The sequence below is a fragment of the Cololabis saira genome, chromosome 13, assembly GCF_033807715.1.
Source record: "Cololabis saira isolate AMF1-May2022 chromosome 13, fColSai1.1, whole genome shotgun sequence".
NCBI lineage: Eukaryota > Metazoa > Chordata > Actinopteri > Beloniformes > Belonidae > Cololabis > Cololabis saira.
This window is the reverse complement of record NC_084599.1, coordinates 7662611-7734699: the sequence shown is the minus strand read 5'-3', so window position 1 is coordinate 7734699 and position 72089 is coordinate 7662611. Positions and strand designations below refer to the sequence as shown.

Below are 72089 nucleotides of genomic sequence, written 5' to 3'. Positions count from 1 at the left end.
ACTGGGAAACTCCTAAGAATGTCTTGGGAACGCCCTGGGAATGCCTCGGGAAAGACCTGGGAACGCCCTGGGAACGTCTTGGGAATGTCTTGGGAACGCCCTGGGAACACCCTGGAAATGCCATGGGAACGTCCTGGGAACGTCCTTGGAGCGCTTTTGGAACGCCCTGGGAATGCTTTGGGAACATCCTGGGAATGCTTAGGGAACGTCTTGGGAACATCCTGGGAATGCTTAGGGAACGTCTTGGGAACATCCTGGGAATGTCTTCGGATTGCCCTGGGAACGTCCTGGGAACGCCCTGGGAATGCTTTGGGAACATCCTGGGAATGCTTAGGGAACGTCTTGGGAACATCCTGGGAACGTCCTGGGAATGCCTCTGGAACGACCTGGGAACGTTCTGGGAACGCCCTGGGAACGTCCCAGGAACGCCCTGGGAACGTCCTGGGAATGTCTTGGGAACGTCATGGGAATGTCTTGGGAACGCCCTGGGAACGTCCTGTGAACGCCCTGGGAACGTCCTGGGAACGTCCTTGGAACGCCTTGGGAACGCCCTGGGAACGTCCTGTGAACGCCCTGGGAACATCCTGGGAATGTCTTGGGAACGTCATGGGAATGTCTTGAGAACTCCCTGGGAATGCCTCAGGAACACCCTGGGAACGCCTTGGGAACGCCCTGGAAACGCCTCGGGAACGACCTGGAAACACTCTGGGAACGTCCCAGGAACGCCCTGGGAATGCCATGGGAACGTCCTGGGAACGTCCTTGGAACGCCTTGGGAACATTCTGGGAACGTCCCAGGAACGCCCTGGGAATGCCATGGGAACGTCCTGGGAACATCCTTGGAATGCCTTGGGAACGCCCTGGGAAACCCTGGGAATGCCATGGGAACGTCCCGGGAAGGTCCTTGGGAACGCCCTTGGAACACCCTGGGAACGTCCTTGGAACGCCTTGGGAACGCCCTGGTAATGCTTTGGCAACGTCACAGGAACGACCCTGGGAATGCCATTGAAACTCCCTGGGAATGCCTCGGGAACACCCTGGGAATGCCATGCGAACGTCCTGGGAACATCCTTGGAATGCCTTGGGAACGCCCTGGGAAACCCTCGGAATGCCATGGGAACGTCCCGGGAACGTCCTTGGAACGCCTTGGGAAAGCCCTGGGAATGCTTTGGGAACACCCTGGGAATGCTCAGGAAACGTCTTGGGAACATCCTGGGAACGTCCTGGGAATGTCTTGGGAACACCCTTGGAACACCCTGGGAACGTCCTTGGAACGCCTTGGGAATGCCCTGGGAATGCTTTGGCAACGTCCCAGGAACGACCCTGGGAATGCCATGGAAACTCCCTGGGAATGCCCTGGGAACGTCCAAGGAACGTCTTGGGAAAGCCCTGGGAATGCTTTGGGAACGTCCTGGGAATGCTTAGGAAACGTCTTAGGAACATCCTGGGAATGTCTTGGGAACGCCCTTGGAACACCCAGGGAACGTCCCAGGAACGTCCCAGGAACGCCCTGGAAATGCCATGGGAACATCCTGGGAACGTCCTTGGAGCGCCCTGGGAATGCTTTGGGAACATCCTGGGAATGCTTAGGGAACGTCTTGGGAACATCCTGGGAACGCCCTGGGAATGCCTCGGGAACGTTCTGGGAACACCCTGGGAACGCCCTGTGAATGTCCCAGGAACGTCCCAGAAACGCCCTGGGAATGCCATGGGAACGTCCTGGGAACGTCCTTGAAACGCCTTGGGAACACCCTGGGAACGTCCTGGGAATGTCTTGGGAACGCCCTAAGAATGCCTCGAGAACGACCTGGGAATGCTATGGGAACGTCCTGGGAATGTCCTTGGAACGCCTTGGGAATGTCTTGGGAACGCCCTGGGAATGCCTTGGGAACAACCTGGGAAAACCCTTGAAACGTCCCAGGAACGCCCTGGGAACGTCCAAGGAACGCCATGGGAACGTCCTGGAAACATCTTTTGAACACCTTGGGAACGTCCTGGGATCCCCCTGATGAGCTGGACCACGTAGCTGGAGACGGGGACGTCTGGACTTCCCTGCTCAGGCTCCTGCCTCCATGACCCGACCATGCGTGGATCTGTCAGTGGTGGCGGGCTGAAATCCACTGTTGTCCAAGAAGTTGGAATAATTATTTTGTTCAGAAACATTCCTCATTTTTCATCCTGATTTTATTTACAGTCATTTAATGGGAAGATGACAAAAACTTCCAGTTCCAACTTCATGAGCAACAGCTTAAAACCGAACCAGCAAAAGACCAAATGTTCTTGTTTATTTTGGGCAAAGTAATAAAAGTGTATGTAATATTGTATCTTCCCATCAAACATCCTGTAGAATAATGATGTGATGAGAGGTTTTATACTTCTTAAGCAGGTTTCTCTTGAGGGTTTCGCTCCTTCATTAGGCTGTGGTTATGAGGGCATCGATGAAGAGAAATCATAACAATTGCAAATGCAGATAATTAGTGTGCGATTGCTAGAAATTAGGCCGTTTTGAAAACTGGTGACCGCGCTGACGACTTCCCTCCATGACCGCGAAACAGCCCGGCACCATGTCAATCGGTCGGAGCCGGCCTGGATACCTGCAAACTTCCCAGGTATCCACTCTTAACATCACCTTCTTCAGATAGCAAACCTAAACCGGTGTAGCGGAGGTTTTCATCGTCACTGACTACAATACTGACACCAGTTGGCTTAATAAACCTGAAAAGCTTAAAATGTAGTTGTGAAAAAGAAAAAAAAATCAGCAACTGAGAGAAGAGTTATATTTTAAGAATTACGTCCTTAGGATTTAAGGTCATCTAACAGCACAGTTTTCAAGATTTTCTCAAAATAAAAAAAAACTCCTGACCCTTCAGTCTCAACACCACATGTTAATATGTCTAAACTCTGCTATAAAAAAGACACAGCTGATAAGGCAGAAGACAAACTGTTAGACATGTATGGCCTCTTCTTAGGTGATAATCCTTTACAAGATTCCTGAATAATGAAAACATAGAAACACTGCAGATACCATTGAAGGGTGCTGAACACCACTTTGTCAGGTAGCCGCTGCTTTTGATTTTCTGATTAAGCTTTGGTCGGTGAGGACCCGGAGACCCTGCCGAGACCCTTGGCAGAGACGGTTAACCTGCGTGAACCGGTCCACTGGACAATCACACTCACGCTACAAACAGACCACTATCAATTATCAAGGTGTGGAGAGCTTGTAGAAGAACATCTGGTGTTTATGAAGAAAACTGACACAAATGCAAATTAACAAAAGGTGAATTAATTAGTAACTCACAAATGGACTTTTGGGAAGTTACATACTGCACTGATAATGTTGCATACTGTGTGTACTGCATACCGGTCCAGGTGTTGTTAGTACATAATATCCCACCCTAAAAATAAGTATGCACATAACTGCTCAGATCACCTTTTACTGTAATGGCACATTGCATTATGGGATATACCTATCGGATATAGTATTCACTTGGACACTGGAAATCTTCCTTCTGGCATACTACAGAGTGTGCAATGACTCGCATACTGCATACTATGTACTATAGTTTGACAAAATCTATATGCACTTGTATAAGTGTGCATCACAAAAACAGCCAGATGTTTCTGTTTATTTGTTTATTTATTAGGATCTCCATTAGCCATCACCCCGTTGTGGGAGTAATGGCTATTCTTCCTGGGGTCCCCACACAGGACACAATTATATACATAATAAAAACATACAAAATAACAATAAAGTATAGTTCTGTGAGCAACACAAACTCAGGCAATTAGGAAGAAACTGCTTCAGTGTAAAATAGATCGTAAAGGTAAGTTTGATACGACTGTCACATTTCGTTAAAAGGAGGGACATCGGTCATCTGGCTGCATGGATGGAAAACAACATGTCAACAAAGTGCTGCAGTTCCCCGCTGCCATGCCTCCTACGGACTTGTTTCCCATCGCAACAGCACTGGAGGGGCTGGTACTACGGCACTTAGATCCAACCGTTGTTCCCACTAGACGCGGTTCATCTTTCACGTCTCGCTGCTTCACGGATTTGCATTGTGCCTTGTGTTCTGCATTCTGATTGGCTAAACAGTCTCCCCGCTTCTTCACTTCCTGTGTCAATAACGTTGGTTGCTTAGCAACAAGCTGAGAATGGCCAATGAGCTTCAGCAGCAGCTCAAGAATGGGAACTTTGATGAATCGTTCATTACAGTCTCAGATATAATCCATGGTGGCATGTCGGTTTAGAAGAATCTTTTTTTCCCAGAAGAAAAAAGAGCAACAACAACGACCCATAACTATGTTCTTCTTTCGAAAAAACACACCGGGCTTTAGAACAAAAAGACGGTACAGAGCGAGTCACGATGAAGTGGCGCAGTCAGAAGAGGAGCAAGTCACAATTTGTCCTACTGCACTTATTGTATTTTTTTTTCATAATCATTTTTCATTTTCTCCCGGTCGAATCCAATTAATTGGGTCGCAGTGGGGCGGTTCTGATCTCCGCAATTTGAAGCCTTGTATAAAAAAAAAGGTTGCTACTTTTCGGATTTCACATATCCCGGGTTCTTTTTGGAACGTAACCCCCGCGAAAAACGAGGGATTACTGTATCCCCTCATGGGTGGGTTAAACCACCGGGGGTCTGTCTGTGCTTTCTGGTAAAATGGTGAAGTTATGGAAAAGCTATTAGCTGCTGAATAAAATCTGTGTAAGCAGTTTAGGGTGTAGTGAAGGATGCTAACAAACCAGCTATAGTTTATGGGCAACACCATTTCTGCAGGGTCTTTTCCCCAGAAAGGGTGGACGATAATCTGCTCACGTGTGCTGTGGCTGAGTGGGTTGGTATCGTGCGTTGCGGGGGGATCTGCTGCCCTGCGTGGCACCAGTGTAACGCGATACCTTCCCGAGACTCTCGAAGGCTGACAGTGCTTGACGTGAGCCGTGCTAATTACAGTAATGGCATGCGTTCTCATGAGGTCACTGTTTACGTGTCCCGGGGCACTGTCGGGCCTCAGTGGCGCTCCGGCGCCGCCACCTCGCCGGTCTGGCCGGCCACGGCCTCGTTAGCACAGACAGCTGTTCCTCCCAGCCACATGACGAGTGGCACCGGACATGCTGCCCGGCTCAGCCGCTGCAGGAGCCACTGTCGGAAGTGGAAGGATCCCACGAGGCAGGAAAACGCCAATGAGCAATCAGCAACAAAGCATCCTCGTGCTCTGCTCTGCAGGCCCGGCCCCCCGGCTCCTAACGAGCCAGCCGGTCCCCTTCACGAGACCGTTCATGAGATCGTCTCATGACCACAGCCTAGTGCTGTAACATGGTGCGGTCAGATGTGCTGTTTGTGCATGACTCCACTAACCTGCGAGGAGGAAAAACCACGTGCAGGAACCTTTAGAGGATTTCTCAGACGAAGCATACGCAAGGGTTTCAAAAGAGTGAACAAAAATAAAAGCACTTTGTCACATTTCCAGCTATACTTATACAGGCCACACTTTAACCCCCACCCACCCCCACCCCCACTTCATAAATCAAGGGCTGGTTAGGAAGGGTTTAAAATAGATCTCATGAGATGTGTTATAGAGTGACTACAGTGCTGTGCATCACTGTAAACCCTCAAGACGGGTCAATATTATTATTAATATTTCATTGGATGTGATAATTCTGCTTTCCACATGTTTACTACAAAGACAAATACACCCTGGAAGGAAGTACAGCCTCTTTCTACTCAAGGTGTTACTGAATACAATAGAATAGAATAGAATAGAATAGAATAGAATAGAATAGAATAAATCATTCGGCTCTTACTTGGTCTTATCCAATATGAGATGACCAACAATATTATTAAGCATATTAACCAAAAACCAAAAACCACAGCAGCAGTGAATGAATAATAAGTGCACCCTTTGTTGATTGTTTTTTTGTTTATATTAAGAGAGTAAGTATCAACCAAATGTCAATTAAATGTATTGGTTTAACTGATCCAGCGCCTCTATGAAAGAAATTTAGGCCGTCTGGTCTCGAGTGTCCATGTGTGAGCTAACACAACGTCAAAGGCAAAAGACATCAGCGGTGATCTCCCCACTGCAAATATTAGTTGCTGGCCGTCAATCTGGGAAGGGTTAAAAGGAGATTCCCAAACAACCTGGATCCATGATTCCACAACGAGGAGGTTCATTCACAAGTAACTGCATCCCAGCCAAGTCTTGGCTGGAGACTTCACGCCAGTTTCTGAGGTCAGACTGCACCATGTGGCTCAGACTCTTCGTCCTCATTGAACTTATCGAATGTTAACGTTCTTGAAACATTTGTTCATCTGAGGGTGTATTAGTCTAATATGAAGATGAGGTGAGGACCAGATGATTTTTATTCTCTTCTGAAAAGTAAAAGCCCAATAAGATACCGCCGATCAAAGCTGATATGTCCTAATCTCCCTCTACTGAAACCTGATGGTTCCACCTGAACCGACTCCTCCCTACAGGAACGGTCACCTAGGTTACGCTGCCAGTTCGTGCCCCGTGTGCAGCTCTTTACACAACAACAATCAGACAACATCCTGAAGGGACTGGCTTGCCAAGAGATGTTTGGACCCAGAAACATCCGTTTCTCTGTGCCAGGTCTGCCGCTCAGAGCAGTTTAACAAACGCAGCTTATGAGGCCTTGGTTGTTTGTTTTTTTTTAAGTAGATCTAAGTATGGGGTGAAGAACGAAGTTTTGCAGAAATCCTGACTTGGATGTGCAGAGGAACGTCCAGACCTGACAGGTGTTTTTTCTGTCACACCTTGTTCCCTGCAGCGTAGAGATGGCAGGAGGGGGTGGGGGGTGACATGCAGCAAATGCCACCACCACAGCGAGCATTACAGCCGCCTTCAAACCCTCCTGCGATATGGAAAGTGCTAAATGGGGTTCTGAGAGCTAGTCGGCTCAGGCTCCTCGTGCGACGGCCGTCTCTGGTCTTCAGATTTAAGCTCCATGGGATTTTCAATGTGGCTGGAACTGATACGGTTTAACTGCAGCCGTGTTTGAACTATCAGCTCACTTTAACTGATCGTTCAAATGTAACTGTCAGTACATCTTCTGATTATTGGAGCATTCATTTAGCACATCCATCCATCCATTATCTATACCCGCTTTATCCTTTGCAGGGTCACGGGGGTCTGCTGGAGCCTATCCCAGCTCATTTTCAGTTGAGAGGCAGGAGTTCACCCTGGACAGGTCACCAGTCCATCACAGGGCCACATGTACAGACAAACAACCAGACACACTCACACTCACACATACGGGCAATTTAGAATCACCAATTAACCTAGTATGCATGTTTTTGGACTGTGGGAGGAAACCCGAGTACCCGGAGGAAACCCACGCAAGCACGGGGAGAACATGCAAACTCCACACAGGGAGACCCCGCCGGGCCAGGGAGTTGAACCGGGGACCTTCTTCCTGTGAGGCAACAGTGCTAACCACCAAGCCACCGTGCTGCCCAATTTAGCACATAAGAATACAAAAAAAGACAAGGAAAAGTAACGGTATAAGCATCATGGGTCATTCAGTTACCATGGTGATGGATATCTGCACATGAATCAATGAACCCCCATCCAAATGTAGAAGGTCCTGGTCTCAGGGGTTCCTCATGCATATTCCTACTTCCAGTCCCACCCAGTAACTTTGGTGGTAAATGTTCAGTCATATCAGTTAGTCTAACTGACCCGTTATCAGTCCATCTGCAGCTCTGGTTGTCAACAGTCGAACCCGTTCCCACAACGGCTCGGGAAAATGGCTCAATGCTCTCTAGAAAATTAAGGCGGTTACAATTTATCGCGTGAGAGGAAAGACGGTAATTTGTAACAAGAGCACCCAGACGTTAATCTGAGGGTGGGAACTACAAAGCTTAATTTCTCCGTTGTATTCTTCATTTAGGCCGCTCGTGTTGCTGCCAGAAACCCTTCGAAAGGACAGTTACTGGAAATTAAAGAAAAGAGATTAAAATATCATTAGGTGCTACATAATTGAATGTCAATTTGGAATGAACTTTTCTTCCGTTTCTGGTCATTACACTGGACGTGCCCGGCCTTTTTCCAATATTGCTGTTGAGCCCACAGGTGAGAGCCGAGTCCTCCTCCCTTCCAAATCATTAAACGGAGGGGAGTTTGTTTGCCTTTGCTGGATCAGAGCAGGGGGGGGGGGGGCTTGCAGGAGAGATCAAATTGAAACGAAGCTTCACAGGATTGAAGGAAACATGAGCGTAATATTTAATAATTAAATTCTCACAAACAATGGTAACCACACAAAGTAATCTACAAAAAGTGTGCACTGTCATTTGCATAATTGACACACACACACACACACCCCCCCCTCACTCAACCCTCCTCCCCTCTTCCCGTAAATGAATGATGGAGACAATAAGAGATGTTGCTAAAACTGGGGACAATAACAGCAAAATTGCATCAAGGCCCCCGTGCGCTGATTAATCCGCGCCTGCAAATCAGTGCAAGGGAATGAGCTGGAGAAGGTGGTGCTGGAGGGAATGGATGGGGGGGGGGGCGGCCGTGCACGACGTGCCCTGGTTTGCTCGGCTCGCGGGGTGACATGTGGCCACCCTCGCGAGGGGGGGCATCTCCTCGAGTCTCACTGAGATAGAGATACGTTGAGTAGGAAGGAGGAAAAAAAAAAAAAAACAAGTAGAAGAAAGAAAGTTCCCTGAGATGAAAGAGCTGCTGATAACGTGGGCATGATATCATTTCATGCGATGTTACTAAATGTTTCCAATCTCTCTCAGCTAATTATTTGCTATCAAACGTGTGTCCCTTTTTCTGTGCAGGGTGGAAGAGTTGCACCAGACATAATACAACGGGAGACCTAGTTTATATTCAGGCTTTTCTAATTAACGGTTTCTTATGATACGCATTTTCTATCTCCCTGATCATTTAGATAACAACTTTCATCATCATCTTTTGATGTTTACAAAAAACAAAGAGCAGACGGTGAAAGGAGATTCACGCCGCACGTTTGCCTCCTAATAATATTTGCATTTACTCGTCAATTAACAAGATTAAATTCATATTCCAAGCCTGATTCAAGTTTACTTGTACATAGTTATTGCTTAGCGGATTAAAAGAAGCAGAGAAAATGTGCAACAGGGAAAGAAAAAAAAGGAGGGAAGGTGCTGCGCCAGCTTGCATTAGCCAGGACGACAGAAATGACACTTTATGACGGAATAGTGTGCTTGTGCTGTACAACAGTCAACATGTCGGTGTCTCTTCCTCGACGGAGAACATTTGCAGAAACTGTTTTGCACGTCACTTGTCTCCCAGCGTCACCTTTGACTCTGCGTTTTCACATGCGAGCACTATCTTGTAAATTCCGCGCAATTAGCTGCCATAACGCACCCAGAAACGCTCACATGATTTGAACCTCCTTTGTCCAATTAACAAAAATGTAGGTTGGGAAATAAATGGCAGACGCTGATGCAAATTAATTATGTGTTCACCAAGCTGTTAGCCTGTGTGTGGAGAGCAGGGGCTGGCAGTACGAGCGGGGCGCACACCGCCATATGGCCCGCGCGAGGGAGGACATCAGTTGGGGTGGGGGTGCGTCGGTGCACCTTTTAAATTCTCACAGATATTTATGTATCGCTCACAATGGACGTGCTGGGAAATGCTGCAGAATTAGTCCAATAGAAATGTTGTAATGATTACGGCTTAGATGATTAGTACTTTATTCTGATCCATCTGTAATCCCTTGAGCCATTTTGACCGGCTGTGGGAATTCTGCTGTGACACGGTTTATTGCAAGGAAATGTCTTTAACTCCGCTATAAACAATCACTTCGCTCTCCTGGACGCGGAGTGGTGGAATTATTGAAGGGGGCACGGCACCAAGTTTTCAGATTGATTTCAGCCCATAAAATCAGTCTTTTGTGATCATGTTACAGTGATGATTATCTTGGCTCGGGCCGCAGGCTTTGAATCAACTGGGCAACTACGAGGCATGGCGGCTCTAACGAGAGACAGCAGACTGCAGTTAAAAAGAACCACGGCACCAGGTTGCATCATGGGATATGTAGGATCAAGCATTTTCAGAGATGGACCCAAAGCTTTACAGGCAATGCCAAAGTCAGCATATATGCTTTAATAATTTGAGTATTAGTATTAAAATTGCCCCGTGTGAGGCCCCATCAGCCCCGTACAAATGTAAGATGTTAAAGAATAAACATCTGAAGAAATAAAATCAGAGTCTTACCAATTAAAGGTCTTATACAGAAGAGTATTAGGGCCAGGCAGGAGAAAAATAAAAATAATATTTTAGAGGAGGAAGATTTTTTTTTCATTATGCACTTCGAGAAAAAAGTCAAAATGTCGAGAAAAAAGGCGAAATTTCGACTTCGAAATTTCGAATTGTATTTCAACATTAATCTCGACATTTCAACTTTTTTCTCCACATTTCGACTTTTTTTCGAAGTGCACAATAAAAAAATCTTCCCTTCTCAAATATTTTTTCTCCTGCATGGCCCTAATACTCCTCCGTAGGTCTTAGGCCCTATCCCACAGACGAAAAAAAAGGAATGAAAACTGGTTCATTAATGAAGTTGTGACGATGGCCACCCGATGCGTGGGCTCCACCCAACACTTGTCAGAGCAGTAAGACACGCAGCCTGAACTCCAGTCCTCAAACTACAGCGTGACAATGAAGCCAGCAGACAGGAGCACAGACATCTAGTCTCACACTGAGGGCATCATTAACCTAAATCCTCATTCATAGAAAGACTGTAGCACAAGATTATTGGAATAAAATAATCATCATTAACATAAAGTATGATGGTGTTGTGTCACCAGGCGTCCAAACCATGAGAATCTGCTTAATGCACATTAAATAAGTCGCGTAACAGCAGCCGGAGTTATAATCCCGCTCGCTGCGGTCGTGTTCCCAGGTTCTCACGCCGCGCTCCGAGTGTGCGGCATCTTTTAACACAGCTGGATGGAAAGTTCATTAACATGTCACACGGTGCATCTAATAGACATGTTTGTGAGCTGAACACTGAGCTGAGGCAAATAAATAAGTATTTGTGTGTGTAAAACAGTTAAGTGACGGAGCAGTTAGCACATACGATACATAAGATAGCACTGATGTGTCAAATTCAAAATATTAGACTCGTGGCGTCTGCTACAAAGGAGACCGTTCAAATGTTTAGAAATTACCATTTTTAGGAGGCAAAAGTACAAAAGCCAGAGTGATCAGATTATTCATGAAGCTGGCGGTTGACATTTTCTAACCATCAGGCTGAGGGAAAGGTAAGAGGACTCAGTTGCAGAAATGTCTATGGAATAGGAATGGCTCTTTTGTCCATGAGGCAGGTGTATATTTGCGAGTTATTATGTATAAACCTGGCCTTTCGTTTCCATGACACCCTCCGTTCGGATGCATTGAAAGGCTTGCGCAGTCCTAGAGTGTTGATGTAAATCTAAGGGTCAGAAGAGGTGCCACATCTCACTTTCTCTCCTGTTTTTCTAGCACAAACAAAACATCTTCATTCCTACCAACAGCACAATTTCATGCCAAGTAGCTTGGAACGTTAACTATCAGCTCTGAGGCCACAATTAAAAGCATTTAATCAGATAATGCCTCCTCCACCAGATTAAGTGCAAGCATACCGCTGGTGACTATGGCAGCTGAAAATAGCTCTAAGTTGGGTATCTACTTAAAAAAAAAAAAAAATTGATCTAGCACACAGAAACGTGCATCAGGATGGGAATGCCAGCATTCACCTTGAAACTTTTAACAAAAGAATGCAATAGCTGTAATAAACATCCACCCTGTAGCACCTCTTCCATGTAAGACTCGTAGTGCCCTGCACCTCTGTGAATAGTGAGCACCATATGTATATCATTTACCAGCATCTGTGTTAATGTTGCACAGCATTTCCAGTAACTGCTGTAAAACATTACATCCTGTCACAACAGTGTATCACAGGGCTCACAGCAAGTCTGGCCTAAAGTTGCATCAGTACCTGCAATTTGAAATTGAACTGTCTTTGTCTTTCTACTTTTGAGGTGGTTAACCCTCATGGTTTCATTCCTGTATCTCACCAAGCCAGTAAATTTCGCTTCTAATTGTTTTATCGTGCTCTGTTTTTTAATACATCATTGTTGCAAAACGGGGAAGACTATTTCTCCTCAGAGCCTCAGTGTAGTGGACGCTGACGTTTAGTCTCAGTCCGCTGTACTATGTCTCCCTCTGGTGGCCTAGCGCGGTATTACTACTTCCTCTTTAGCTTTGTTGTCCCTCAGGTCTGGCAGAAAGTCTCCATCAAGACCACAATTCATATTCTTGAAACGTTCATTTGATCCTGATCATATTGTGAATCATTTGGTAATATAAATGCTGCATTATATTACTTACATTTTTCAGTATTATGAACATTACACTTGTATTAGTATAACCGCAGCTTGTTGTAAAAGCTATTTCACTCCTTTCTTCTTAATAATCATACATTTTATTTAAAGGTATCTTTCAAAACTCTCAAGGTCACCTTATATTACATAAGAACAAATGGTTACAATAAGAGAAGACATTTCAGGTAAAAAAAGACGGGTAAAGTAAGTGTGCTGGTGGTAGTGAGGGGAAACGATCATGTGGGGTAAGCTAGTCTGACCAGGTAGGTTTTGAGAAGCGAGTTGAAGCCAGGCAGAGATCAAATCAAATCAAATCAAACTTTATTTGTATAGCACTTTTCATGCATGTATAAAATGCAACACAAAGTGCTTCACATAAAACGTTAAAAAGCATAAAACGTATTAATGCCGTGCCTCCTGATCCCGTCCCCAAGCGGAAGCATATATAACTTAAACAGTATTGGGCCTAAAATCGAACCTTCGGGTACTCCACACTTTATTTTATAAGTTCTTGAGGAGCATGCATCCAGATTTACAAAAAAATTGTTGGTCTTTGAGGAGGAGTTGAACCAGTTTAGGACAGAGAGGCCCGCCAGGTTTCTGAGTCTATTTAACAAAGTGAGGTGATCTACTGTATGGAAAGCAGCACTTAGGTCCAGTAGCACCAGAACTGAGTTTCTGTGTGTCCATGTTACACCTGATATCATTAACAATCTTTAACAGGGCCTTCTCGGTGCTGTGGTTCGTCCTAAAAACAGATATTTCTCTAAAACATTATTACTGTTTAAAAATTCACTGAGTTGGATAAAAACTAAATTTTCAAAATTTTTACTTACAAATGGTTAGTTGGATACAGGTCGGTAGTTATTAGGAACATTGGGATCTAGATTACTCTTCTTCAGACAGGGCCTCACAACTGCTGTTTTTGAAGGCAGCAGGAAAGACACCTGTCTGAAGAGAGCAATTCATGACCGTTAACATAAGATGATCATGCACAGGTGTCTTATGGGAGTAACTCCCAAAGTTAGGGAGGAAAGGGACTAAAAGACCCCATGGTGGAAAAGTTGGGAGCAGTGGAAAGAAGAAAGAGTGAGGAGGATTGGACTTTATGGGCGGGCAGGTATTCTTTCAGCTCAGTGGTGTATGGAGGAGCTGCGTTATGGAGGGCTCTGAATACAAGGAGCAGGATACCACTTAGGAGACATCCTGCTGTTCTACATGTTGGTTCATTTAGGTTCACCTGAGCTCTCCATTATAATAGCCAAGTGAAAGACATCATTTGTTGAACATGAAAGGAAGGGTTACAAATATGTCATGGGGATACTGGGACTTTGCTAATATCATGGGGAGTTTGATAACTAATTTTATATCTTAATTAATATAATATATTCACTCTTTTACTATTTGCAACAAGCGCATTTTGGGTTGCCATGCAGGAATATATTAATAACATCTGCTGGCACATTGCATGAGCTAAGTCAGCAATTATTAAGACGTGCACAGCACGGATACACTAGGTGTGCACTACATACATACAAACACACACACACACACACACACACACACACACACACACACACACACAATCATACTGCATGCATTTATACATAGATACAACCATATATATATATATATATATATATATATATATATATATATATATATATATATATATACACACACACACACACACACACATACATACATACATATATATATGTATATGTGTGTGTATATACATATATATATATATATATATATATATATATATATACACACACACACACACACATTCATATACTGTACATATATATATGTATATATATACATATATATATATATATATACATATACATATATAACGCAGTGAGGCAAGATGGATTATACACAGGTGGCATGTATATATATATATACTGTATATATATATATATATATATATATATATATATATATACATACACACACATATACGTATATATACATACACACACACATATACATATGTATGTATATATATATATATATATACATACATACACACACACATTATATATATATATATATATATATATATATATATATATATATATATACATACACAATCATACATACATACATACATAGACACAATCATAATGCATGCATACGTGCATGCATTTACACATACATAAATCCCAAACCCATAAAGGGCATTGCATCCTTTTCTGACTGAGACAACGGCTCCAGATTTGGAGGCACTGATTCCCATCCCAGCCGCTCCTCACCCGGCTGTGACCCCCTCCAATACAAGCTGAAGATCACAAATGGATGAAACCAACGGGATCACAGATCTGGGAGCGGCTCCGGCGGCCTGGTGGTGGGTGGAACCCCGGCTGTGTGAGCGTCTCCTCATGCTCGCAGTGCTGCGTCAGAAAGAGGCATCTGGCAAGAAACCCCACCAGATCTGTGTTCGGGCTACGAAGCTCCAGTGTGGCCACTGGTCTGTCCAGGGAGGCCCATGGCTGAGACGCGATTGCTTCACATATGGGGTCAGGATCCCGTATCCTGTATCCTGGAGATGGACTTGACCTTGTTCACATGTGCTGCTCCATAAAACAGGTCTGGAACTGATGATGATTAGCAGACTGCCCACCCAGCTTAAGCAGGAACTTGGGAGGGGGAACTTGGTATGGCCTTCATGCTTTCTTTTTGAATAAATAGATAAATGAATATATCTATCTATCCATCATTCAGTGTGTGTGTGTGTGTCTATAGACAGATGGATAAAATCAACATTTCACAAAATCATTGTATGGTTTTATTAAATCACTGCCATGGCCACTATCTTGTTACAAAAGTGTATAAAGACAAACAGATGAAACACTTCAAGGAAACACAAGAAACTGTCTGACACAAATCCTCCCAGACATGAGTTTTTCCTTCTCCTCTAGAGACAGGAGGGGCACAGGCACATCAGGCACATGAGACACTTTTGCCGTGTGTCTAAAGTTAAATTCTTCCAATGAAGGACACAGGAAAGAACCAGGGTTTTCAATCTACCCTAGATGATGATTAAGAAAAACATGTCATCTAAGTGCTCACACCTGCTCACCACATACAAGCAGCTGAGATCAATCACAGGTACTGAGGAATCCTCCTTTCCATTTATACAGACCAAAGTAAAGAAATCTCTCTTCATTTTGTTTAACATTTACCTGATTTCTAGCTTAGTGATGGACTAGTGACCTTTTCAGAGTGTGGCCTTGCCTGATGACAGCGGGCCCAGCCTCCTACCACCCTGTAATGTAGATGGATGGATGGGTCCATCTAATCCTTCAGCTGACGTGAGACTTCCTCAGTGGTTGCATTCCTTTAAATTTTATTCCAGTTCTTTAGGATCTTCCCCGCTGCTTCCAGAGTACTGTCTTTCTGTAAAGCACACAAAAGAAAAAAAAAGATATTGCACATTGGGCCATGATGTCTTTTAGTACGGAAGAGTATTAGGGCCATGCAGGAGAAAAAATATTTGAGAGGGGAAGATTTTTTTTTATTGTGCACTTCGAGAAAAGAGTCGAAATGTCGAGGAGAAAAGAGTCGAAATGTCGACAATAATGTTGAAGTACAATTTCGAGAAAAAAGTCGAAATGTTGAGAAAAAAGGCGAAAGTTTGACTTTATTCTTGAAATTGTATTTCAACATTATTCTCGACATTTCGACTTTTTTCTCGACATTTTGACTTTTTTTCGAAGTACAGCCTGCCTGGCCCTAATACTCTTCCGTACTTTTAGATACATTCTCAAACTGATATAAATAAATTACGATTATTTGAGCGGAAATAATCTCTTTGAAAAGTTTTAGTCGCAATTTAGGTGATTCTGACAGATTTGAGTTTCTTCCTGTAAACAAAGACCCTTCCTCGGTGGGATAGGAGGACTTGGTGTTCCACAGGTTCTGTGTTTGGACCACTACTTTTTATTTAAATGTTCTACCATTAAGTTATATTATAAAGCAGCAAAGCATATGTTTCCATTGCTCTGCAGATGATCCTGAGTTATACTTCTCTATGAAGTCACATAAGAACAATCAGTTATCTAGACTACAAGTTTACAGGCTGAATCTATGAATTTGAACTTTTTAGTTCTAAATTGGCAAAAAAAGGAGAAAAAAAAACTTAAATCAACTGTTGTTAATGTGTAACTCTGGCATTGCTTTGGTCGGTTTTATAACCAGTATTTGTCTTTTAATTTACTCCCGTTGTTAGAGCTGCCTTCTTTCACTTTCAAAACGCTCCCTAAATGAAGAACAAGTGAATCAGCAGAGAACCCGTCCTCCTGCAACATAACCACGCATCATCAGACTATCATTTTACATCTCTAGCCCGGAGTTCATCAGGGCTCATTGATCACGTTGATCTGCTGATCGGCACCGTTCCTGAGATCAAAGACGAGCTGTCAGCCAGCACTTGTTAACACTTGGTATATGTTCCATTAAGAGCCACCGATCAGAGGAGTCTCACCAAACTCACCGCCTGTCTTTCCCACATCAATTCCTGGACATCTCAAAATTTTCTCAAATTAAACAATGATAAAACAGAAATTGTTTTATTTGCCACTCCCAAATCCTCCAGCCAGATAGCTGCCAGTCTCGGAATCCTATCACACTACATCAAACCAACTGCTAGGAATTTAGGTGTTTTATTTGACTCCAGCCTTTGTTTTAATGAACAAATTTTTACCAGCTGAAGTTGATTTCCAAAATCAAAACTTTTTTATCTCCTCATAATCTCTATAAAGTTGTCCCTGCTTTTATTCTGTCTCACCTGGATTATTGTAACGCCCTTTAAACCGGTGTTTCTCAATCATCACTCCACCCCGTTCAGTTGGTACAAAACCCCGCTGCTCGTCTGATCACTGCCTCAAGAACATTTTAACATACTGTATAACTCCAATTCTGTCATCCCTGTACTGGCTTCCTGTTGGCCCTAAATAACCAAGCCCTAGTTATTTTAAAGAACCTGCCAGGGCCTCCCTCAGATCAGCCTCTGATCGTTCCCAGGGCCCGACACCCTTCCTTTCCCTTCCTTTCTTCTTTTCTTCTTTTTTCCCTTCCTTTCTTCCTTTCTTCTTTTTTCCCTTCCTTTCTTCCTTTCTTCTTTTTTCCCTTCCTTTCTTCCTTTCTTCTTTTTTTCCTTCCTTTCTTCTTTTTTTCCTTCCTTTCTTCTTTTTTTCCTTCCTTCCTTCCTTCCTTCCTTCCTTCCTTCCTTCCTTCCTTCCTTCCTTCCTTCCTTCCTTCCTTCCTTCCTTCCTTCCTTCCTTCCTTCCTTCCTTCCTTCCTTCCTTCCTTCCTTCCTTCCTTCCTTCCTTCCTTCCTTCCTTCCTTCCTTCCTTCCTTCCTTGACCCGAAGACAGCACAAGGGTTAAGAAAGGTGCTATATAAATAAAGTTTATTATTAGGGCCCGAGCACTTGCAGTGCGAAGGCCCTATTGTATTTGCAGGAATTTTTATTATTAATATTATTATTATTTTTCTTCTGACAAAGTGATGGCCTTTTTGCCCCCCTTAACATGCCCAAAAAGTCACCAAATTTTGCACCCAAGTCAGGCCTGGCGAAAAATTTGATATTTAATGGTTTGCATTAATGGGCGTGGCAAAATGGCTCAACAGCGCCCCCCGGAAAACTTTGTGCCTCAAGCCCCAGAATGCGGTATCCCTTTTTCTGCTATAACTTTTGAATGGTTTGACATAGGAAGTCGTGGGTGGTGTCATGGGACTCTGTAATGAGTCCTTAAGCTTTGTTGGCCTTAATTAGCCCCGCCCCTTCTTCTGATTGGTTGTCCCTTTTTTCTGCTATAACTTTTGAATGGTTTGACATAGGAAGTCGTGGTTGGTGTCGTTTCTGATATGTTTATGGGGGGCGGTGGCCGTGAGTGCGAGGGCCCGTTCATCGCTGCTTGCAGCTTTAATTATTATTATTATTATTTTCCTGACAAAGTGATGGCCTTTTTGCCCCCCTTAACATGCCCAAAAAGTCACCAAATTTTGCACCCAAGTCAGGCCTGGCGAAAAATTTGATATTTAATGGTTTGCATTATTGGGTGTGGCAAAATGGCTCAACAGCGCCCCCTTGAAAACTTTGTGCCTCAAGCCCCACAATACGGTTTGACGTACATGCACGAAAATCGGTACACACCTGTATCATGGGACAACTTAAAGAAAAGTCTCTTGCCGTCATGCCCGAAACCAAACAGGAAGTCGGCCATTTTGAATTAATCGTGTCATTTTGGCGAAATTTATGCCATTCCTTCGAAAGTTAATTCAGCCCGAACCGTAACGTGCACCCAGGTGTGTTATACATCAAAATGTGCGTCTCCATCCTGCGACAACACGCATTACTTTTCTCTTTCAAAAGCGTTACCGTGGCGACGCTAGACGCCAAAAAGCGCGCCCACCCTTCATCTGATTGGTTCGACAGAAAAAACTTTGTGCCTCAAGCCCCATAATACGGTGTGACGTACATGAAGGAAAATCGGTACACACCTGTATCATGTCACAACTTAAAGAAAAGTCTCTTGGCGCCATGGCCTAAACCGAACAGGAAGTCGGCCATTTTGAACATTCTGAATTAATCGAGTAATTTTGGAGCAATATATGCCATTCCTTCGAGAGTTAATTCAGCCCGAACCGTATCGTGAACCCAGATGTGTTATACATCAAAATGTGCGTCTCCATCCTGCGACTACACGCATTACTTTTCTCTTTCAAAAGTGTTACCGTGGCGACGCTAGACGCCAACAAGCGCACCCCCCTTCATCTGATTGGTCCATATTTGATAGTTCCCCAAAAGGCACCAAATTTGGCATGCAAGCCAGGCCTGGCGATAAATGTGATATTTCATGGTTTGCATTAATGGGCGTGGCCTAACGGCTCAACAGCGCCCCCTAGAAAACTTTTCTCTACCATAACTTTTGAATGGTTTGACATAGAGAGTTGTGGGTGGTGTCATGGGACTCTGTAATGAGTCCTTAAGCTTCGTTGGCCTTAATTAGCCCCGCCCCTTCTTCTGATTGGTTGTCCCGATTTTCTGCTATAACTTTGGAATGGTTTAACATAGAGAGTCGTGGGTGGTGTCATGGGACTCTGTAAAGAGTCCTTGAGCTTCGTTGGCCTTAATTAGCCCCGCCCCTTCTTCTGATTGGTTGTCCATATTTTCTGACTATAACTTTTGAATGGTTTGACATATTTGAAATATGCTGGTAATGTGTCAGCCAACCGCAAAAATCTCTGGAATTTTGGTGGAATCATTTATTTTTTGTCCTTGCCCGGTGCAAATGACATAAATAGGGTGCGTGGTTTGGTTGTGAAAAAATAAAAGTAATGTTACGTGAACAATAAATCAAACGCTCCCTTCCATGCAGTGTGTGTGTCTAGGAAGTAAAGACTGGAACATGCTATTCACAAAAGCACAAATAGTGGGGTTTTACTAATATTTATATCTTACAAATATCTTAAAAATTACGAAAAAACATTTCGGGACTCAGATTATATCGCTATGTTGGTCTCTCCTTAATCAGTCAGTCAGAAAACGGCCAAGCTGATTCGTGGCTTAGAGGTAACGTCGCCGTCTTTCGTGTGAGAGATCGCGGGTTCGATCCCAGCACAATGCAAAGTTTATTGTCAGCAATTTGTGTGTTTTTTTTAACATCAAAATGTACGTCTCCATCTTGCGACGACGCGCATTACTTTTCTCATTCAAAAGTGTTACCGTGGCAACACTCGACGCCAAAAAGCGTGCCCCCTTCATCTGATTGGTCCATATTTGATAGTTCCCCAAAAGTCACCAAATTTTGCATGCAAGGCAGGCCTGGCGATAAATTGGATATTTCATGGTTTGCATTAATGGGCGTGGCCTAACGGCTCAACAGCGCCCCCTAGAATACTTTTCTCTGCCATAACTTTTGAATGGTTTGACATAGAGAGTTGTGGGTGGTGTCATGGGACTCTGTAATGAGTCCTTAGGCTTCGTTGGCCTTAATTAGCCCCGCCCCTTCTTCTGATTGGTTGTCCCTTTTTTCTGCTATAACTTTCGAATGGTTTGACATAGGAAGTCATGGGTGGTATCATGGGACTGTGTAATGAGTCCTTAAGCTTCGTTGGCCTTAATTAGCCCCGCCCCTTCTTCTGATTGGTTGTCCCGATTTTCTGCTATAACTTTGGAATGGTTTGACATAGAGAGTCGTGGGTGGTGTCATGGGATTCTTTATGGAGCCCTTGACCTTCATTGGCTTAAATTAGCCCCGCCCCTTCTTCTGATTGGTTGTCCCTTTTTTCTGCTATAACTTTTGAATGGTTTGACATAGGAAGTCGTGGGTGGTGTCATGGGACTCTGTAATGAGTCCTTAAGCTTCGTTGGCCTTAATTAGCCCCGCCCCTTCTTCTGATTGGTTGTCCCTTTGTTCTGCTATAACTTTTCAATGGTTTGACATAGGAAGTCGTGGGTGGTGTCATTTCTGATACTTATGGGGGGCGGTGGCCGTGAGTGCGAGGGCCCGTTCATTGCTGCTTGCAGCTTTAATTAGGGCCCGAGCACCTTCAGTGCGAAGGCCCTATTGTATCTGTAGGAATTTTTTTTTTTCTTTCTTTTTTCTTCTGACGAAAGGAGGGCCTTTTTGCCCCCCTAAACGTGCCCAAAAAGTCACCAAATTTTGCATGCAAGTCAGGCCTGGCGAAAAATTTGATATTTAATGGTTTGCATTAATGGGCGTGGCAAAATGGCTCAACAGCGCCCCCTTGAAAACTTTGTGCCTCAAGCCCCAGAATGCGGTATGTCGTACACGCACGAAAATCGGTACACACCTGTATCATGGCGCAACTGAAAGAAAAGTCTCTTGGCGTCATGCCCGAAACCGAACAGGAAGTCGGCCATTTTGAATTAGTTGTGTCATTTTGGCGAAATTTATGCCATTCCTTCGAAAGTTAATTCAGCCCGAACCGTAACGTGCACCCAAGTGTGTTATACATCAAAATGTGCGTCTCCATCCTGCGACTACACGCATTACTTTTCTCTTTCAAAAGCGTTACCGTGGCGATGCTAGAAGCCAAAAAGCGCGGCCACCCTTCATCTGGTTGGTTCAGACAGAAAAAACTTTGCGCCTCAAGCCCCATAATACGGTTTGACGTACATGAACGAAAATTGGTACACTCCTGTATCATGTCGCAACTAAAAGAAAAGTCTCTTGGCGCCATGGCCGAAACCGAACAGGAAGTCGGCCATTTTGAACATTCTGAATTAATTGCGTAATTTTGGAGCAATATATGCCATTCCTTTGAGAGTTAATTCAGCCCGAACCGTATCGTGAACCCAGATGTGTTATACATCAAAATGTGCGTCTCCATCCTGCGACTACACGCATTACTTTTCTCTTTCAAAAGTGTTACCGTGGCGACGCTAGACGCCAACAAGCGGACCCCCCCTTCATCTGATTGGTCCATATTTGATAGTTCCCCAAAAGGCACCAAATTTGGCATGCAAGCCAGGCCTGGCGATAAATTTGATCTTTCATGGTTTGCATTAATGGGCGTGGCAAAATGGCTCAACAGCGCCCCCCGGAAAACTTTGTGCCTCAAGCCCCACAATACGGTTTGACGTACATGCACGAAAATCGCTACACACCTGTATCATGTCACAACTAAAAGAAAAGTCTCTTGGTGCCATGGCCGAAACCGAACAGGAAGTTGGCCATTTTGAATAAATTGTGTCATTTTGGCGAAATTTATGCCATTCCTTCGGCAGTTAATTCAGCCCGAACCGTAACGTGCACCCAGGTGTGTTATACATCAAAATGTGCGTCTACATCCTGCGACACCACGCATTACTTTTCTCTTTCAAAAGTATTACCGTGGCGACGCTAGACGCCAAAAGGCGCGCCCCCCCTTCATGTGATTGGTCCATATTTGATAGTTCTCCAAAAGTCACCAAATTTTGCATGCAAGCCAGACTTGGCGATAAATTTGATATTTCATGGTTTGCATTAATGGGCGTGGCCTAACGGCTCAACAGCGCCCCCTAAAATACTTTTATCTGCCATAACTTTTGAATGGTTTGACATAGGAAGTCGTGGGTGGTGTCATGGGACTTTGTACTGAGTTCTTAAGCTTCGTTGGCCTTAATTAGCCCCGCCCCTTCTTCTAATTGGTTGTCCCGATTTTCTGCTATAACTTTGGAATGGTTTAACATAGAGAGTCGTGGGTGGTGTCATGGGACTCTGTAATGAGTCCTTAAGCTTAGTTGGCTTTAATTAGCCCCGCCCCTTCTTCTGATTGGTTGTCCCGATTTTCTGCTATAACTTTGGAATGGTTTGACATAGAGAGTCGTGGGTGGTGTCATCAGATTATGTATGGAGTCCTTGACCTTCATTGGCCTGAATTAGCCCCGCCCCTTCTTCTGATTGGTTGTCCCTTTTTTCTGCTATAACTTTTGAATGGTTTGACATAGGAAGTTGTGGGTGGTGTCTTTTCTGATATGCTTATGGGGGGCGGTGGCCGTGAGTGCGAGGGCCCGTTCATTGCTGCTTGCAGCTTTAATTAGGGCCCGAGCACTTGCAGTGCGAAGGCCCTATTGTATTTGCAGGAATTTTTATTATTATTATTTTTTTTTTTCTTCTGACAAAGTGATGGCCTTTTTGCCCCCCTTAACATGCCCAAAAAGTCACCAAATTTTGCACCCAAGTCAGGCCTGGCGAAAAATTTGATATTTAATGGTTTGCATTAATGGGCGTGGTAAAATGGCTCAACAGCGCCCCCTTGAAAACTTTGTGCCTCAAGCCCCACGATACGGTTTGACGTACATGCACGAAAATCGGTACACACCTGTATCAGTACACAACTTAAAGAAAAGTCTCTTGGCGACATGGCCGAAACCGAACAGGAAGTCGGCCATTTTGAATTAATCGTGTCATTTTGGCAAAATTTATGCCATTCCTTCGAAAGTTAATTCAGCCCGAACCGTAACGTGCACCCAGGTGTGTTATACATCAAAATGTGCGTCTCCATCCTGCGACACCACGCATTACTTTTCTCTTTCAAAAGCGTTACCGTGGCGGCGCTAGACACCAAAAAGCGCGCCCACCCTTCATCTGGTTGGTTCGACAGAAAAAACTTTGTGCCTCAAGCCCCATAATACGGTTTGACGTACATGAACGAAAATCGGTACACACCTGTATCATGTCGCAACTAAAAGAAAAGTCTCTTGGCGCCATGGCCGAAACCGAACAGGAAGTCGGCCATTTTGAACATTCTGAATTAATTGCGTAATTTTGGAGCAATATATGCCATTCCTTCGAGAGTTAATTCAGCCCGAACCGTATCGTGAACCCAGGTGTGTTATACATCAAAATGTGCGTCTCCATCTTGCGACTACACGCATTACTTTTCTCTTTGAAAAGTGTTACCGTGGCGACGCTAGACGCCAACAAGCGCACCCCCCCTTCATCTGATTGGTCCATATTTGATAGTTCCCCAAAAGGCACCAAATTTGGCATGCAAGCCAGGCCTGGAGATAAATTTGATATTTAATGGTTTGCATTAATGGGCGTGGCAAAATGGCTCAACAGCGCCCCCCGGAAAACTTTGTGCCTCAAGCCCCACAATACGGTTTGACGTACATGCATGAGAATCGCTACACACCTGTATCATGGCACAACTTAAAGAAAAGTCTCTTGGAGCCATGGCCGAAACCAAACAGGATGTCGGCCATTTTGAATAAATTGTGTCATTTTGGCCAAATTTATGCCATTCCTTCAGCAGTTAATTCAGCCCGAACCGTAACGTGCACCCAAGTGTGTTATACATCAAAATGTGCGTCTACATCCTGCGACACCACGCATTACTTTTCTCTTTCAAAAGTGTTACCGTGGCGACGCTAAACGCCAAAAGGCGCGCCCCCCCTTCATGTGATTGGTCCATATTTGATAGTTCTCCAAAAGTCACCAAATTTTGCATGCAAGCCAGACTTGGCGATAAATTTGATATTTCATGGTTTGCATTAATGGGCGTGGCCTAACGGCTCAACAGCGCCCCCTAGAATATTTTATCTGCCATAACTTTTGAATGGTTTGACATAGATAGTCGTGGGTGGTGTCATGGGACTATGTAATGAGTCCTCAAGCTTCGTTGGCCTTAATTAGCCCCGCCCCTTCTTCTGATTGGTTGTCCCTTTTTTCTGCTATAACTTTGGAATGGTTTGACATAGAGAGTCGTGGGTGGTGTCATGGGACTCTGTAATGAGTCCTCAAGCTTCGTTGGCCTTAATTAGCCCCGCCCCTTCTTCTGATTGGTTGTCCCGATTTTCTGCTATAACTTTGGAATGGTTTGACATAGAGAGTCGTGGGTGGTGTCATCAGATTCTTTATGGAGTCCTTGACCTTCATTGGCCTGAATTAGCCCCGCCCCTTCTTCTGATTGGTTGTCCCTTTTTTCTGCTATAACTTTTGGATGGTTTGACATAGGAAGTCGTGGGTGGTGTCGTTTCTGATATGCTTATGGGGGGCGGTTGCCGTGAGTGCGAGGGCCCGTTCATCGCTGCTTGCAGCTTTAATTATTACTTGAGTACCAACGCTGAGTCATGGTTGCATTATAGCATCAGCTCCAGCACCATGGACTGAAGGGGGATTAGACCTGACCGGGATTCGGCCCGAGATCCCGACCGGGATCCCGCCGTGACCGGAGCTCGGAGAGGCGGGGTCTGCCCTCTCATCAGGGAAGGCGGTGCCATTGTGGCGGGGGTGAAACTGTGCAGACCTGACACTGTCTCTCTGCAGCCCTTCTGTCCCACACAGATCCTGTAAACACTATTGTTGCATATGAATCCAAATGTACTTCCAGAGACTTTAACAACTGTCCAGTTGGACACCCAACAGTCCCGTATTATCACAACAGAGCATTTCCATGTCAGACTGGAAGAGAGTTCAGAACACCAGACATCACGCTCCTCTCTTGTGAAACCAGCTCCAAGTTAGTGATCATGTAGCAGACATGCTCTCAGCTTTCAAGATTAGGCTTTAAATGCTGCTTTTTGATCTATCTTTTGAGCAGTTTTATCCCCATTTAGCCATGAAGTAGTAGGGGAACAATCGCACAGTTTAACTGAAACCTGAGCGCAGCTTACAGGCCACCCATCATACCCTCTCTCAAAGAAGTACCTTCAGAGGAAGGCCGGGTCTGCTGCAACGTCCAACAGCGTTTCATCTTTTGTTGCAAGTTTGCAGATGCTTGACTACTTCAAAAATCATGCTTAACAATTTAATTGAAAGCCTTTTAGGCTGGGCTTTTCTTTTTTTTTTTTTTCTCCACATTTGTGAAGTTTGCACTTTGGTTGGCATGCTTGGTCTAAACAACATGGGGATGTACCTCCGGAGGAGCGACCCTGTTTAATTTATGACACATTCAGCAGTTGATTCAGCCGTACATCCATCATTTATAGCTGCTTATTCCTACTCAGGATCAGGGGAATCTACCGGAGCCTAGCTCTCTCTGGATGAGAGGCAGGAGTACACCCGGTCCGTCAGAGACAAACAACCACACAAACGTAAGCAGGCACTTCCAGTGGCGCTGGAGCTGTCAGGAAGGCCACGAGAAACGGCCACGCAAATACCCCGAGACAACCTTTTTCTGACCAGGTTACAAGGGGCAGCAGTGCTGCTATGATGGATTATATTATCGATTGAGCGGCCATATTCCTGGACACAGAAATCAAAGATGTAGTTTTAGCTTTCAGGCTGCTGGACACAGAATCTCTGGATGATGAAGATCAGCAGCCAGCTCTGGCAGCACGCACAAATGTGGTGTTTGCTTACACAAAGTCAGCGCTGAAGAGGATCTTTGGAAGAATGTGCGCCTCCACGGTTAATCAGGAAACGGCATATCTGACAGAGCAAAGGAGACGGCGGGGAAAGCTAAGGCCCCAAGGTGAGACACCTCCACCTGGCACCAACCCCTCGAGACAAGTATGGAAGCAGATCAAAATGTCCTACATGTCCAAGCACATACAGTACCACTGGGCTAAGGACTGTCCACGTAGAGCTGAGCAGGTTCAACTATCAGAAGATTGTAGAACAGAGGAATCCAACATCGTTCCTGTACAATATAGTCTGGCAGACGCTTCACTGGTGTTGTTATGGCTACTCTTACATTAAATAAAAATGTTTTAAATAGCAAAGTAGTCTGAGGAGGAGGTATATGACTCAATAAATTGTTTAAGCACTCGCGGAGATCAGATTCAACAAAATTAGAATTTTTTTTCCCAACATAAATATTCTCCGTGGTTGACTTTACCATGATCAAAAAACTTATTTAGCGGTAGAAAAACTGTCTCACTCCTCACTCCTTCAACACCAAAACCAGCCCGTGCACCCAGCTGTAGCTCTCCCTAATCACAGGAGGAGGGCGGTCCGACCAGGAGGAGGAGGCCATGAGCAGCAGAAAACAATCACAACAACACACAGAATTCATCAACCATTTTCAATAATCAGTCAACATTGTCACCAGTACCACTTGGATGCAGCACCTTCACAAAATACAAACTGTACAAATATGGCTCCGACAGGTGTAACAATGTGAAAGACACGTGTCCGGGGTGGATCCAGCTGCTCTACACCACGCCTCCCTTCTCTTCAACTGGAAAGCCACTTTTCAGGTTTGCTCTTCAAGGAGAGCATCACCACTTTTCTAATGTGGACATTGACTCTGAATCTGCTGACAGCAAAATACAAATGCACCAAGGAAACTCCACGCAGGACATGCAACCTGTACACACGGATCCAAGGGCTAGAGATGCACCGATTGATCGGCCACTGATTGGTATCGGGCCGATAATGCCCCTATCGGTTTTGATCGGAGATCGAAAAATAATAGTTCAGAGCGGGCCGATCTGATGACGTTTACAACAACAAACGGGCGTTCCAACACCTCAGACCGAGTGGTCCTGAGGGGGCATGGCCGGCCTCGCCGGTGCAGGAGTTTTACAATGTCTGAAAAGGACAACACATTTGCAGTTTGCAAAGTGTGTGCAAAGGAGATACCCCGAGGAGGAATGTTACAAAAGTTTTAGAGAGTCACATGTCTGCTGTTGTCTGTGTTAGTGCACATGTTGTGTTGTTACATAATTATTACCACAGGAACGCTGAAGCTAGTGAACTACATTTACTCTTTGGAAACCGAGTGTAAATCGTCTCTAAGAGTCTCTAGAGGGTGAAATATTTCTCATTGCCTCAGCATGCAATAAAACAGTCAATTCATGATACTTTCTCATCTCCTAATTTTTATACTTAATAATACAATGTCAGTGTCATGTACATGAGACAACAATATTGACGAATTTATGGATTTCTCGCTGTGATCGGTGATTGGCAAAATCGGGATCGGCAGATACTGCTTTTGGTGATCGGCCCTCAGAATCCTGATCGGTGTATCTCTTCCAAGGGCCGATTCATTAGGTGGGGAGGAAAGAGACCATGTCAGAGCGAAGATGGGCCAAATTCCCTCGGTTGAAACAAACAAAGCGGGCATAATGTCATCTTTATGCTAGCAACCTGGCACTTAACGTCAAGACTGCAACTGTACAGACAATTTGTGAAGCAATTCTGGACTGTCTGCAAACTGAAATCTCAGAGATTGGCTCTGAACTTTAGCCATGTAGCCAGGACAGTACTCTTAAGATGATCACATTTAGTGATGCGTCATTTAGAAATCAGTCAGATAGTGGTACTCAAGGAGGACATTTGATTATTGTAATGGGGGAGAGTGGAAGATGTTGACCCCCGTCTTGGCAGTCAGAGAGTCAGGAGGGTTGAGCGGGTGAAACATCTCGGAGTCAGGAGGACGGACTTTGGAGGACGAGAACACGTCCCTCACCTGCAGCAGTGGGACTGCTGCAGGTGATCCCGCTTCACATAAACACATGCACACACAAACACATGCACACACATGTATACACATGCACACAAACAAACACATGCACACACACACACAAACATATATGAACGCATGTACACACATGAACACATGAAGGCGTGTAGAGCAGCAGGCCTGGGATCGTCGGTGCTGGTTTTCTTGCCAAACCGCTCTGATCTAACGTTTGGTGATGCTGAACATGCTTCTCCAATTATCAGCCGCACAGACAATCACTCTCTTGTTGATTCACTCAAGTCCATAAAGTCAGTTTCTGAGAAATGGTTTTGTCTGGAAATGAGCTGCATCAAAGAGCTGAAAGGTACTCTGGGAGGAAAGCAAAGATCAGCGCTGACCGACTAAACACGGGGCGCCAGTTACTTCACAAGAATCTTTTGGGTTTTTTTTTTTTCCAGGAGCTTTGTTGAAACTGTATATTTGAACTTTGGTGCAGTCTTTTACTTTATCTCATTTACAATGTTTATGGAGTTTGATTCATTACTGGCTTGATGGCTGGAGAATCTGAGTAAGGTTGAATGTTATTCTTATTTTTTTAACTGAGACTGAATTTGTTGACTTTTCGATAGAACCAAGTTTTATATTCCCATCAGGAAGTGTTGCTCCACTTTTATTTTGAAAATACTGTGGATACTGTGGGTCGTTATTTGGTTAGTAAAGGAGTTTTTGAAAGCTGAGGCTTGGAGGTGTATCTTTCATTCACATAACAAGGAGACTGCCAGGATTGGAACCAACAACCTTGTCGTGGAGCAACAGGGTTAACCACATTAGTGGTTGATTCAAAGCAGGAGCCTCTGAAACAGCATTTCTCTTTCTATGGATTTATTTTTTCATTTGGGAAACACTGGACTGTTCCTTAAAGTAACAACTTTTGGCATTTTATACTGGCTTACTGACATTTTATGAATACTATTATTTATAATAGCATTTGGACAATTTAGAACTGGACTATAATTGAATTGAACTGACTTAACTTATTAGATTGAATTGGACTGTATTTAATTGGACATATAACTTTTGGACTTTTGGTTCCCACGTACAGTACCCTGAGAGTTCTGTCTTTGTGAATTGTCAAATATAAAAGAATCAAACTGAACAGACTAAACATGAATTTGAGTGAAGTAAACTGTTTCTGCTGTGACAGAACCTTTCCCAGTTACCTTGATGAAGCAAAGGCGAATATATTTCTCAAACTGCTTCTTGGATTCATCTCCCACAAAGGCTGTGACTGGAATGGCCGCCAGTTTCTTCAAGAAATAGATGATCGTTATTTAAATAAAAAAGCAATGAAAATTGCAGCAACTTGAATGGCGTAAATGAATAAAAATGATCCGTACCTTTTCTTTAATCATCCACTTAATAAACTTATAGTCGTAGGCTTCCCCGTCGTCATCCATGTGGGATAGGTCCTGATCTGCAGTGAACAGAGAGCAGGGGAAGATATTAAACACGGCTACTCTTTCCTTAAAGAAACAAATACCTACAATGGGTCGCCTGAATTACTACTAACAACAAAGGTAAGAATGATGAATCATTTCCTGACAAATGACTAATGCCAATCAGATCCTAGAGTGGGTAACTCACTGAGGGGTGTGACGTCCACCAGCATGAAGTATCCTCCCTGGGGGATGATGGGGGCCATGCCGGCCTCCTGCAGGATGGCGGCCAGCCGGTCTCTCTTCGGTTCCAGTTCTTCCGCCAGCGAGGAGAAGTAACACTCGGGCTGACCCATCAGTTTATGATTCAGGATAAAACCTTGTGCCACTGCTTCCTGCAGGCAAACATGAGAAAATAAACCACCTTTGCACTCCTGTTGTTGATCCTATTCCTCATTTACAACTGTGGTTAACTCTGGATTCACACTGAAAGCGCCACATGCGTCACAAGCCTCCGGTTGCAATTCATTTTCTATGAAAGCGTGAAAGAGGTCGGAGGTCAGGGAGGCATGGGAGGCATCGGGAGCAGCGCGTTGGAGGCATCCAGAGCATCAATTTGAAGTTGAGAAATATCAACTTTATGAAAATGAGAAGCTGCGACGCCGAGGCAACGTCCAATCACAGACCGGGATTCCTGAAGCAAGAAGCCTCAATGCAGATTGTACTTTCATGTTCACACAAACTCATTCCCATGCACACATGAGAATAGCTTATAGCAGTGGTTCCCAACTTCTTTTTGCCAGGCCCCCCTTTTGTACGTAACATAATTTTCGACCCCCCCCCGACCCCAACACAGACACACACATCTTTTGCCTTCAAATGCAACTGCAATTTATTTCATATATTGAACATATGTGCGAAAAAAACTGTCCATCTCTGTAAAAATAGATTTTCAACCTGACCAGCTCCCAGAGATTGAAACAACAACAATACAAACAGGAGCCAAAATCTGAACATTTGCTCTACAAAAAGGACACCTTTAATCCCCACAGCTTTTCAGTGATGTGAGTGGGCTTGCTTCATGTGTGCAACACATTTCTTTTTTTTCCTTTTTACTGTACAATACAGTATTCATTACTTTCAACATATTTTTTTCCAAAAATAACCAGCTCCCTGAGGAAAAAAAAAAACAGCAGCAGCAGCTAAAATAATCAAAATTTCAACAATTGCTCTGCAAAAATGTCAGCTTTAATCCTCACATCTTTTCAGTGAGTGGGGGGGGCTTGTTCATGTTACAGATCCTCTCAAACCGGGGTTGCAGGTGAGAGATTACCACATGCATCTTCCTTCCAGTAGCACCAGGTAGTTGTGGGACCTGAAGCAGCAGGTCCCCGGTTAGATTCCCGCTGGCCAGACCATTACTTCATGTCATTCCCCTTTTCTCTTCCCCCTATTTACTGTCTCTCTCTCACTGCACATATGTATTGAAGGCAAAATCTTAAAGAAATAAAAAATCTTAGCGTCGCGACCCCCCTGCAGGCGTCGACAGACTTTAGCAAGCAGCGCGATGCAGGCGTCCTAAGCCACCACAGGCCATTTTTGACGCTTTCAGTGTGAATCTAGGGTGGGTAACTCACCTGCAAAGGTGTTGGGCAGGTGTACAGAGTGTTCTGCATGACGGTCTGAAGATGCTTCACCAGGTGCTCAGGCCCCACCGACCAGCCAAGCTAGAAAACACGGATGTTAACTCCACAAGGTGTCAGAAATGCTTCGTGATTTGAAATGACCCGACAGCCAGATTTTTTTACCTTCCAACCGGTGACGCTAAATGTTTTCCCGGCACTGCCGATAGTTATGGTCCGATCCCACATCCCGGGGAGGGTGGCTGCGGAAAAAGAAAACTATATCTGATTATTACACAGCACATTAATCATGGCAAGAGCGTCTCAAACATTTATCAGAATTTGGCGACGTACCAATTTTGACATGTTCGTGTCCCTTGTAGATGAGCCACTCGTAAACTTCATCGCTGAAGCACAGGGTGTCATGTTGAACACAAAGGTCTGCGATCATCTGCAGCTCATCTCTGGTGAAAATCTGCAGGTAGAGGACACAAGCTGTTGACTGCCTTTCTCTGCACCGGGTCACCCCTCAAAATCCGAACCCATGTTCACCCATCCTGCTGAGAGCAGGACCGTTCTGTCAGGGACAGATATGAGGTGGGGCAAGCAAAGTTTGTGAATCTGTAAGTCAGAAGTAGGGGAAAAGACAAACTCGGAGACAAAGCGACATCTGTATGTGTGTATGTAACACAGCATCCAGACGCTGAAGCTGCAGTTATGCTGCTGATCTTGTGACACCCTGAAGCTGTTAGAAAGCACACATCTATAAAGCACGACATCACAAGCAAGGCTGCATCCAGGTTTGTTTTGTTTCTTCCCTCCTAAAGGGGAGTTTTTCTTGCCACTGTTTGGCTTAAGGCTTTTCTCCCACTAGGGGAGTTTTTACCTGCCATTGTTTATGTAATAATTGCTCGGGGGTTTATGTTCTGGTCTCTGGAAAGATCCTAGAGACAACTTCTGTTGGAATAGACGCTATATAAATAAAACTGAATTGAATTGTCTGTTTTATTTAGGATCCCCATTAGCATTAGATATTCTTCCTGGTGTCCGACATACACACAACACACAAATTAACACTTAATACATAACACATACATTATACGTGACAACAACAAACAAACCAATGATAGAAAAACAACTCCCTTAACCTTAGTCACAGACAACACAGAGGAGAACTAAATCACCATCATTCTCAGACATAAATACATAGAAATGAAGTCAAATAAACCACCTTCATAACCAATACCTGCCTGAAATGACCTTATCTTAGAGTTCTTGTCCACTTTTCACCTTTATTGTGACAGGGTTTACACTACCTGTAAATCTATTCAAACTTCATTCTGTTTCTTCCAAATGTCAAATCATAATTCATTAAATTTTAAAAGATGGGTCAAAGACGTGACGCTTACTTTTTCTGTCCGATGGAACTTTTTACCTAATAATAAACATAAAAATGAATAAAAAATATAACATGTATGTCTACTACGTTCCTTCTACATGTGCCCACTCTTATTTTATTTAAACATGTTGGTTATTGGTCATTGGTCATTTTATGCCATCTGAAGTGTGAAAACATCATGTGGGGTGACCGTCCGGCCTTGACTTCTGTTTGGACAACTGGTTTTAAATCACATTAAAACAATTTAAAAATAATGCTTGCCTTATTAGGCATACTTTCAAACTAGTTTTAGATTTATTGACAAAGTTATGGAACATTTGTACACACATTTCAATCATAATACACAAACTAATCTTGTCCGAATATGTTCATTGTCTGAATTATCATCTGGGGTGACCATGAAAAAAATACAATTGAGGGACTTTTATATTGACAATCATCTCAAAGAGGATGTTGCATCAGCCAGTTACTCCATGAAGGTCCCAGAGAGACAACCTGCAGGTCAGTAGTCTCTCTCTCCTTTACAAATAAATCCTCTTTCTAACTGCTGCAGTGTATACGTCACATTTTGATATCATGTGGGGTGACCACCCTAAAACTGTAAATAATTTGTTTTATTTGCAAATCTATATTTTGAAGGTAAATGTGTTAGTGATATGTGGTGAGAAGTAGCTAGCTTAGATCATATAGCTAACTGTTAGCCTGTTATATTTGATTAAACTTGAAAGCATCATGTGGGGTGACCACCTGTCATGTGGGGTAACCAACAAATGGCAATTCTGTATCAAATTCAAAATTGAATGTGTATCAGTTTTGGTTCAAATATAAATTATTGGTATAGCATGCATAAGTGGATACACCTTGTACACATTTTAAATCAGTTTTATGAATTTTAGAGTAAGTAAGAGGGTGACACTGCCATTATGGATAGAATGTATTTAAAAATGGTTTTCAAAAAATGAAAGGAAAAATGTGTCTATCTTTCTTGAAAAGTTAATTTAATTACTGATACTTATTAAAATATAAATTTTGTTATGGAAATCTATTAATTTTGAGATAAATGGTCGCCCCAAATGACGGTTTAAAGGTTTAAAAACACTAAAATACCTTTGTTTGAAGTTTTCACATACATGTATGTGTACACTACATTTCAAATGTTTGGAAAATGGCCAAAAATATCTTTATTTTAAGTATTTTAAAAATGGGCTACTCAAAGGCCTTATACGTCTTTGACCCAGATATTGTTTCAACTGAATCTTAAACCAATCTTTGCTACCTACATGAGAAATATTCAATTCAATTCAATTCAATTTTATTTATATAGCGTCTAATACAACAGAGTTGTCTCTAGACGCTTTACAGAGACCCATACCCAGAACATGAAATATGAACTGGTATAGAGTTCCAGCCAACCATGGCTCTGTAAAAAACAGTTCCCTGTATCAAACCTGTTCTCACCCTCGGTATGAACCTCCTTTCTGATGTTATTCTTGTACTGTAACCATGGTGAACTAAATGATAGTATAATCTGTCATACAGTTGTTTAGGTGTGCACTTACCTTCCCTAAGGGATTGTTTGGAGTGTTGATGATGATGGCCTTGGTTTTTGAGTTGAATTTACTGGCAAGCTCATCTGGATCCAGATGCCAGTCAGCACTCGAGGTGGTCGTCTTTCCAGATTTCTACAGTTTTGCAAAGGACATGTTGTATTACAGCTCCGGACGTCGACTGCCGTCCTAATCACGCTGCGGTTAAGTAGGACATCTCATCAGTGGTGTCTGGCGTGAAAAGTCCAGTGGTAAACAGCAGACTCTACAGTTCTACGGAGCCTCTCATGTTCCTCTGACACCACCTACGACCCAAATTTGCTCAGTATTAAGTTTCCGTTACATGTAAATGGTCATAGTGCACTGTCACGCCAAAATAAAAGCTGCTGCACATTCTACCCATAGACAGGATAGAACAATCCTACCACCCGCCAAAACAGGCGTACATTACGTACCGGCATAAGTCTTCTCAATATTTCTAACTGGATGGTCTCCGCATGGGGCCGTCCTAATTATGCCCGCAGCGATCTGCCGAGACCGTGCTGGACATTTCAGCGGTTCGTTACAGGGCCAGCTGCTTTGTGAGGAATAAACTTACTCAGCCTGTAAGTTTATTCGACACCATTGACACAGAAACATATAAAACAGAATTGTCTTTGTTAGAGGATCAGTCTTCATATAATTACATAACGACAGATTCTGTCCCACTTAAACCAAGGCAGCATATTGCTCTATGGGGAACTGGGGTCGTCAAGGGCCACAGTCCTACATGTTTTAGTTGTTTCCCTGATTCAGCACACCGTGATACAAGTAGCCGTGTCACACGACTTGTGAAGACCATGATAACAAGTTGGTAACAAGTTGGTAACAGCCGTGTTAATGCAGGGAAACAACTAAAACATGTAGGACTGCGACCCTCGAGGACCCAAGGTGCCCGTCCCTGCTCTATAGTGACATCTGGTAGGGCCTGGCCCCAAAATGAGACACCAGTCCATATTATAATTATAAAGACCTAACAAGGCTTGAAAGGATCTGGAACTTGGTTAAGAACATTTTCAATTTGTTAAGTATGTTAAAACTGATCTTTCTTAAAAACTTTACTTTGTCAGAGTAAAAAACATTCTTGAGTTTTCATCACACATCTCTAATAATCTACAACTTCTCCCATAAAGTTTAGAGGGAGGAAAATAATAAGGTGACCCAGTAACCCAGCGGCATAAAATTCATAACTATTTTTTTTTTAACAATATCTTTTATTGTTTTTCTTTTTCAAACATAACACAACAAACAGAAAAGCAACGCTACATGAGACCAGTGACATTAAGATAAGGAAAAAAAATAAAAAATAAAAACACCAACAAAACACAGACAAAGGCACTACTCTCCTCCAGGCTCTTCCATTAGATGATCTAGGTTCTCATTTTTCATATAGTCAACAAAACAACCCCAGACTTCCTCGAAGATTTCCTGTTTGTCCTTGATGATATATGTTATCCTTTCTACCGGTAAGCACAGTGACATCTCCTGGAACCACTTCCTGATGCTTGGTTTGTGTGGACTCTTCCAAGACATAGCAATAACCCTCTTGGCTAGTAGTAAACTAATGTCAATAAACCTCCGCTTACTTCGCCTGTACGCGTGACCATCTGGATAGAGTCCCAGCAGGAAGAGTTTGGGTTCTGGTACAATGGAGATATTCAGTATTTTCTGAATTTCCTGTCCCACCTCCCTCCAAAATTCCATTAATCTGGGGCATGACCAGAGACAGTGGAACAAAGTGCCCTTCTCTATAGAACATCTATAGCACAAATCAGGTATAGCTCCGTTAAACTTATTAATTTTTTCTGGAGTAATATATGTTCTCATAAGCCAGTTATACTGGAGTAATTTGAAACGGGTATTCCCAGTTTGTGACTGGGCTTTCAAGCACGCTTTAGTCCAAAGTTCCTCTGTCAGGTCATCTCCCAAGTCTAGTTTCCAGGCATTCATTTTATATTCAGAAGACTCTGGTGAAAAGGACATTATTAAATCATAAAAAAAAGAAATAAGCCCCTTACCAGATGGGTTCTTGACCAGGGCCTTCTCTAATGTGGACAGAGGAGGGGCCAGCTCAGACCGATCCCGATTAAACCTAATAAAGTTCCTCAATTGCAGAAATTTGAAAAAATGAGTGCGAGGGATATCATACTTATTAACCAGCTCTTCAAACGAGAGCATATTTCCACTGACACAATCAAATAAATCTCCTAAGCATCTCACCCCCTTGTTAAACCAAGATTTAAAGCCCCCATCATTCCTACCCGGTGCAAATTGGCTATTGCCCCAGATTGGGCTGAAACCCGAAAGGTGCAAAGGCGCCCCCATATATTTATTCACCTCCTGCCACACTCTAACCATGGTTTTAACTATAGGGTTATGCGTAACTTTTTTGAGATTCTTAGGGTTATCTGAATACAAATAGGTAGGGAATGGAAGCTTCAGAGAGCTGGATTCAAGATCCATCCATGCCGGCGCCCCCCCCATTGACCAGTTTGTAAAATAGAACATCAAGGTTCTCAATTGAACCGCCCAGAAATACCACAACAAGTTCGGGCACTGTAACCCGCCCCTATCATAAGGAAGGTATAGCAGAGACAAACGGAGTCTAGAGCGTCTGTTATTCCAAATAAAATTAGTGAATAATTTCTTGATCCTAGAAAACAAGTCCAAAGGAGGAAATAGGGGTATGTTCTGGAATAAATATAATAATTTTGGAAGAATGTTCATTTTGATTATATTAATCCTGCCCATCAGGGAGATTGAGAGACCTGACCATCTATCAATTGAATTCACAATTGTTGATATTATTGGGTCATAATTGGATTTCACCACATCCTCCACGTTCGGAACAATTTGTATTCCCAAATATTTAAAGGAGTCTACAGATTTAAAATAGCACACATGTTCAGGAGGCTCAGACCTTTCCTCTGAATTCAACAGCATAATTGACGATTTAGAATAGTTCACTTTATATCCAGATATGTAGCCGAATTTTTGAATCAGATCCATCAGGGCCGGAATGGTTGTGTCCAAATTTTTAAGAAAAAGGATTATGTCATCGGCGTATAGTGCTATACGTTGTTCGAAAGTTCCTATTGTTATACCTGTTATTAACCTGTGTTCTCTCACAGCGATGGCAAAGGGCTCAAATGCTAAGACAAATAGGAGAGGGGACAGCGGGCATCCCTGTCTACAGCCCCTGCTGATCTCTATCGGTTTAGATATCATATTGTTTGTGATTATTTCTGCGTATGGATCCCTGTACAGGAGTTTCACCCATTTGCAGAATTTTTCCCCCAACCCATATCTACCTAGGAGCTCAAATAAAAACACCCACTCCACCCTATCAAACGCTTTTTCGCCATCAAGAGACAAAAAAGCTGTGTCTGGCGCCCCCTTCTGGAAATGTAATATGTTCAAGACCCTTCTTACATTATGGAAGCCCTGCCGGCCTACGATAAATCCATTTTGATCATCCAAAATAACGGTAGGCAGCAGGGGTTCCAATCTCTTTGCTAAAATTTTGCATAGTATTTTTAAATCAGAATTTAGAAGGCTAATTGGTCGCATGTTCTCACATCTATCGTTTGATTTGCCAGGTTTGGGCAACAGCGTTATGAGGGCGCCTCTCAAAGTGAAGGGCAACACCCCTTCCTCAAAGGATTCGTTGTACATGTTCAATAAGGGTTTTGTCAGTTTATCTGCAAACTTTTTGTAAATATCTATTGGCAGACCATCAGGGCCCGCCGATCTACCTGCATTCATACTAGATATTGCCTCCAAAATTTCACCCGTACCGATATCTGCACCCAGCCTTGCATTATCTTCTTCTTGAATTTTAGGGATATTAATGCTGTCCAAAAAAGAGCTTTGATCCAGGTTATTTTGTTCCACCTCAGACCTGTATAATTTGCTATAATAATCTTTAAATGCCTCATTTATTTCAACCGGGTCTATAATTGGATCCCCGATATCATTTTTTAATTTAGTAATTGCTCTTTCAGTTTGGAGCTGTTTGATTCGCCAGGCTAAGACCCTCCCACATTTTTCCCCCTGATCAAAAATATTTTGTTTGAGTTTTAACAAATTTGCAGCTGCCTTCTCAGCAGAGATTTTGTTATACTGAGCTCGTAGCAATATTATTCGCTGATGTAAAGTCGGACATGGCTTCTTAAAATAAGAAGCTTCCAGTGTTTTAATTTTGGTTTCCAATAGTAAAATCTTTTGTTTATTTTGTTTTGTTTTGGAACTTGTAAAGTTTATAATCTGACCCCTCAAGAAGGCCTTAAAAGCTTCCCATCGTATACTTGCAGACGTTTCATCAGTATTTGTGGCGAAATATATATCTATTTGTTCCCCCATAAATTTTATCAATTCAGGGTTCTGAAGCCAGCTTTGCTCAAATTTCCACTTAGGAGGGTCCCGCGCCCGACCTGGGTCTACATAAACCAAGCTGTTAGGTGCATGGTCTGAAATTAGGATGCTATCATAGACACAGTCTTTGACTTTACATACTATGCTAGCAGAAACCAGAAATAAATCTATTCGACTATATGTTTTATAAGTACTAGAGTAGCATGAGTACATGGATACTTCAGGATTCCTGTCCCTCCATATGTCCCTAAGATTTAGCTCCTCAGCAAATTGTTGAATAACCCCCCTGCTCTTAGAGTGCGTCTTATCTATTTGGGTAGATCGATCTTTAAGGGGATTGAGAGTTACATTCCAATCCCCCGCTATCAATAAATGACCTCTAAGAGGAGACAATAACAAAAATAAATCTGTAAAAAATTTAGGATCGTCCTTATTTGGTGCATATATATTTACTAGTATAAGACGTTCAGTTAGAAGGTTGCCTTGGATCACCAGGTATCGCCCCATTTTGTCTGTTACCACTTTAGAAACATTAAATGGAATAGATTTATGAATGAGTGTTAGTACCCCCCTCGCCTGGGACGTGAAGGGAGACGAAAATACCTCCCCACTCCATCTCTTCCTAATCTTAATGTCCTCATTTGGTGCCAAATGAGTTTCCTGTAAAAACACAATTTTAGATTGTATATCTTTCAATCTCTTCATCACCTGTTTAACTTTTTTAAGCTTCTGTAGACCCCTACAATTCCATGACGTGAATTTCACCTCTAGTTCACTAGTCATTCTCCCATATTTCAAATAAATGACCCAAACCCGAGTTAAGAGCAGCGCCTACAAACAAAGAACCCATAAACACAGAAGACACACGAAACATTGAAAAGAGGACTGTATCAAACAGTCTCGAACCCCACGAAGAAACCCTGTAAGCCCACGTAAAGGACTCCTTCCCCCCTCCCCACTTCTCGCTTCCAAAAGGCAGGGGATCACTCCACACCCAGTGAGGAATGATCACACAATACCAACCGACCTATACTAAACTCTCCCTCCTTGTATTATAATAATGAAAACAGAACATTAAACAAGGTATACAAACTTAACTGTAAAGTGAACCCTAACAAATTACATATACACGCATCTTCGCATGCACACGCATATACACATACATACGTGCACATACATACACCTGCAGTAACTTTACCCCCTTTTCCCCATTCGTTTGATCATAAACTAGATTTAAAAAAAAAAAAAGAAAAAAAAAAAAAAAAATGAAAAATTAAAATAAAAATGAAAAATTAAAATAAATAAAAATTAAAAAAAAAAATTAATTAATTAAAAAAAATTTTTTTAAATTAATTAATTAAAAAAATAAATAAATAAATAAATAAACAAAAAAATAAATAAATAAATAAATAAAAAATTAGAAAAATAAATAAAAAAAAAATAAAAAAAAATAAAAAAAATAAAAATAAATTAATTAAAAATTAAAAATAAATAAAAATTAAAAATAAATTAAATAAAAATATAAAATAAAACAACTTTTTTATAATTATTAATATAGTTATTAATGTATAAATCGAATTCGAAAATAAATCTACTCTTATATATACACTAAAAGAAATACTTTATTCCTTCAACCAAGAAAACCCCGTGTAAAAACTACTCAGTGGGGGAACACATCAACCTGATGATTTTATAATTAAGGGTGTAATACCGTAGTGCGCCAGCATCGGCGCCAGCTTGGTGTAAAACTTTTCAAAACAACCCCTTGACCTCAGGTATTCACCCGGAAAAAAAACAAACCGGCAAACGTTGCATTGTGGGAAACATATTTCCGAGTTTAAGACACGCTGCAACAACACAAAGAAAAAAAGAACACCCACTCAGTCACGAGTAACAGACACCGCACATGTAGGTGAGCGCAATGCGCCGACAGTTAAGGCACAGCGCGCCACCCAAAAATAAAATAAGTCTCACCCAGGTGTATCAAAACCACGGACCAGCCCACGTTAGTTTCCCCCGGCCGGCAACTCAGCCCGGCTCCCATTTTCAGTGCGCATCCATTGCGGGTGTAGACTTCTCCTTCTCCTGGATTTGTCGAATAAAGTCTTTGACGTCCCCAGGTTTCTCAAAGCCTCGAGTCGCGTTCTTATAGGTCACCAACAGTTTAGCTGGAAACAGCATGCCCTGTCGGATCCCAGGGATCCCGCGCAGCTGGTCCCGCACCGAGTTGAATTCCTTCCGCCTGTTGATCACTTCAGCCGGCAGGTCCGGGAAGAACCTGACGGGCTTTCCCTCGAACAATATATTCCCAGGGGAACCCCGGGTTTGATCCTTGGCTGTGGTTATAGCTTTAATGGCTTGCGTCACCTTCTCCAGGTCCCGGCGATCCAGGAACTTCATGATCATGGTTCTTGGTGGAGCATTGCCGTCCCTCCGCTGACCGATCCTATGAGCCGCTTCCACGGTTATCCCAGACGTTATTCTGAGCGTTTCGGGGAGCCACCTCTCCAGGAAAGCACAAGCGTTGCTCCCCTCAGCATGTTCAGGCAGAGAAACTAGTCTTAAATTCAGTCTTCTGGACCTCGTTTCCATGGAAATAACTTTCTGGGCCATCTCCGCGTGCTGTTTCTCCAATCTTTGCACCTTGGCTTGTAGCCCAGCCACAGTATCCTCCGCGCTGGAGATTCGGGTCTCCGCACTTTTGACACGTTCTTTACATTCCCCAACGTCCTTCTTCACTCCTTCTATTGCCAGCATGACTGAGTCCAGTCTCTTAGAAAAGTCAGATTTCAGATCCCTGATAGCTTCTAGAATCAGCGCATTTCCAGCGCCTTCCCCTCCGTCTTCCATGCCGGACTTTTCCTCCGGGTCCATGCTAATGCTACCAACGCTAGCCTTTCCACTACCTCGGCCTCCAATAGAACTGAACTCCAACTTAGCTTGATGTTTGCCTCGGAGTCTGTTCGATTTTCTGTCTCCCATCAAGGATTTTGGTTATGGGGATAAAATAGCTCACTTTTCCATAATATTCTGTTTCATTTATTTAGATAATTCTAACACACCAGCGGAGGCGAGAGAAATGCGTCCGACTAGCTTGCCGCCATCTTGAAAGCCCAATTCATAACTATTTATTCTGAGAATCTACTTGTTTACTGAGAAACTTACGGTAAATAGACTGACTCAGATCACTGGGTTTTTTTCATCATTTCAACAAAAACGCAGCATTTAAGTTAATATATTACATCCATAGGCTGATACCAATTCCGTTTTGTCACTTGCCAAAACTGAAACTGCTTTGTACATAATAGTCCAATGAATATTAAATAAAAGGTACATTTTTCATAAAACTCAAGACCTCGACGTCATTTCTGAGAAATAATGTCTGCAATCCATAGTAAAACACAGACTTCTCTTATCCAGCATGCATGGGCTGAACTAAATCCAAATGTCAGGTTGCAACATTAGAATTGCTGCAGGTCCACAGGTCATTTAGTCCAGTGAGGATGGTCCTGTACGTTAAACTATCTTTGGTGAACACTGCTAAAACCAGGGTGTAAATATCAAGTCAAACTTACAGGCTTCAATGGGATCAACACAGGCTTGGCACCTGCCATTCGCACCATAGTTGTGTAGCAATCAAAGAAAGGTTCAATTATGATGACCTGGGGACATGACACAATAAATATAATATAATGTAAGACCACAAGTTTAGTTATGAATACACATGTACATTTTTATGAGAAGTGAGAAAATAAATGTCCTGACCTCATCTCCTACTTCCACCAGGGCTTGTATGGTGCTGAACAAGGAACCGTAGCCGCCTACGGTCACCAGGACCTCTTTGAAGGGGTCAATCTCCCGTCCACAGACCTTCCCGTACACCTGAGAGAGGGCTTTCACCAAAGAAGGATGACCCTGGTCCATCAACAAGGGACAAAAAACCAAAGGGGGCAGAGCCAAACAGTTAGTGATGGGCTTTCAAGTGCAGGTGTCAACACCCCCAGGAAGCAATGGAGGATGCTTTGAGATCTCATCACCCAAACTGCACTACCTCCCAAATCTATGGCTCAGCAATGCATGCTGGGTGACCCTGTGTAGGTTGAACGATGTACTCATTGCGCACAACAAAGTTGTCATAACAAAGTGTGAAGCAACAAGTGGGAGCCGTAACAAAGGCCAAGAACACAATTACTATGTCATAGACTTGTCTGTGTTATTCTGATTTGCTTGTGGGTCAATGACGAATAAGGATTTTCAACAGGTTGAATGTAAAATAATAAAAAAAAAAGAATATCTATTGCAGTAGTTCAAACATTAAGAATGTTGTGTACACATACATTCATATAAAAAATTTAAATTTAGTTTTTTGTCAAGATGAATTGGCACTAGCCTTAAAAAAGGTCATGTGGTGCAACCGTGATTCATATTAAAATAAATTAATTTCCTTAACATCTTGACATCTTTTTTTTACATGTTTTCAGTATTATACAAAAATGGTGGTGCTTTTAATGGTCGCACCGCATGATATTTCATAAAATGGACATCAGTGAAACTTTGTTTGTATATTATGATGGAAATATAAATACAAATGTGTTGCAATCTTACACACTACAAGAAAGTTCGGAAATCATGCCAGATTGATTTAAAAATATTTAGAGTGATTACAAAACGTTTTCAAAACAAGAGTTATGGTCGGACGGTCGCACCACATGACATTTTGACGCTTAAAACAACAACTAAATCCCAAATAACTGTTTTTTTTTTTTTTAAATTCAAGTGAGTCCATATGTGGGACAGGTAGTTCATATACATATATATATATATACATATATATATATATGGCGCTTTTGCATTAGTCTCACTTCTCCCCGGTTCTACCCGCTATGGCCCCGTTTCGCGCTTTCGCACTAGGGCTGAGACGTGTAGAGCCGCTCCAAGTCGGTACTTTTTTCTGTAACCATTTCAGCCAGGTTCTTAGCGGGCTCAGAAGGGACTATTTCTGAGGTCACCACCCTCCTCGCCACCGATTGGTCGGGGGGCGGGGCCGTCATCACCCTCCTCGCCACTGATTGGTCGGGGGGCGGGGCCGTCAGACGTTTGAATCAGGAAGCGGGAGTCAGAGCGAGGCGACCCGCGGCTCGCGGCGATTTTATTATAAAGCACAAAACGTCTGTTTGGTGATCCAACTCTGAGGTGCAGATGTTCATAAACCTGGTGGCTGTCGAGAAAAAATTAAAAAAGCGATGTAGACGGGCTGTTTTACTCTCAGCCGCTCCGGCTCCAGCTGATTTCTGATCAGCGCTGACATGAACAAAGGTGTTGCGCAATCGAGTACGTCACAGCAGCTTCACCCAAACCTGCCCGCTTCTCCCCTGGCAGTGCGAAAACACACAGTGGAACCGTGTAAAGCCGCGCCGAGCCGAGTCGGGCCAAGTAAGTCCTAGTGCAAAAGCGGCAATATATATATATATATATATATTTTTTTTTTTATCCATTTAAACCTTTTTTGAATTGAAAAAAAATCTGTTTTTCTGAAAATATAGGCATCACGTCATTGACCCTGAACTTATTTTTTCTTTTTTTGCATTATGCAATATTGCATTATATGTCTAGCTGGAGAAAAAAAATCTGAGATACAGGAAGGGCCTTTTTGTTGTTTTTCCTGATAACTAGGTGCAGTTCCCAGCATCCCTGCCTACCACGGGTAAAAGGCAACAATGTTCTTGTTTATTAGCATGTAGGGTGGAGGAGTGAGATCAGATCAGAGGTGGCCCCTCAAACCCATGCTGGGGACAAACGTTAGCGTGAGGTGTGACCAGGTGAGCTGAGAGCTGCCCACACCTGACTGGATACTCAGTACAGATATTAAAAACTGCTGTAAACAGGGCTAATCATTTGGAATCATTTGAACCTTCATTCCTCTCCTTTCCAGGGCATAGTCCATGGTGATTCCTGTCTAACCTCGACTGTGAGCCTGTCCATCACCATAGCGAACAAGAAGGTGCTCAGGGCCGATCCATGATGTAGTCCCACCTCCACCTTGAACTCCTCTGTCACACCTACAGTACACTTCACCACTGTCTTACAGTCCTCATATGTCCTGCACCGCTCTAACATACCTCTCTGCCACTCCAGACTTCCTCATACAACACCACAGTTCCTCTCTGGGCATGTTTATATGAATTATCCAAACAAAAAAAAAAACACAAATTTTATATATATATATATATATATATATATATATATATATATATAAATAAAATTTGTGTTTTTTTTCATATATATAAAAATCCTGTAAATTTTGTTTTATTATCTTATTATTTTTTTTCCTTTAAACTTTGAATCATGCTTATTCATGTCTTTGTGAAGCACTTTGAATGACCCTGTTCTTTAATTGTGCTGTATAAATAAACTTGCCTTGGCTTGGACAACAGCTGACTCTGCTCACTGTCTCATGGTTACTATTTTGGAGAGTAACCATGAGACAGTGATCAAACAAGCCATACTTGTTTACTTTGTCTTTTTTCTAAATGTTCTTCGTGAACTCTAACATTTAAGATATTATTCGATTCCTGGCATTTAATTCTTGGGTTTGCAAGAACACAGTTGTAAGCAGTTAACAGTAAGTTGTACAAGGTGAACAGTCATGCAGTTTGAGGTGACGATGTGGGAATGTGACTCCTGTCAGCTGTTCGGGGAGTCCGGTAGCAGAGGGGACGAAAGAGTTTCTGAATTGTGTCGTTCTGCATTTCAAACTTCTGTACCTCCGGCCTGAGGGTAGAGGAGTGAACAGTCCGTGTTGTGGGTGGGTGGGTGGGTGGGGTGAGCATGGAGGCAGCTCTCCTGTGGACTCTGGGGCGGTAGATGCTCTGCAGAGAGGGCAGTGGTGTCCCGGCCGGTTAAGGGTTCTGTCAACCACACAGCTGTAGAAGCTGCTGAGGATCATGGGCGACATGCCAAATTTCTTCAGCCTCGTCAGGAGATACAGACGTCGTTGGGCCCTCTCAAAGCTGGTGCGCTAATGGTGCTTTTCCACTAGAACCTACTCAGCCCGACTCGACTCGCTTTGGTGCTTTCACACTAGGGGTGTAACATGCCGAGTAGATACTTTTTCTGTAACTATTCTGCCGAGGTTCCAAGCGACTGATCCAACTCTGAGGTGCAGATGTTCATAAACCTGGTGCTGACGAGAGAATTAAAAAAGGGATGTAGACGGACGATAAGGAACAACCAGATCTACCAGGAGCTCTGTCTCTTCATAGCTGCTCACGGCTCCAGCTGACTTTTCAGCAGCGTCGAGACAAACTAAAAAAATTAAAAAGCGTAGCCGCTTGAAGATTCTCTCACTCTCATTTTTTAACTTGATATGGAACACAAGCCACAGACCCAGCAGCACATCTATCATCTCCTCCAGGTTCTACATCTTTAGTGTTGTTGTCTTCTTCTTTTAGATCACACAATCAAATACGTCACAGCAGCTTCACTCCAACCTCCTACTTCTGATCTGGGTGTCTAAAATAAACGAGGGCAAGGCGAGTCGAGTCGGGCCGAGTAGGTACTAGTGTAAAAGCGCCATAACTTTAGCAGAACACGACCACGCGTGTCTGATGGTTGACTAGTTGATAATAAAATATTGTTTTAACATGTTCCACTTCTATTATGTCATGGTATTTTACCACTTTGTTTAAATTAATCCTACCACGCTAACAATAATCAAGCTTCCACATGATTGTTAAACTGAAATATAAACACTAGACTTGTTTCCTGCATCAAAAGAATATTTAATTCTAAAGGCATCTTGGAAATGTTTTGATCTTGTGTTAAATATTTTTTTGCCAGAAACGTATTTTGCCCTTTTTTGGAAATTATGGTTCAATTAAATGTTAAGCATCCAAACATGAGTTACATATTTCATATTCAGTGCATTGACACTTACAAAGCCTCGGGTGTACTGGTTCAACAGGTCCACTGACGCAGCCTTTGCCAGCGCTTCCTTGATGTAAGAAGGTGGGGGGATATCTGGAAAGCCTTGGCTGAGGTTGACGACGGAAGGATCGGCCGCCACTGACGTAAACGCTACCCTGTGAGGAAAAAATAAAGCATCAGTTGCCAGAACAGAGATCACTATATGTTTTAAACAATGAAGAGGGAAAAACTATCAGACAGCCACAACATAACTTTATAACTAGTCACTGACTCTAACCTGACGTCTATGTAATAACTTGATTGAGAAAGAAAAATCTAAGACCAAGATACAGTATGTTAAAGGAGCATGAGGCTCCTTTTAAGAAATGAGACTCTCTAGCGCCACCCTTCGCCATGAAGGCCGTCGGGGGTACTGCAGCCAACAGTGAAGCCGGCACGGGAGAACGGGGAGAACGTGTATGCAGCGTCATGTGACGTCACATCCGCCGCCCAGCGCGGGAAATTCGGGACCGAATTGCAGCACATTTTGCAGCACACAGCCTGTTCAAGGCAACGGAGAGATACACTAGAGGGCTCATTCTTTTGGGTTTGGAACGCTTCATCTGACATTATTACTAGAAAATGTAAAATGTATACAGATTTTTTTCATAAATCCTGCCACAATCCGGCCTCAAGCTCCTTTAAGGAGTACATTTTATCATCTAGTATTTCCAGTAACAATATTGTAACTATCCTGATATTCTTTTAAATTATAGATCTTTTTTCAATGATAGTCCAACACAAATTTCACGTGATGATGGGGTACCACTGCACACGAGCAGTTGAACGCACAGAGTGGAAACACACCAGCCTCTATGACTTACAGTGGGGCAAAAAGTATTTAGTCAGACACCAGTTGTGCAAGTTCTCCCACTTTAAAAGATGAAAGAGGCCTGTAGTTTTCATCACAGGTATATCTCAACTTTGAGAAACAAAATGAAAAAAAAAAAAAAAAGAAAATCCAGAAAATCACATTGTCTGATTTTTAAAGAATGCATTTGCCAATTATAGTGGAAAATAAGTATTTGGTCAATAACAAAAGTTCATCTCAATACTTTGTTATATACCCTTTGTTAGCAATGACAGAGGTCAAATGTTTTCTGTAAGTCTTCACAAGGTTTTCTACACTGTTGCTGGTATTTTGGTCCGTTCCTCCATGCAGATCTCCTCTAGAGCAGTGATTGGTCCGTTCCTCCATGCAGATCTCCTCTAGAGCAGTGATTGGTCCGTTCCTCCACGATCTCCTTTAGAGCAGTGATGTTTTGGGGCTGTCGCTGGGCAACACGGACTCTCAACTCCCTCCAAATGTTTTCTATGGGGTTGAGATCTGGAGACTGGCTAGGCTACTCCAGGACCTTGACATGTTTCTTACGAAGCCACTCCTTCTTTGCCCGGGCGATGTGTTTGGATCATTGTTGTGCTGAAAGACCCAGCCATGTTTCATCTCCAATGCTGCTGATGGAAGGAGGTTTTCACTCTAAATCTCACGATACATGGCCCCATTCATTCTTTCCCTACACGGATCAGTCGTCCTGGTCCCTTTGCAGAAAAACATCCCCAAAACATGATCTTTCCACCCCCGCGCTTCACAGTAGGTTTGGTGTTCTTTAGATGCAACTCAGCTTTCTTTCTCCTCCAAACCCAAAAAGTTCTATTTTGTTTCATCTGACCATATAACATTCTCCTTATCCTCTTCTGCATCATCCAAATGCTCTCTAGCAAACTTCAGACGGGCCTGGACATGTACTGGCTTCAGCAGGGGGAACGTCTGACCCTGCAGAATCTGAGTCCCTGATCATAGTGAGTTACTGATGGTTCCTTTGTTACTCTGGTCCCAGCTCTCTGCAGGATCTGAGTCCCTGATCGTAGTGTGTTACTGATGGTACTTTGTTACTCTGGTCCCAGCTCTCTGCAGGATCTGATCCCTGATCGTAGTGAGTTACTGATGGTTCCTTTGTTACTTTGGTCCCAGCTCTCTGCAGGTCATTCACTAGTTCCCCGTGTGGTTCTGGGATCTTTACTCACCGTTCTTGGGATCATTTTTACCCCACAGGGTGAGATCTTGCATGGAGCCCCAGATCCAGGGAGATTATCAGTGTCTTGTATTTCTTCCATTTTCTGATAATTGCTCCCACAGTTGATTTGTTCACATCAAGCTGCTTACCTATTGCAGATTCAGTCTTCCAAGCCTGGTGCAGGTCTACAATTTAGTTTATCACGTCTTTGACAGCTCTTTGGTCTTGGCCATAGTGGAGTTTGGAGTGTGACTGTTTGAGGTTGTGGACAGGTGTCTTTTATACTGATAACCAGTTAAAACAGGTGCCAGTAATACAGGTAACGAGTGGAGGACAGAGGAGCCTCTTAAAGAAGAAGTTACGGGTCTGTGAAAGACAGAAATCTTGCTTGTTTGTAGGTGACCAAATACTTATTTTACTGAGGAATTTACCAATTTATTCAGTAAAAATCCTACAATGTGATTTCCTGGATTCTTTCCCCTCATTCTGTATCTCATAGTTGAAGTTACCGATGATGAAAATGACAGGCCTCTCTCATCTTTTTAAGTGGGAGAACTTGCACAATTGGTGGCTGATTAAATACTTTTTTGCCCCGCTGTATCTTCAGGCTAAACATTTTCATTCAAGTTGGCCAAAAACATATTTCTTATTAAGCGTTTTTTTGCAAAGCAGTTAAAAATATATTCATGAAAAATAAAAGAAAGTACTTAAACTTTTTTTTCTTTAAAGGTTAAAAAAATAATTAGACAATCGCAACTGTTGCAATGAGGTGACGACAGAGTTCAGAGCAGGTGACACAGCAGAAAAATAATTTCACTGCAGCAATTTGACAGACTATGGTTCAACAGTCCTGTCATGGTTGGAGAAGCACCTGTTCCAAGGTAATCAAAAGAAAAGAAAAGAGTACCAGGTCTGGTAGAAAACAAAGGACCTGCTGTATGCTTCAAATGAAGTGATACTTGTTACAGCTGAGCCACTGATTAAGAGCAGGAGCCTCATCAGTGAACCGTAAGACTACACTGCATTTCCCAGCACAGTGTAGTTATGTGTGCAGAAGGACTCTGTTTTGACTGTAGAGATATCACGACTAGGGGTAGGCAAAAATATCGATATGGCAATATATCGCGATACTTTTCCAGCTGATTCAATATCGATATTCAAAATTTGAATATCGATTTTTTTTTTTTTTAATCCCCGATTTTTTTCCCATTCTATCACCCAGTGCTCCTACCTAAGTGACAGTCCTGGGCATTGCCACTCTCTACCAACCCTGGGAGGGCCCTGCACTGAGCTCAGGTTTTATTTCACGTTTTATTTCATTTTATAATTTATTTTTTATATAACACAATTGCCTGTCCTTAAAAAATGAAAAATAATGGACAGAGGTTTATTTATTTATGGATTTATATCTATACTGACTGATCACTGTGCCTGTCCTTGGTTTTAGTACCATCTTTCTTGTGTTTATTATCATTTGCCACATAATTAAAGCAACCTCATACTAAATTTAATGTTAATTTCATATGATGTAAATAATATGAAAAACATATACAAATATGTTGTAACTTTAGCTTGTATAGTCATAATAAAACATTGTTTTGACTCAGTTTGTCCCATGAATTGTCACTATAATCTGATGAACATGCAACTCGGATTTTAAGATCCATCACTATCATCTGATGTACATATATACAACTTGGATTTTAAGATGTGTAATGCATTTTTAAATTTTTCGGTGAACTATGTAGAATATGATAATCGGGATATTGCATAATCGGGATATCGCAATGTGTATCGTATCGTGGCTCAAGTATCTTGATGCGTATCGTATCGTGAGGTCCTTCCCAATACCCACCCCTAATCACGACACCTATGTTTTCTTTCCGAAACCTGGGCTCTGGGTATCAGTCGATACTGAGTACTATTGCAACGCCAGTGTTATGATTTATTTTTATTTTGTTAAATAGTAAATTAATCCTTTTTTGTATTGATTTCTATTAAACCAAGAGCAGTCGGAGGTGTATTTCCAACCTTAGGATACTGTACCAGAGCTCCCGATGTACAGTTAAAAAGTGAAATCCAACATTGTCACATGCATGTAAACGAAGCACGTGACAGCTTTCCTGGTGGGACATTCCGGCCTAAAATAGCAGGGGATGGACAATATACTGCTAATGCTGGATAGGTAGCGCAATCTGAACAACTCCCGTGCCACTGCTTACCTACCTGGGGACTCAAAACTGGTATTTTCACTGCAGTGTTGAGTAACTTCCTGTTTTGGCTTTCAGAGTAACAAATTCAATTCAATTCAGTTCAATTTTATTTAAAAAGCGTCTATTCGACCCACGACTTCCTATGTCAAACCATTCAAAAGTTATAGCAGAAGGGCTTCCGGTTGGTGAGCAGATGGAGTAGACGCGTTTCGCGAGTGCTCCCGTAAATGCCAAACTTTTTAAACCACCAAGCCCTCAAACTTTCAAAATTTTTACTTTAAAAAGGATTCCCTGTTGCTGTTTTTCTTTTTTTTTTGTCTCGAACGAGCCCACTTACCTCCGAGATGGCTTCGAAGAGCGGCAAGTCGGGCAAGAAGGACGACGCTGGCGCTGTCTTAACCCTGGCGGCCATTACCACGTTGCTGGAGGAACACCGCGCTGCCCTGGCCGCCGAGTTCAAAAATACTTTCAGTCAGCTCGACTCCAAACTCGACCAAACGCGGCTCGCGGTCGAGGACCATGGCCAACGGGTTTCGTCCCTTGAACTCGCCACAGAAGACCTCAGCCAGCGAGTTACGGACCTTGAAGGCATCTGCTCGACTCTACGGGATGATAATGCTCGGCTGAAGGCCAAGGTGGTGGATTTGGAAAGCCGGAGCAGAAGGCAGAACATCCGTATCCTGGGCTTACCGGAGTTGACCGAGAGCGGTTCTCCGGCGGCTTTCTTCTCCAAGCTGCTGTGTGAGGTGTTCGGGAACGATACGCTGCCGTCACCGCCAGAGATAGACAGAGCGCACCGCTCGCTCGCCGCCAAGCCGGCCCCGGGACAGAGACCGCGTCCGGTCATCATCCGCCTTCACCGGTACCAGACGAAGGATATCCTCATCAGGGAGGCGCGCCGGAGGGGAAAGTTGGAATATCGCGGCCAGCCCATCCGGGTCCTGGAGGATTACAGCCCCGAAGTTGCCAGCCAACGAGCGGAATACAGCGGAGTCATGTCGGAGCTCTACCAGCTGGGTCTGAGGCCGGCTCTGCTCTTCCCCGCCCGGCTCCGGCTCACGCTGTCCGGGGGGGCCAGGAAGTGGATCGGCTCCGTGGATGAGGCGCGCAAATTCATCACGAGTCGCAGCAAAGCTTCAAACCCGCCGTAACGGGACTGTTGGAGGCTGCCACGGCTCCGCCTGCAGCCCGGTGCGGCTCACTGACGCTCACGGACTGACTTTTTTTTCTCTCTCTTTTTTTTTTACGTGAGTCACATTATTCCTGAGGGGAGGGTGAGTAACCCCGCGACAACCAGTATTTTCTCTGTTGTTAGTTGGACTGCCCCTTTGCAAATATTATTAATTTGCAGTTATTTTTCGCTATTTGAGGGAAGGGGAAAAATAAGTGGTGAAGAGGGAGAGGAAAAAAAAAAAAAAAAAAAAAAAAAAAAAAAGCTTTTCCGATTTACCTATAAGTTTTGTAATAATGGTAAGCTGTTAACCTTACTTTTACGCTGCTTAAGTCGGACGTTTTATATTTTATATTTTTGTAAAAATATTTCTGGGCTCATATCGGGACTTCCAGGTCAAGATTTGAGAGGGTATTCCTTTTTTTTTATTTACATCTACACGTTTTAAGGTGCTAATAGGTATACACCCATGATACGGGAGCAAAAGCTATTAGTGTGTAGGATAGGAAGATATGTTATTGCACTATGTTTGTTTTGAAGAGCTTGCTGCTTTTTTTTTATTTTTCTATAGCAGCTGTCTTAGTTGGGGAGGGTGGGTCGGGGGGATATGTCACTGCCAGAAACTTTGCATTAACTCTTTTCAACTCATTACTTAATGTGGGTCACATTCAACCTCCTTTCCGTTCTCTTTTTTTCTGCCTAGGTCATTGTGCACACCTAATTTTTCTTCTTAGATATTATGAGTAGATACTTGAAGGTGGTGAGCTGGAATGTTAAGGGTCTGAATCACCCTGTTAAAAGGAAGAGGATCTTCTCACATCTAAAACACCTTAAAACAGAAATAGCCTTTCTACAAGAAACTCATATTCGCAGTTCTGATAATAGCCGCCTGTTCCCGAGGTGGTCAGGGCAGAGATTTCACTCCTCCTTTCAAGCTAAAGCCCGAGGAGTTTCAGTTCTGATCAGTCAGGATGTTTCATTTGAGCAGCACAATGTGATTTCTGACAAGTTTGGTCGCTACGTGATCGTTTCTGGGAAATTATTCAATACATTGGTCGTACTTGTGAACGTTTATGCCCCTAATTCAGATGATGCAGTCTTTTTTGAACGACTGTTTTCACTGCTCCCTGACCTTAATACATATTCTCTCATACTGGGTGGTGATTTTAATTGCTGGCTCGACCCAGTCCTAGACCGATCCTCTACCAACCCCGGCACAGCAAGTAAGTCAGCCCGTCTTATTCAGGCGTTCCTTTCTGACTACGGTGTTTGTGATGTGTGGCGTTCTTTACATCCATGTGACAGAGAATACTCCTTTTTCTCACAAGTGCACCACACATTCTCGAGGATTGATTATTTTTTTATTGATAATCAACTGATTCCCCTGGTCCATTCCTGTGCTTATCAGAGCATTGTCATTTCCGACCACGCTCCTGTGGTTCTAACCATGTCCCTTCCTGACCTACCTCAGAGAGACAGACAGTGGCGATTCAATTCAACTCTGCTGTCGGACACAAATTTTGTTAAATCAATGGAAACGGAAATAGCCTTTTTCCTATCCACGAATATGACTCCAGGAATGTCTAGTCTAACTGTCTGGGATTCCCTCAAGGCTTATCTCCGGGGACAGATTATATCCTACACTGCTAGGGTGAGGCAAAAATCTTATAGGGAGCGATCAGACCTTGCCCGCCAAATTAAAGAGGTCGATGAAGAATATTCTCGGACTAAATCCCCAGATCTTTACAAAAAGCGGCTAGAACTTAAAACTAAATTTGACCTGCTTACCACTCACCCAATTGAACAGTCACTTCTGAAAAGTAAAACCAGGTTTTATGTTTATGGAGACAAATCTGACAAATTATTAGCCAACCAACTTAAAGGCTCTAAGGCTAAACAAAATATTTCTAAGATTCGATTACCAAATGGCCATGTAACTACAGACCACTTACTCATAAATGAAGCATTCAGGGACTTTTATACCCAGCTATACACCTCGGAATCTCAGACTGATCGAGATGAGATTGCGGACTTTTTAAATAGTCTTAGTATTCCCAGTCTTTCACCAGATCTAAGGAAGACATTAGAAGAACCGATATCCCTGATGGAAATTACTCGAGCCATTTCTTCACTGCAGTCGGGTAAATGTCCTGGCCCTGATGGCTTCCCGGCGGAATTTCTAAAGAAATTTTCTAATTTGCTTTCCCCATTGCTATCTTCAGTTCTTTCAGAATCCTTCAGCCACGGTTCCCTCCCTCCTTCTTTTTCGGAGGCCTGCATCACCCTCATAGCTAAAAAAGGGAAGGATCCTACTGAATGCGCCTCCTACAGGCCCATCTCCCTCTTAAACACAGATGCTAAAATCCTAGCTAAAGTCCTAGCCCATAGGCTGGAGAATGTCCTCCCCACAATTATATCTGAAGACCAAACTGGCTTCATTAAAGGTAGGCAGTCTTACTTCAACACAAGGCGACTGTTCAATATTATCTACTCTGCCTCTGAGGCTATCCCTGAATGCGTTGTCTCTCTGGATGCGGAGAAAGCATTTGATCGCGTCCAATGGGATTATCTCTTTGCTGTGCTGGACAGGTTTGGTTTTGGTCCGAACTTTGCTCTGTGGATTAAACTTCTCTATTTACACCCAACAGCCTCAATTCGTACTAACTCTCAACGGTCAAAACCATTTAATCTGCATCGTGGAACCCGTCAGGGGTGCCCCCTTAGTCCCATGCTTTTTGACATGGCTATCGAACCGCTTGCCACAGCGCTCCGATCTTGTGAGGATGTGTCCGGTATCTGGAGAGGTGGCAGGGAACATAAGGTCTCGCTTTATGCCGATGACCTCTTGCTTTTCATCTCTCACCCTCTGGCCTCATTACCCCCTGCGCTGTCACTTCTCAGTCAGTTTGGGAAACTCTCAGGCTATAAACTGAATCTCAGCAAAAGTGAGCTTTTCCCTACCAATCTCGAATCGCATGCTTTAGACCTTTCCAATTTTCCCTTTAAAATCGCAAATGACAAATTCTCCTATTTAGGCATATCTGTGACAAGGAAACACAAAGACCTGCTCCAAGAGAATCTTATCTCATTGTTAAATGAGACCAAACAAACCCTTACACAATGGTCACCCCTGTCAATGTCTCTTGTGGGTCGCATCAATTCAGTCAAAATGACCATTTTACCTAAATTTTTGTACCTTTTCCAGACCTTACCACTCTTTATTCCTGGTTCTTTTTTTCAGTCCCTTGACTCAGTTTTATCTTCATACCTATGGCGAGGTAAACGGCCACGTTTGAACAAAACTCACCTTCAAAAAATTAAGTCTGCAGGTGGTCTGGCCCTCCCAAACTTTCGTTATTACTATTGGGCTGCTAACCTGCGCTGCCTTGCATTCTGGTCCTTCCACTGCGACGGCGCTGACCGCCCTGACTGGGTGGCGATGGAGTTACATCCAACTGATGACCTGTCAATTCCTGCCCTACTCGGCTCCTCACTTCCACTTCCTTCACTTAAATCAATCAAAAACCCAGTGGTTAAACATTCTCTTAGAATTTGGGCCCAATTTAGGAAGTTTTTTGGTTTTCACAGCTTCTCTCTTCTTAGCCCCATTGCATCAAATCACTCTTTCAAACCATCCCTTGAGGACCCCACCTTCCAGGAATGGCACAGGAGGGGTATGATTCGTTTTAAAGATATGTTCATAGACGGCACCGTGGCATCTTTTGAGCAGTTAAGTAGTAAATTCAGCCTTCCAAAATCACATTTCTTTAGGTATCTTCAGGCTAGACATTTTGTTCTTTCCCAGACACCCAGCCCTGGTGCATCGATAGGCTTGACCACAGTTGACAAAGTTCTTGCCACAGACCCATTCAAAAAGGGGCTCATTTCGTCTTTCTATGGCATGTTGCTGGATCTTAAGAGTGCCCCTACAGATAAACTCAAAGCAGCATGGGAGCAGGACTTAGGGCTTCCCTTATCAGAGGATACCTGGGAGTCCATACTCAAACTGGTTAATACAACCTCCCTGTGCGCACGTCACTGCTTAATTCAGTTTAAAGTGGTACACAGGGCTCATATTTCCAAAGCAAAGCTATCCTCCATGTACCCAGATATTAGTCCATACTGTGTAAGATGTAAAGTAGCCGAAGCCTCTCTCATCCACATGTACTGGTCCTGCCCATGTCTAAATAAGTACTGGATGGAAGTATTTCATACTCTCTCTCTGGTGCTTAAAATCAGATTAGAACCAAACCCACTGACTGCCCTGTTTGGGGTCATGGAGGGAGGAAGGAAGTTAACCACTGCACAGGGGCACACTTTGTCTTTTGCCTCCCTTTTGGCTCGTCGGGCAATTCTGTTCAGGTGGAAGGATCCCTTCCCTCCTACTCGTGCACAATGGCTGGAAGACATCATGTCCTGCTTAAAACTGGAGAAAATTAGATACTCGCTTCAGAAATCAAATAAGTTCCAGAAAGTGTGGGGACCTTTTCTAGAAGCATTCCAGACCCTGTGAACTATACTTCATATTTCTTTTGTATTCCTAGTGCAGGCTTTTGATGATAGAGTGACCTCATATTGTGATTAGTAATCTGGCAGTGACAGGGGAGGGATTAGTTTGGTCTGTAGTTTATTTTTGTTACTATTTTATATTTTTTCATACTGTTTAATAGTTTTTTATATTTTGTACACTGGTGTATGCTATGATTAACATGCCCATGCCTACTCAAAATATTTGTAATCGACATGCAGCATTTCACCTTTTTTTACTCTGTGAAAATTCCAATAAAAAGATCTTGAATTAAAAAAAAAGCGTCTATTCAGGGCTGAGGATCGATTCAAATGTCAAGAATCAATTCGATTCCGATTCCTAAGATTCATAATCGATTGATCCAATTCGATTTGATTCCGATATTGATTTGGGTTAGTGTTATCAAGTTTTTTGAGCTGTTGCATGAATTATATGACTGTAGTTATGCAACATATTTACTAGTATTATATTGAGATTCAACAGCAAGTATTAGCAGCTAATGATGCTGTAAGGACCAATCAGCTCCCAGAATGCTGATAGAACTGCTTGAAGTACTGTACTGAAGACGTACGTAGCACCATTATCATTCTGGATTCAGGAGCGATATAATGGTGATGTAAAATCTTGAGCTGTCTCTTCCAGGCACGCCTCAGTACTACAACACGAGAGGGCTGGCCACACCCTACTCCCATTTGATTTTAACTTTGTCAGACTTGTCTATATTGAAACGAAAGAGCATCTTAAAAACTTTCTTGGCAAAAAATTTGAGTTGACTATTGTTTACCATTACGGATTCTGTAGGGGAGATAGTAAGCCCTGCAGTCGGGGGAAATAAAATTCTGAATGTGTATGAATTTAAGAAAGTCATCACTGCTGACACCATGCTTGCTTTTCCCTTGCGGGAATGTGAAGACTGAGAAGACTGAGCCCTTATGAATCATTTCTCCAATTATTTCGACACCCATGTGGTTCCATTCAGCAGGACCGGCTCGGAGGCCAGGTGGGATTTCAGGATTCTTATGAATAGGTGTTAACAATGAAAGGCAATTACTGTGTCCTTCCAATTTCCTCACTTTATGCCAGATATTCAACATATTTTTCAAAACTATATTGTTTAACGATTGCAACAGCGTTCCCAGCGGAAACAATAGCTGGCTTAAGGGGCATCCCTGCCAATTCCCCCGTCCAATACTGAAACTGCTGGACCAGCACAACACCGACTGCTCTTAAACTGAGATGTGAGCCTTCAACAGGATACGTTAGAGAGAAATTAATTTTAATTAATTTACGTTTCTGGTTATCCCATAATATTCATACAAAGAATGACAAATATGACAAGACTTAATTTGCTTAACTCTGGTGACAGCATATCAAGTATATATCATATTATCACCTTTTTCTAATACTAATAACATGGCTTGTTGTATAATAATAACTAAGATGAAGATAACTAAAATCCTGTACAACATATAGCAACAACAAACTACAACAGCACTACGCCACAAAAACAGAGGGAGAGGTATGTGCACTTTTTTTTACCCCACACTGACACGGTCACTTAAAAAGCATATTTTGAGCTCATTTTCACAACAATCATATAAATTCACAGCTGCATTTTCAATTTAATCTAGAAGCAATGAGGTTTTCTCAAACTCTATATATGAAACTATGTTTACTGCTGATATGACCTCACTGTTTTAATACTAGAACATAAACTTTAAATGCTTAACAAGTGCAAACTAACATTTTCACTTTATTTATGGTTAAAACCAAAATAAAATTATTGTTTTGGAGCGAATATTCTTCTAATGTGGGGAATGTTTTCTAATGTACACTGGATTGAAATATAGAGGAAAATGTAAAACAATTAACTTCACAATACATTAATAATACATGAATAATTTAAAATACATCAACAAATGAAGCATTGCAGATACAGGTCTGGGCTTATGAAAATGATCATATTAGTGATACGTTGCCGAACCCGTGCTGCTCTTTATCGACAGTGTGACTTTGACATATAATGACCGCGTTTTTGAAAGACATTAAAGAAAGGAGTTCTGTCAACAAGCACCATTCACTTACCAGACATTTTTATCCAGTCCCTCAATTCTTTTGGCAGGTGTGTGTCGTGACATCTTCTTATGCTGCAACAACAAAACCAGTCAATCAGTGGTAACCAAATTCAAAAACCTGTTTGACAGTTTTTGAGTACACCTGACTAACAACTGCACACGGTGCGCTTCTACGTGGTAGCACTAGGATCACACTAGCAGATGATATGCCAGTCTTTACGTGCTTTAGATGGCTGATCCTACATGCAGCTACAGGAAGACTGCATGCCACTGCCTTTGTTTGCTATGCCATATGTATTTCTGAAACATATACCACTTTCCAATAAATTGAATCCATCTAGCTAAAGAAAAACTAAAGAAGGGGTATAAAAACATATGCATTTAAATGCTCCTTTGTGTGCTGTCAAAATGTCTTAGACACGCCTCATCTGGGACTGTGTCCCACAAGGGATCCTGTTGAGAGTACACCCGCAGGCTGTGTAGACACTGTTTTTACACGTACAGTGTGCAAATAAGTGCAGTCCCAAAGTAATGGCTCTTTTCCACTAGTACCTACTCAGCCCGACTCGACATGCCTCGCCTTGGCTCTTTCCCACTAGGGGTCTAACGTGCGAGTAGATACTTTTCTGTAACTCCTCTGCCGAGGTTCTAAGCTGCTGAGTCGGCTGTATCTGACATCATCACACTACAGGCCACCGATTGGTCGGGGGGTTGGAGTCAGACGTCTGAGTCAGGATGTGACATCATTTCAAGAGCGACTCGCGGCTTCTTGTTCATTTTATTCAAAAGGCAATGGCAGCACAAAAGTCTGTTTCATGATCCAACTCTGAGGTGCAGATGTTCATAAACCTGGTGCTGAGGAGAGAATTAAAAAGGGATCTAGACGGGCGATAAGGAACGACCATATCTACCAGCTTTAATTAGGGCCCGAGCACTTGCAGTGCGAAGGCCCTATTGTATCTGTAGGAATTATTCTTCTTCTTCTTATTGTTCTGACAAAAGGAAAGCCTTTTTGCCCCCCTAAACGTGCCCAAAAAGTCACCAAATTTTGCATGCAAGTCAGGCCTGGCGAAAAATTTGATATTTAATGGGTTGCATTAATGGGCGTGGCAAAATGGCTCAACAGCGCCCCCTTGAAAACTTTGTGCCTCAAGCCCCACAATGCGGTTTGTCGTACATGCACGAAAATCGGTACACACCTGTATCATGGCGCAACTTAAAGAAAAGTCTCTGGGCGTCATGTCGAGAAACCGAACAGGAAGTCGGCCATTTTGAATTAATCGTGTCATTTTGGCGAAATTTATGCCTTCCTTCAGCAGTTAATACGGCCCGAACCGTAACGTTCCCCCAAGTGTGTTATACATCAAAATGTGCGTCTCCATCCTCCGACACCACGCATTACTTTTCTCTTTCAAAAGCATTACCGTGGCGACGCTAGACGCCAAAAAGCGCGCCCACCCTTCATCTGATTGGTTCAAACAGAAAAATCTTTGAGCCTCAAGCCCCATAATACGGTTTGATGTACATGAACGAAAATCGGTACACACCTGTATCATGTCGCAACTTAAAGAAAAGTCTCTTGGCGCCATGGCCGAATCCGAACAGCAAGTCGGCCATTTTGAACATACTGAATTAATCGCGTAATTTTGGAGCAATATATGCCATTCCTTCGAGAATTAATACGGCCCGAACCGTATCGTGCACCCAGATGTGTTATACATCAAAATGTGCGTCTCCATCCTGCGACTACGCGCATTACTTTTCTCTTTCAAAAGTGTTACCGTGGCGACGCTAGACGCCAACAAGCGCACCCCCCCTTCATCTGATTGGTCCATATTTGATAGTTCCCCAAAAGGCACCAAATTTGGCACGCAAGCCAGGCCTGGCGATAAATGTGATATTTCATGGTTTGCATTAATGGGCGTGGCAAAATGGCTCAACAGCGCCCCCCGGAAAACTTTGTGCCTCAAGCCCCACAATACGGTTTGACGTACATGCACGAAAATCGCTACACACCTCTATCATGGCACAACTTAAAGAAAAGTCTCTTGGAGCCATGGCCGAAACCGGACAGGAAGTCGGCCATTTTGAATTAATTGTGTAATTTTGGCGCAATTTATGCCATTCCTTCGGCAATTAATACGGACCGAACCGCACCCAGGTGTGTTATACATCAATATGTGCGTCTCCATCCTGCGACTACGCGCATTACTTTTCTCTTTCAAAAGTGTTACCGTGGCGACGCTAGACGCCAAAAGGCGCGCCCCCCCTTCATGTGATTGGTCCATATTTGATAGTCACCAAATTTTGCTCGCAAGCCAGGCTTGGCGATACATTTGATATTTCATGGTTTGCATTAATGAGCGTGGCCTAACGGCTCAACAGCGCCCCCTAGAATACTTTTCTCTGCCATAACTTTTGAATGGTTTGACATAGAGAGTTGTGAGTGGTGTCATGGGACTCGATATTGAGCCTTTGACCATAATTGGTGAAAATTAGCTCCGCCCCTTCTTTTGATTGGTTGTCCATATTTCCTGCTATAAATTTTGAATGTTTTGACATAGAGAGTCGTGGGTGATGTCATCTGAATCAGTATTGAGTCCTTGAGCTTCATTGCCCTGAATTAGCCCCGCCTCTTCTTCTGATTGGTTGTCCCGATTTTCTACTATAACTTTTGAATGGTTTGACATAAAGAGTCGTGGGTGGTGTCATCAGATTCTGTATGGAGTCCTTGACCTTCATTGGCCTGAATTAGCCCCGCCCCTTCTTCTGATTGGTTGTCCCTTTTTTCTGCTATAACTTTTGAATGGTTTGACATAGGAAGTCGTTGGTGTTGTCATTTCTGATATGCTTATGGTGGGCGGTGGCCGTGAGTGCGAGGGCCCGTTCATCGCTGCTTGCAGCTTTAATTTTGTTTTGTTGTTGAACATTGGTTTAATTTTGTGTACGTATCATCTCAAGCTTGTTATTACTGCAGGAGGAAAATTGATGAAGAATTTAAGAGAAAGAAAAATACAAAAGTTACTGAACATCCCATAATGGCACCAAAAGAGATTTCAAATGAACATACCACATTTTTGATAAAAACACATGTCACATGGCAAGTCAGGCATCATTTTAACGGGCATTAATGTGCATCAATGGTCACTACATCAAGAGCAGCCAACCATCAGCCACATTGCTATGCTGATGATACAGCTGTATTTATTTATGGAGACAGGTGTAACATAACCGTTAGCTTAACTTCAGGCATGTCTTAAGGACATTTAGGCTGATGTCCTCAAAAACTTTTTTTTTATGTTATTCTAATAAAACAGAGGTTATTGTTTTGGTCCCAATCACCTTAGCAACAGAATAGCTGATTTTGCGATGGCCTCCTTCCAGTACAACTCTGACAAACATTGGAGTTCTTTTCAATCAGGATTTGTCATTTAATCAGCATATTCATTAGATTTGTGAGACAGCTTTTTTCCATCTCCGTAATATCACAAAGATTAGTAAAATCCTTTCCCAGAGCGATGCTGATGAACTAATCTACTTTTGTATCTTCTAGACTAGATTACTGTAATGTGTTATTAGCAGGATGTCCAAGTAATTCTCTGAATATCCTCCAGCTGATCCAAAATGCAGCAGCATGAACACTTACAGAAATCAACAAGAGAGACCACGTCTCTCCTGTGTTAGCTTCACTCCATTGGCTCCCTGGAAAATGTACAATCCAATTCAAAATATTATTACTTCCGTATAAAACACAAAATGGCCCAACTCTGCGATACTTGCAAGACCTGATATACCTTATGTTCCTAGCAGAGCTCTCCGTTCTCAGAGTGCAGGTTTACTCATAGTTCCTAGAGTATCCAAATGTAGATCTGGAGGACGGTCTTCTGCTATCAGGAACCGTTACTATGGAACCAACTTGCAACTTGCTGCAAGAAGGAACGCTACCGCAGGTCCTTCATCCCCACAGCCACCAGACTTTATAATAACCAACTGTAGCCACCCGAGTGCAATGACCTGTCTCTTTGAAAGTGCAATAACCTTTGCCCGCTAAATACCTCAAGTATTTTTGCACATGTAAATATTATCAGTTTTTTTGTGTTTACTATTTTTTCTCTTGTACATTGCTCATTTTTCTACATTTTATATTGCTCTTTTTTTAAATTATTTAGCTATTTATTGGTTATTTCTATTTTATTTTTTTTCTATAAACTGTTGAGCGTGTGTGTGTTTGGCTGCTGCACGATTGAATTTCTCCTCTGGGAGATCAATAAAGTCTTCTATTCTATTCTATTCTATTCTATTCTATTTCAATCTGGGTTAAGGAGGCTGGCACCACCTCCACCTTAAAACCAAACTTAAAACCTTTCTGTTCAGTAAAGCCTATAGTTAGTGTTTAGTAAACCTCTAGTTAGTGTAACTCTAGTGTGTTAGAGTCAGTAGTCAGAGCTGCAGCTATAGAACAAGACTATAATAGTCTCAAACATAGCTTTGTGGTAGATATGCTGCTATAGAGCTACGCTGCAGGCGGACACCCACATGATCCACTCACCCCTTCTTTTAACCCTTCCTTCTCTCCTCTTCTTTTCTTTCTTAAGTAGTTCCTAAGTAAGTATCTCATAAGCATCATTGTTGTCCATTGTTCTTGTAGTTTGTTGTGCTGGTCTGCCCCCCCTTTTCTCCTCCGTACATGTTTGCAGGCCAGAGCTTCAGGAGCTGCATGCTGCCATGCAGTCCCCCCTCTGATCACCTCAGTGTCTGCTGTCTACATCTGTTTATATCGTCGTCTCTGTACCAACTAACCAGGTATCAGTCATAATATAACTACACAGAACTCTTAGCTCTACAGCTAACTAACAATTACTACTAATGTATTTTGTCGTATTTAATATTGACTATACATTTGTGCTTCTTCTCTCTATGTTCTTCATCCCCTCTCCCTCCTCTTTTCCTGCTCTAGCCGGCTGGCCTTCGGCCGGATGGTCCCCCCTTATGACACAGGTCCTTGATACAGTTTTTTCTTGCCACTGTTTGGCTTTAAGATTGTTTCCCCCCAGGAGAGTTTTGTACTTCCCTTTGTTTATTTAATAACTGGTCAGGGTCATGCTCTGGGACTCTGAAAAGCACATTGAGACAATTCATATCAAAACAGACGGTATATAAATAAATTGTAAGGAAACCTGAATTGAAATAGTTGATTGTTTAAATCCCATGCATTTCACTTAAAGAACATTTATCAGTGAACAATCTTTGTTAAATACTGTGCAAGAGCAACCACACAAGTTTGAGGTGCACGTACCTGTGACGTACAGAACCTTCTGCAGGCTACGTGTGCTGACAGACCAGTAAACCTTCTGCAGTTCAGGGAATGCCAAAAAAAGTTCATGCTGAACAAAGAGAGAGTGAGAGAGAGGTTAAAAAGAAATACTATGAACTCGCCGCCCGTCTTTTTAAGAATTAAGTGGTAAGTCTTTCACATGCACATCCGTCCCATTAACGGTTAGCTTAATTTTATGCTGCTGACTCCACATCCGTTTACAGTTGTGTGATTCCATGAATTCAATTACCTGCTGAAATTAAACCTGTTTGGGCTTCATGAAATGGAAGAGGCAGAGAGGATCTCTCATTGTATGCCTTTTTGCAGGGCTTGATTTACAGCGAAGATAACTATTATCTCTGTTATGTTGATACATTATGTTGGTTATAATCGGAAAAATTAAGCATTACAAAAGCCCATTAAGGAAGTAGTACGTTAAACCTAAAATGATGGTTTCAGATAGTGAGGTTCAGCCCAAACCCATTCCAGAAACTGAGGTAATTTATACTCTGATTGAGTTGCCTCACTCAGAGTTGACAAATCACGTGTTCCCCTCTGTTTCCTCCCCCTCTATGAAGCTAAAATGGACATTTCAGCAGGTAAATTACTTTATAATACCTACTTTGGAGACATCTGGACACTTATTGGTGAAGGAGGTTTCATGTGTTAGAATGGAGTTGCAGAAAAGTGTGTTTAGCTCTCAGGCAGCGTTAGATTTTGTATTTTTGTTTAACGTGGTCAAAAGACTGTAACAGACATCAAAGGTGAATTTCACAGAAGTTTGGGTACACGAGTTAGAAAAATATATCATTTACAATAATGTTTTTACTAGCATTCATTCATGTGAAATTTCAAGGAAGTAAATAAAAAAGTATGTTAAGGATTTGCACTGCTTTTCTTCCAAATTTCAAGGTCCAGACAGAGTCAGCTATGAATAAAGTGAGTACAATAGTTATAAGAAAAGGTTACTGTAGAGTTTCACCTTGCTAAATGACAAATGAACAATACCAATAATATCCAACAAAGTGTAGCATCGTTAAGTATATATATATATATATATATATATATATATATATATATATATATATATATATATATATATATATATATATATGATTTAAATCATAAGATATTTAAAATACTCTTTTTATAGTTATGAATAGCTAAAATGGTTGAATTTCATAAAAATGTGTAAACTGATGTGCTTTACATAGATGCTCAGTGAAATGTGACGTACTGAGGTCTCTGCAAGTCATTATTGTACCAATATACAACAGTAGGTGGCGCCTGTATCCCTCAGACCAGACCAGTGGAGATGTAAATAACCAATAAATCAGTTAGGCTACAATGTCATGTGCTTGTCCTTGCAGTAACTTGAGCGGACTGCTCAGGTAGAAAGGTGCAGAGCCAGATAGGTGTTCTGACCCAGCTACAGCTGAGTAGTACTGGGATGACGCCATTAATCTCCACTGTGTGAAATGTATTTATTGATTTTAACTATATCACCTATTGGGTCGCCCTCAACAGGTCTTTGCTGCATCGATAGGTCACGGGCAATGTGTTGTTGGTAAACCTTGTGTTGTTAGTAAACCATGTGTTAGTAAATCATGTGTTGTTAGTAAACTGTGTTGTTAGTAAACCTTGTGTTGTTAGTAAACCTTGTGTTGTTAGTAAACCATGTGTTGTTAGTAAACCATGTGTTGTTAGTAAACCTTGTGTTGTTAGTAAACCATGTGTTGTTAGTAAACCATGTGTTGTTAGTAAACTGTGTTGTTAGTAAACCATGTGTTGTTAGTAAACTGTGTTGTTAGTAAACCATGTGTTGTTAGTAAACCATGTGTTGTTAGTAAACCATGTGTTGTTAGTAAACCATGTGTTGTTAGTAAACCTTGTGTTGTTAGTAAACTGTGTTGTTAGTAAACCATGTGTTGTTAGTAAACCATGTGTTGTTAGTAAACCTTGTGTTGTTAGTAAACCTTGTGTTGTTAGTAAACCATGTGTTGTTAGTAAACCATGTGTTGTTAGTAAACCATGTGTTGTTAGTAAACCTTGTGTTGTTAGTAAACCTTGTGTTGTTAGTAAACCACGTGTTGTTAGTAAACCTTGTGTTGTTAGTAAACCACGTGTTGTTAGTAAACCATGTGTTAGTAAACCACGTGTTGTTAGTAAACCATGTGTTGTTGTTAGTAAATCATGTGTTAGTAAACCATGTGTTGTTAGTAAACCATGTGTTGTTAGTAAACCTTGTGTTGTTAGTAAACCTTGTGTTGTTAGTAAACCACGTGTTGTTAGTAAACCATGTGTTAGTAAACCACGTGTTGTTAGTAAACCATGTGTTGTTGTTAGTAAATCATGTGTTAGTAAACCATGTGTTGTTAGTAAACCATGTGTTGTTAGTAAACCATGTGTTGTTGTTAGTAAATCATGTGTTGTTAGTAAATCATGTGTTGTTAGTAAACCATGTGTTAGTAAACCACGTGTTGTTAGTAAACCATGTGTTGTTGTTAGTAAATCATGTGTTGTTAGTAAATCATGTGTTGTTAGTAAACCATGTGTTAGTAAACCATGTGTTGTTAGTAAACTTTGTGTTGTTAGTAAGTGTTGTTAGTAAACTTTGTGTTGTTAGTAAACTTTGTGTTATTAGTAAACCTTGTGTTGTTCGTAAACCATGCAAAAAAAACATTTATGTTTTTTGGGAATCAAAATGAAAGTGTTGACATTGAAAGGGTTTTTGAGACTAAATTCCTTGGGGTTTTCATTGACCAAAAGTTAACATGGAAACAACACATTGAATACATTAAAGCAGCACTATGTAACTTTTCTACCTTAATATCATATTTCCAGAGTCATTGTGATGGTACATCAACTTCCAACAGGTTTAATGAACCTCTGTCATGGTCTGAGGGGTCTGTATCGCCTTCACTGGCAGTAACTTTGAGGTGCATGGTAGGAACCCTGCCACACTACTGGTAAAGCACTACCGCTTTTGTCCAAAGGAGCCGCAAAACTCAACAAAAGCTGAAAGTTACATTGTGCTGCTTTAAAGGGAAAATTTAAAAATCACTCGCAATCCTGTATAAATCCAGAAATGTATTGAATTCCAAGGGCTTGCATTTGATCTACCACTCATTGATTGTTCCCTATTTATCTTACTGTGTGGAATTGTGTGGATCCACCTTTAAAACCACCTTAAATTCAATAATAAAACTGCAAAAACAAGCCATACGTATCATCAATAAGGCTGATTACTACGATCATACAGAGCCACTTTTTCTAAATTCTCATGTTATGAAATGTTATGATTTGTTTTATTATAAAATCAGGGAGCAAAATGCTCCCTGATCAGCAAAATGCTCCCTGACTCAATACAGAGGTTCTTTTCAATTCAGGGGACTCCGTATAATCTTAGAGGTGTCTGCAATTTTACTGTAAAAAAGCTAAAAAAGGTATGAAAAGGAGATGTGTCTCCATTACTGGAGTGATTCTGGAATGATGCCAACTAAATTTAAAAACATGTCATTCTCTTTTAGTTGCAATAGACTATCTGTTAATGTTTCTTTGCTTTTCTTTTGTTTCTTTGCCGTTTGTTATTTCTTTGCTTTTCTGGAGGTTGGAAGCCAAAAAAAGAAAGTTGGTAATATGATAGGCTTTTATAAGCAGTCTGCTTCTGCCTATGTCTATTTCATTGTTCAACACATGATTATTGGTTTTGTGTGAAATATTAATGCTGTGCACAATGTTTTTTGGTGTTGTGTTGTTTTTGTGTTGTCATGATTGAATAAACTTCATTCATTCATTCATGTGTTGTTAGTAAACCATGTGTTGTTAGTAAACCTTGTGTTGTTAGTAAACCATGTGTTGTTAGAATCTACAGCTGTACAAACCAGATCACGCTAGCTAGCCACCTAGCTTTGGCTAACTGCAGCAAATGTCATTATTGCAACTTTATGGACAAACCCCGTCGTGACCTTTTCGTGTAACATTGAGGAGCCCATCATTGCTGCCTGTTAGCCGTCTTAAAGACACACGTACCGTGCAGTGGTAGTAGTAGATAAGCCGGCCAGCAGCACTTACTTGCTGTCACCGGTGCAGACAACGCTCCTGTTTGGGAAGGAGACGCGATGCTGCGTTCAAGGCAGTCAGATTTTATCACTCCGCATACAAAAATGAAAAAACAAGCAAATACTATTGAGTACTGCACTGCCGTTAAACAATGTTTATACTGTATTACTACTACTATTACTGATACTACTCGTTTCCCATATTACGTATAACTAATTCAGCCATGTTGTTTGTATTCTGGATAGCGTTAAGAGATTTTGATGGTCCTTCTGGTGATTTATTTATTTATTCATTTTTTAGCAGGTCTAGCCCACATATGTGTATCTCATCTTGTTTTGTCATTCTAAAGTTACAACAAGTGTACTGTGAGATCCCTGAAAATGTTAAATTCTGTAGAGGAATAGGGCGTCCATCCCCATCGATATCCCAATTACATACCAACCGTGAAGGCAGCACTGATTGTTAGGAATAAGCCATCAAACTCGTTAGGAATACCTTACTATATGGGGGGCATCTTAATAGTTCTTTTTTGATTAAATAATATATTTTCTTGTGATATTCTGACAATAATTACAGGCTCATTGGTTCATTTCGAATCTAAGAGTATAAAATTCTGCAAAATATAACCGAATGAACGGTCAAAATAGCTGCTTTCCATTTCAAGCCATCATGTCGAGAAAAAGCTCAACAGTCCTGGATGTCTGGGGTAGTTAACTTTGCACAAACATTTATTTATCTATACAATAAATGTGAAAATGAAGTATGCCAAATCTAACATTTTGCAGCTATAGTTATACAGTTATGTCCAAAAGGAAGCTCACCCAACCATTTAGCCATTTTCTACACCTGCTTAAACCTTGGGTTGTGCATCTTTTTCTTTTAATTCTGTCTTTCTTTTCCTTTTCCTGTATTTGTTTGTTTTGGGGGGTTTTGGGGGCGGGGAGAATAAAGACTTCATAAAAATCATCTGGTCATAGTGAGACAACCTTGGGCAAATAACATCAGAACCTTTTTAGAAACCTTCTCCCACTGTATCAATATTTATTTAACAAAAATGAATCCAAAAAGAAAAGATAACTGGGTAATACTGAGTACCCCCTTTATTACTTCTATAGGATTTAAGAAGGTAACTTGCATGTGTGACGACCACAAAAGTGTCACATTTTGTGTTTATGAAAAAGAGAAATTGTCTTTTATTTTGAATACAAATTTATTGTAATTCATTTTAAAAAAAGGTACCCCAAAGAGTTTGCATTTCTTTATGCAGTGGTTTATTTCCATATTGAAATGTGTATCTTGTAATGTTGCTCCAAGCCAGCAGGGGGCGAGGGCGGTTTTCGTTTTTAGTGACTTGCGTTGCGTTTTCCCTTCATTGCTGCAAGTGCCTGAAACTGAACAGCCGTGTCCTCATCTCTCTCCTGTCTCTCAGGTTCGTAAATGTGCAAATATGCTTTGAAAGTTGGGATTAGCCCTGCTGAAATGTAGTTGGGATGGTTGTGAACTGTTTTTGTGAAGTAATTTTCGAAAGAGACTTCTTGTGATTTTGTTTTAAGTAAGTTTGCAACGAAGGCAAAGTCTAGCCGTTTGACAGTGCAGTGATCACGCACGACATGCATGGTAGTGGAAACCAATTCAGTTTAATGCACGCGCCTTCCCCACGTGAACGTACGCCTCAGTAATGTTTTAGAAACTTACAATCTCGATGTGTATCGTTTATTTTGCCGCCTGTAAGGTCCCAACCATTGTGTTTTTGCTATGAATGTTCATGAAGGAAAAAAGGTGACTGTTTAAAACGAGTTTTGTTTACATTAAGCCCTTAAGGTTTATGAGGGTAAAATGCAGTACTGTTGTGATGTGAAACGAAGTAAAATACTTTCATGAGAAGTTTAAAAGTAACTTTAACATTAAGCTGGTGAATATACCATTGTCTATGTAATTCATTTTTGATAAATAGGTTAAAACACTATGCTGAAGAGTAAGTGAACATGTACTTTGGAGAAGAGATGTTATTTTGCTATGGACTTTGTACTGAAGAATATTATGATTTTGTGATGACATGGACACTGAAATTCATTGAGAATGCTCAAAGGACATTGAATACTGAATATGTTGAACATAAAAAAAAGAACTTAATACAAGAGTGTGTTTAAAAGTGAAACTTTAATAAAATTACTGCAAGTGCCTGAAACTGAACAGCCGTGTCCTCATCTCTCTCCTGTCTCTCAGGAACGTATCTGTCAACCAAGGTGCCGTTACTACGGTACCCGTTACAGATTTTTGGTGGCCCGTACGGGGATCGGCGTCAGATGCGCAGGCGACAAGTACAACCAGAACCAGCCGTGTGAAGCGTTTCGGCAGCTGATGACGCTTCAGCCCATGCACCTGGAGGAAGATTGGGCCCTACACCTGAGATGTCAGCGCCTCGTCTACCCTTCAGCGTGTGACGACACAACCTACCTCAACAATCCATCATCCCAGATGCACAGGCTGTGCATCCACCACAACGAGTGCCTGTGAAGCAGTGGCGGTGCAACGCAGCTGTAACCAGACCTGGAGCCACGGGTGAAAGAGCTGCCTGGAGGAGCAACCAACAGTGAGGAAGACGGAAAAGCAGTCATGGCGGACGGTGTGAGAAAAGGCTTGGTGTGGGACATCAAGAAGAGTCTGCTCACTCTGACGGCCGATGAACTTTTCCAACTGGCTCAGAGTGTTGGTCCTGTGACGGGGCACGATGCATCTACGCTTCAGGTTGGCGAAGAAGAAAGCTGCTTTGAGTACGTTCTCGCTTTCATGAACAGTGACACTCTCATTCAATCTGAGGATTCAGGTATGGCTGTGTTGTTGGAGTTGAATGATACTGTGAATAATGTAATTCAGGTACGTAATGTTGAGTCTAAGACAACTGCAGATGATGTGAATAGTGTAACGTCAACCCCAGAGTTAAGTGTGAATACAGTTACTGATGAGATGGTGCCCAGTGTCCCTAACACTAATATAACCCACACAGCTGAGGTCAGCCCGGCTGTCCTCTCACCAACTACCATTCCACCACTCACACACCCTCTCCCAACCACACAAAACACAGACACAGTCGAGTTACAGAAAATGTTTGCTAGTTTCCTACAATACATTAACAACCCCACATCACCACCCACTCACACACCTACACCACACCCTACACCATTACTCTCTACACTACCACCTGACCTCAAACACACACCTGAACAACATACCCCTGAACGAAACACACATGACAAACATGACCGAGTCGTGCCCCTTCGAGAGCTCTCAATGCTGCGACGTGAGTTCAAGGTTCAAGGTGGGCAGATCGGGGATCAGAAATCAGACCTAAGCTACAATAACATATGCAGACAAATTGATGATGGAGTAAAAGACCGGTTCAGTGAGACTGAAATACTGAGGGGAGTTCTCAGAGTGATCACGCCAGGGCATTTCAAAGACATGCTAATGCACAAAGATGATTTGACCATAGATGAGCTGAAGGGCTTCCTGCAGTCCCACTTAGGTGGGCGAAGCAACACCGAGCTCTTCCAAGAGTTGATGTGCACGAAACAAAATGATAGTGAAACCCCCCAACAGTTCCTGTATCGTGTCATTGGCCTGAAACAAAAGATCCTCTTTGCTTCAAAACATGCTGACACAGAAGTGAAGTACAATACGATCACAGTTCAAGACATATTCTTACACACCATATATCAAGGCCTCAGCCACAAATATAATGACATACGCAGAGAACTTAAAACATTGCTTTCTGACAGCAGTGTGTCTGATGAGACAATTCTGAAACAAATGATGAAGATAACAAGCACGGAGAATGAGCGACAGAGACGTCTGGGACCAGACGTGAAACAGAGACAAGTAAGCGTGCAAAGCACTGAGCTAGTGGAGGTCGAAGTTGCAGCTGCACAAGGCAGTGGTGCAAAGAAAGATGCTCCCGATAAACAACCAAAGGCTAATGCACTCCAACAGTTAACTGAAAGAGTAGCAGAGTTAATGACTAAGGTTGAGCTACTGCAACGGCCACAGCAGACTCACAGCTCAGAG

General features: G+C 42.4%; 1 protein-coding gene across 3 annotated transcripts; it reads right to left on the bottom strand.

Moving 5' to 3' along the window:
• Positions 1-15169: 15169 nt before the first annotated feature.
• Positions 15170-68071, bottom strand: LOC133458048 (kynurenine--oxoglutarate transaminase 3-like). 3 transcript variants are annotated; one of them, XM_061737539.1, is made up of 14 exons: positions 68037-68071; positions 63945-64032; positions 58659-58720; positions 46618-46762; positions 42447-42596; positions 42257-42343; positions 34281-34403; positions 31677-31797; positions 31509-31585; positions 31338-31427; positions 29909-30095; positions 29662-29738; positions 29485-29571; positions 15170-15793 (listed from the first exon to the last, which is right to left on the bottom strand). In XM_061737539.1, exons 2-14 carry the CDS (start codon positions 64029-64031, stop codon positions 15737-15739), a joined length of 1350 nt encoding a protein of 449 aa, XP_061593523.1. In that variant the 5' UTR covers position 64032; positions 68037-68071; the 3' UTR covers positions 15170-15736. The 3 variants fall into 3 exon arrangements, with proteins under 3 accessions (XP_061593523.1, XP_061593524.1, XP_061593522.1); XM_061737540.1 differs by having other exon boundaries at positions 67995-68055; XM_061737538.1 differs by lacking the exon at positions 68037-68071 and adding an exon at positions 67920-67987.
• Between the last annotated feature and the right edge of the window lie 4018 nt (positions 68072-72089).

What these genes read in the sequence shown, in the direction of transcription:
- LOC133458048 (XM_061737538.1), bottom strand. Translation starts at nt 67,960, where the DNA reads ATGATGGGCTCCTCAATGTTACACGAAAAGGTCACGACGGG. An exon ending in TGTTGATCCCATTGAAGCCT is followed by an intron (nt 34,404 to 42,256) that starts GTAAGTTTGACT and finishes GCAAAACTGTAG; the next exon opens with AAATCTGGAAAGACGACCAC. An exon ending in TTCGCCTTTGCTTCATCAAG is followed by an intron (nt 15,794 to 29,484) that starts GTAACTGGGAAA and finishes TGTGCTTTACAG; the next exon opens with AAAGACAGTACTCTGGAAGC.